Source organism: Symphalangus syndactylus, chromosome 11 (genome assembly GCF_028878055.3).
Source record: "Symphalangus syndactylus isolate Jambi chromosome 11, NHGRI_mSymSyn1-v2.1_pri, whole genome shotgun sequence".
Taxonomy (NCBI): domain Eukaryota; kingdom Metazoa; phylum Chordata; class Mammalia; order Primates; family Hylobatidae; genus Symphalangus; species Symphalangus syndactylus.
The window spans coordinates 85,861,284-85,933,372 of record NC_072433.2 but is presented as its reverse complement, the minus strand read 5'-3'; the positions used below and the strand labels follow the sequence as shown (position 1 = coordinate 85,933,372).

At 36.8% G+C, this 72,089-nt stretch overlaps 1 protein-coding gene across 1 annotated transcript; it reads right to left on the bottom strand.

Moving 5' to 3' along the window:
- Positions 1 to 44,793: 44,793 nt before the first annotated feature.
- Positions 44,794 to 47,987, bottom strand: LOC129492677 (C-terminal-binding protein 2-like). Its single transcript, XM_055297884.2, has 3 exons — positions 47,879 to 47,987; positions 47,521 to 47,665; positions 44,794 to 45,694 (listed from the first exon to the last, which is right to left on the bottom strand). The coding sequence occupies exons 1-3, from the start codon at positions 47,985 to 47,987 to the stop codon at positions 44,800 to 44,802; spliced, it is 1,149 nt and encodes a 382-aa protein (XP_055153859.2). The 3' UTR covers positions 44,794 to 44,799.
- Between the last annotated feature and the right edge of the window lie 24,102 nt (positions 47,988 to 72,089).

Sequence of the window (72,089 nt, the reverse complement as noted above, 5' to 3'; positions counted from 1 at the left end):
TACTCCCTATTTTTATGAGATCAACTTATTCAGATTCCACAGCAAGATCATGTGATATTTGTCTTTCTGTGCATGGCTTATTTCCCTTAACATAATGTCCTTCAGGTTCATTCATGTTTTAATAAGAATACTTAAAAAGTTTGTCTTTTCTAATTCCTCTACTCACATTCCCTTCCTGTAGTTGGTTTTGCAATAGCAACCATAGTTGTATTAGCATGTTCTTGAAGACTTTGTGATTATCGGTTAGTAGAGTTTCTTCTACCCATGCCAGGGAAAACAAAGGGCCAAGAAACTTAGATCCAGGAAAAGAAAGACTAGGCTACTGTTGAAGCTACACATGCAGTTTCTATATTTCGATATGAGTTTGGGAGCACAATAAATAGCAAATGAAACATTTGTCCTTATATCAAAGCTGAACTGTGGCAGTTGCCATAGTTTTCAACATAATCCAAATTGATATTAACATTCTTATAGCGGAAGCAAAGATTCAAAAATTATTTCATTTACTCAACACTGCCAGACATGTGCAGATGACTGGGGATATGATGCTGACCTAGTCAGATGTGGTTCCTGCCCTTGCGGAGCTTATAGTTTGGTAGTGGAAATGAAGAGTAAACAGATAAAAGCCAAGCAAGCAAAATGTATGCATTGTGATAGTATTAAAAAATGGCAGAAATAAAGAGGTACAACCCAGAAGAAATAAAAAGCACAGAGAATACACTATTAAGAATGAGCTGTGGAGGCCAGGCTCAGTGGCTCACGCCTTAATCCCAGAAGTTTGGGAGGCCGAGGTGGGTGGGTCACCAGAGGTCAGCAGTTTGAGACAGCCTGGCCAACATGGTGAAACCCCCTCCTCTACTAAAAATACCAAAATTAGCCGGGCATGATGGTGCGTGCCTGTAGTCCCAGCTACATGGGAGGCTGAGGCAGGAGAATCCCTTGAACCCAGCAGGTGGAGTTTGCAGTGAGCCAAGATCACGCCACTGCACTCCAGCCTGGGGGACAAGAGTAAGACTCCGCCTCAAAAAAAAAAAAAAAGGAATGAGCAGCTATGGAAAGAATGGTAGAGAGTGTAGTATTTTCTTGGGCACGTGTTAGAGCTCCAGACAGGTAGGTGGGATTAGGTTCGTCGTAACGGAACAGAGATTACAAACTGCGGAGGGGCACGTGGCAGTGAAAATAAGCTTTGTCCTCTGTATTTTGATGGAGAGGCAGAAGAGCCTTTGATGAAGTGGTTGTTACCTGAAGATTTAAAAAGGTGCAAGCAGCCTCTGTTACTTAAAACTCTTCATTAGCTTTCCTTGCCATTAGAATATGTTCCAAGTTTCTTACCATGGCTTTCCAGGCCCTGGATGGTCAGATTCCTATTTCCTCTTGTGTCTCTCTCTTGTCTCTTATGCTTCAGGAACATTAGATGTTGGATACGTCCCCAGTGATCCCATGCTCTTTCCTGCTGCAGGCTCTTTGTACATCCTGTGCCTGCAGTCTGAAATCTCTTCCTTTCTCTTTACATGACTGTCTTCTTATCAACCTTTAGGCCTCAGTTAAATATCACAAGCTCTGGGAGGCCTTTCCTAATCTCACTATGAAAGTAGGGTCTCCCTGGCCTCTCATGGCTTTATTTTCTATTGTAGCTTTTTGCTCGTTTATTCCATAGAAATATCTTTTGTAACTTGCAATCATTTTCTTTATCTTATATATACTATTTGTTTTTTGTTCATTAATCTACTCCAATGGAACATAAGATTCTTTTTTTTTTTTTTGAGATGGAGCCTCACTCTGTCGCCCAGGCTTGAGTGCAGTGGACACAATCTCGGCTCACTGCAGGCTCCGCCTTCCGGGTTCACGCCATTCTCCTGCCTCAGCCTCCTGGGTAGCTGGGATTACAGGCACTCGCCACCACGGCCTGCTAATTTTCTGTATTTTTAGTAGAGACGGGGTTTCACTGTGTTAGCCAGGATGGTCTCGATCTCCTGACCTTGTGATCCGCCTGCCTCGGTCTCCCAAAGTGCTGGGATTACAGGCTTGAGCGACTGCGCCCGGCCGGAACATAAGATTCTTGAAGGCAAGGCCCACCCATTTTGTTCTCCAGGCAGTATCTGTCAGAGTATGCACCAACAGAGGAGAGTTAAATGAGTGAAAGGAGCTAGATGGTAGTTCAGCCATGGTTTCCACACCTAAAACTGAAGCTCCCTGGCACAGTCATGCTGGCAAGCTTATTTTATTTTATTTTTTATTTTTATTTTTTTTACCAGAGGCTCAGAAACGAAGAGGGAATGTGGGGTGTGTGTGTGTGGGGGGGTGGGGGGCGAGGGGGGTGGGGTGAAGAGAAGCCATTTAACAGATCCAAAAGTACGGTTCGTAGTAGGAATAGTTCTAGTATTCAATATTATGGTAGGAAGCTTATAAAGTTAATGATAATTTATTGTATATTTCAAAATAGAAGAATTGTAATGTTCCCAACTCACAAAAAATAAATTTTTGAAGTGATAGATATCCCAATTATCCTGATTTGCTCATTATACATTGTATATGTATATCAAAATATCACATGTAACCCCAAAATATGTACAAATACAATATATCAATTAAAAAACAGAATTGTGTATATCTCCTAATGCTAAATGATGAGTTAATGGGTGCAGCAAAACAACATGGCACATGGATACATATGTAACAAACCTGCACATTGTGCACATGTACCCTAAAACCTAAAGTATAGTAATAAAAAAAAAAACAACAAAAAACAGAATTGTGGTTGTTAAGGGCTGAGGCGAAGGGGGAAATGAGAAGTTAGCATTTACTGGATACAGAGTTTCAGTATTGCTAGGTGAAAAAGTTCTGGAGATTAGCTGCACAACAGTATGAATGTGCTTAACACTACTGAACTGTACACTTAGAAATGATTAAGATGGTACATTTTATGTTATGCTTTTTTATCACAATTTAAAGTTTAAAAATATTAAAAATATAAAAACAGTTCTTGGATTATCAACATCAAATGCATCATTTATTTTTATAGTAGAAAGAAATTTATAAGTCCCATTTTGTCAAGTTTCAGATAACTCACCAATATTTTCATCTGAGCAAGTTTATCCTTATGGTGCATTTGTTAGACTGTGGTTTTAAAAAACATTTAAAGATCTATTCACTCACCTGGGAACTTTCTATTTAATAGGAAGAAGTGAATTTGCTAACAAGAAAATAAAGCAGCAATCATCAGTGACACGAAGAATTGTTCAAAGAGGCAAAAGAAGGCATGTTATATATGGCAGATATTTAGATATTTAAAATCCACATGATGACAGGGTCACTATAGCCAAATACTATTTATTCTCAACATCTCAACGTCTCCACAGTGAAATCTAATCAACACAAATTGTTTATGTCGTGATAACTTTTTGCTCTTTTTGTGCAATGTCATTGAAAATGTTTCCAGTTGCATTTTTTCTTCACAAATACATTGGCATCTTTTACTAGATGATATCATATAAGGTTAGCTCCCATGAAGAATTCTGCTGTTAACCTTGCCCTGCCTTTGAACTACATCCGAAATAAAGCTCTTTGAAATATGTTGATATTCCTTGCTAGTTGGATTCTGAAGGAAACCGAAAATACCTCTGTAGGGGGAGAGAGTAACTGCTTTTTAAAATTTTGTGGTGAATGTAAAGAGAGATATTTAAAAATTGTATTTCTATTTCCATCCCTGTACTCTCTAGTTTATTAGTATGAATAATTAGTATTATAATTTAGTTTTTATACAGGAGAAATTATTTCATTTTAATATATTTATCACTCAGTCTTCTATGTTTTCCTATTAACAATTTTTAAAATGCCAACCAAATCATGACCAATATATTATAATAAAATAATACTGTCAATGTTATGTAAAATTTATTCATTAGACTGATAGAAACTAAACAATGAGAGATATATATAGAAGTGGAAGGAAAGTTGTTAATAAATGTAAATAACTTTTTAAGATAAATTGTAAGGACCTTTGCTTCAAGTTTCATCCAAATGAGGGATGCTTCTGACAAGATGAAACAGTTGGGTTACAAACATCTTTGAATTCATACTCATGCCTTTAATATTTTTCTTACTTATTAAATTATTGTGTGGAACACGTATACCTGGCTACACGGTGACTCCCAAAACTCAGTGAAGTACTGGTAGTTTATAAATGTCCAACTACAAACTATAGAGTTAGATCAAGTCATTTGAGGCTTAGGCCCCTAAAAATAAGCCCTCTTGGTGATTCTGAAACCGGTGACCCATGGTCCACTTTAACAAATCTTGTGGCAGGTGTTATTTTTGAAACAAGGAAATGGATCCAAATCTTTTTGCAGTACAATAAAGGTCCCTGGGAGTTGGACCTATGGATTTAGAAAAGCTGCTTTCAGAGAACTCTGTAGTTCCAGTTAGGACTTTGATTCAGATATGCTTCTTCCCCAGAAGATGTCTCTAGGATATAAGTAAGACTGCAACTTCCTGTATATTGTCAGGGCCATAGCTGTCAATTGACTTTGGGGAGCTAACTGAAGGGCCTGACTTAGAGGACCTAAATTCTGAACAGATTAGTATATCCTCTCTGATCTAAGGTAAGAGCTAGTTTTACCAAATGTCGTAGAAAACTATCTGCATGCTAAAATTAAAATAGCTTCTTAAAGACATTCTGATTGCAGACATTGAAATCGTGAGTAAATTCGTCAAGGTAGAAATGCTTGCTTTCTCTCTCTCTGTTTCTCTTTGTGTCTGTTTCTGGTGCCCAGTTTTGCTGGTGCCCTTAAAGCCTGCTTACTCTGCTAACAAGTTAATCTAGCCTTGGACTGACTGAACGTCTTGTTTGTTCTGGTGTCCGACCTATTCATTCAAGATGGATAGGAGTTGTGGTATATGCATCAATGATCACAGAAGGCAACAGAAAAGGGAAAGTCTGAGGGTATGTCCTAGGGAAGTGCTGGTCATCCCTCCTGGGGTAGAGTTTGGGATGTGAGCTGGATGAAGCCAGTCTGGAGACTCAGGATCCCCATTTGCCCACTTTTATCAGAGAGTAAAACAATGAAAGACAAAGATAGGAACACACATTATCACTATTTTCTTTTTCTTTTCCTTTGGGAAATTGTAGTTCACTTTTTAAATATGAGAAACCAATTGAGAAAAGTGAAGACTGGGAATAAAAGGCATTAACAAAAGGAATGTTTTATAAGATTGTTTTATAATAATGTTTCAATTGCATCTGACAGCCTTCTGGATAAAAATAAAACCATCATCCTATTCTCATTTTGGACCCAGTTCACCATTTGTTTTATGCGTAAATTTCAATAGCAACCTTTCTTTTTCTCCCAAATCACAAATGTATATTTTCACTATTCCTTAGGGATATTTGAGTTTAAGCAAAGTGTTAAATGAGGTGTTGAAACTACAAAACACAGCATTTTGAATTCCCATTTAAAATTCTCTCCATTGAAGTACAGATTCTTTTCTACAATTGACTGCAGAGAAAAGGAAAGAAAAGGACTGTTTGTTTGTCTGGAAATATTGGCTATGAAGTTGGGAGTTTTAAAGAAAAGGAAGTAATAGAACCTCAGCAGAATTTTTACTGCTAGAGGATGCCCCAAAAGAATGTTTCCTCTTTCTTTTTAAGCACAAAGAGCTGAGATTTAACTGCATCATAAACGTTTCATTAACATATCTACTAAGTAACAAGCATCCAGGTACTTTGTTTTCTTCTTACCCTAATATGTCAGAGAGTCAGCTGAAATTAAAGGAAAAAAAAGGTTTCGAGATGAAGGAGGGAATCAGCAAGTTAATATTCCTAGAGAAATAGAAAGAGACCATCATAAATGAAAAGAAAGGGCTTGCTTTCTTTTCTTCTTTTCTCATAGGGAGGAACCTGCTACAGAAATGAGATTGGTTCTTTTGTGTAATCTTTAGCAGTCTTAAAAAGGATAAATGGAGCAATGGGCACTAATGCTTCACTGCCTCAATCTGAATCCAGCACATTAGGGTAAAAATGAAAGAAAATCTTCTAGATGAACAAGAGTCAGACTTTGGCATAAACACATGGCTTAGAAAGGAGAAATTGAGGCCTGTGTCTTTTTCTTAGTCACTTCCAGAATGATCTAGGCCAAATGTTCAATGTCCTGTCCCCCAAAAGGAAGTCTCTTTGGAGGGGTGTGTTCACTTATGTTCTTATACAACAGAAATGGATTTAGTTCTTCCCACATACAATTTTCTCCAGTCAAGGTATTAGTAGCTTTGAAAAGCAAATTTAAATAATTCTAAAGGATGCTACAAGAGCTATGTTCTCTTTTTAAGTCTCATCTGTGTTCTTTACAGATCTTCATTGTTTAGCTGGTTAAAAGCTCAGGTTATTCAGCAAGAATGTTCTATTGTCAGAGATATTTACTGATCATGCCCCCTGCCCCCTCAAGAATCTATGAAGCCTAAATCTGTTAATCATATTCTGGGTTACCTCAGTAAAATAATCCTCCATCTGCATTGAGAGAGTACCGCACCCTTGCCACCAGTCTTTGTCATTTAGTGCATAACACTGAGCAGACAGCAACGATTCCTGCAGGGACAAGCTTATGACCTGATAAAAACGAAAGGATGCAATGAGGCCTTTCCTGGGACTGCTGGGAAACACTGTTGTGTTTTTCTGCTGGTCTTGGTTGAGGCTGACTATAAGGCTGGAACATCTGGAGACGGTCTGAAATCACAACAGGAAAGGCTGTGTGAGAATACAGCCAACACAGAGACAGCTGGGTAAGATGGAGGGAGGAACACTCTATGTTAATGGCACTGTTTGAGTTACTTGTTAAATTCCTTCGGGAGCTAGCCCTAGCCCTGCTCCTGGATGTTTCAATGATAGGAACTGGTAAATTTCCTTTTTCTTTAACTTAGTTTTGGCTGAGCTTTCTGTCACTTGCCAAAGAATGAAGCCTAACAGATACAATTGAGTTCTAATCCCAGCTGAGTTACTTTGTACTTTGTGACTTTGGACAAGTAATTTATCTTCTCTCAAATATTGCTTTAAAAAGCTATACTAAAATTATCTACCTGATAAGTGTGTTTGGAAGATTAAGAAGCCTGTGCTTATCAAGTGCTTAATATAGTAAATGCTCAATAAATATTAGCTATTATTATCGTGCAAAAATTAAATGAAAACATAACTCTAATATCCAGGATGAAAATACCTCCAAAGAGCTTTAAAATCAGAATGTCCTTCTTTTGTCAATGTTACACGATTTCTCTAATGCTGAAGTGTCATTCTAGTTCAAATCTCACTCTCGTTCTTTATATTTGACGGAAAGTCGTAAATGTCTTTGGTTCAATAACTGCTATTTCATTAATTCCCAGATCACCCCATTTCATGTGATGCTGAACTTAATGGAAGTATGTGGTAACAAAGAAATGCACTAATAGAGAGCATCTTGAGAAACTATGAGAGCTTTTTTTTTTTCAAAATAACAGGATTAGAGTAGAGCAATAAGAACATGATGATAGCAAAAATCAAGGTTCACTGATTACGGTACATTCTGAAAAGATAAATTTCTATCTTTGCCCCTCTCAACAGACAATGTAAACTAATGAAGAAAAATCAAGTGGTATAGGTGTCTTTACTCAGTTGTCAATCCTGTATTGTCCATCTCTCCATTCATTGCTTCTTTTCAATCCTCTATGTCAATGCTCTGGATTAGGTCCTGAAAATTATTTCTTGCATAGATTTCTTTTTTTTTTTTTTAATTATACTTTAGGGTTTTAGGGTACATGTGCACAATGTGCAGGTTTGTCACATATGTATCCATGTGCCATGTTGATTTCCTGCACCCATTAACTCGTCATTTAGCATTAGGTGTATCTCCTAATGCTGTCCGTCCCCCCTCCCCCCACCCCACAACAGTCCCCGGAGCGTGATGTTCCCCTTCCTGTGTCCATGAGTTCTCACTGTTCAATTCCCACCTATGAGTGAGAACATGCGGTGTTTGGTTTTTTGTCCTTGCGATAGTTTACTGAGAATGATGTTTTCCAGTTTCATCCATGTCCCTACAAAGGACACGAACTCATCATTTTTTATGGCTGCATAGTATTCCATGGTGTATATATGCCACATTTTCTTAATCCAGTCTATCGTTGTTGGACATTTGGGTTGGTTCCAACTCTTTGCTATTGTGAATAGTGCCGCAGTAAACATACGTGTGCATGTGTCTTTATAGCAGCATGATTTATAGTCCTTTGGGTATATACCCAGTAATGGGATGGCTGGGTCAAATGGTATTTCTAGTTCGAGATCCCTGAGGAATCGCCACACTGACTTCCACAATGGTTGAACTAGTTTACAGTCCCATCAACAGTGTAAAAGTGTTCCTATTTCTCCACATCCTCTCCAGCACCTGTTGTTTCCTGATTTTTTAATGATGGCCATTCTAACTGGTGTGAGATGGTATCTCACTGTGGTTTTGATTTGCATTTCTCTGATGGCCAGTGATGAGGAGCATTTCTTCATGTGTTTTTTGGCTGCATAAATGTCTTCTTTTGAGAAGTGTCTGTTCATGTCCTCTGCCCACTTTTTGATGGGGTTGTTTGTTTATTTCTTGTAAATTTGTTTGAGTTCATTGTAGATTCTGGATATTAGCCCTTTGTCAGATGAGTAGGTTGCAAAAATTTTCTCCCATTGTGTAGGTTGCCTGTTCACTCTGATGATAGTTTCTTTTGCTGTGCAGAAGCTCTTTAGTTTAATGAGATCCCATTTGTCGATTTTGGCTTTTGTTGCCATTGCTTTTGGTGTTTTAGACATGAAGTCCTTGCCCACGCCTATGTCCTGAATGGTATTGCCTAGGTTTTCTTGTAGGATTTTAATGGTTTTAGGTCTAACATATAAGTCTTTAATCCATCTTGAATTAATTTTTGTATAAGGTGTAAGGAAGGGATCCAGTTGCAGCTTTCTACATATGGCTAGCCAGTTTTCCCAGCACCATTTATTAAATAGGGAATCCTTTCCCCATTTCTTGTTTTTGTCAGGTTTGTCAAAGATCAGATAGTTGTAGCTATGCAGCATCATTTCTGAGGGCTCTGTTCTGTTCCATTGATCTATGTCTCTGTTGTGGTACCAGTACCATGCTGTTTTGGTTACTGTAGCCTTGTAGTATAGTTTAAAGTCAGGTAGCGTGATGCCTCCAGCTTTGTTCTTTTGGCTTAGGATTGACTTGGCGATGCGGGCTCTTTTTTGGTTCCATATGAACTTTAAAGTAGTTTTTTCCGATTCTGTGAAGAAAGTCATTGGTAGCTTGATGGGGATGGCATTGAATCTATAAATTACCTTGGGCAGTATGGCCATTTTCACGATATTGATTCTTCCAACCCATGAGCATGGAATGTTCTTCCATTTGTTTGTATCCTCTTTTATTTCATTGAGCAGTGGTTTGTAGTTCTCCTTGAAGAGGTCCTTCACATCCCTTGTAAGTTGGATTCCTAGGTATTTTATTCTCTTTGAAGCAATTGTGAATGGGAGTTCACTCATGATTTGGCTCTCTGTTTGTCTGTTATTGGTGTACAAGAATGCTTGTGATTTTTGTACATTAATTTTGTATCCTGAGACTTTGCTGAAGTTGCTAATCAGCTTAAGGAGATTTTGGGCTGAGACAATGGGGTTTTCTAGATATACAATCATGTCATCTGCAAACAGGGACAATTTGACTTCCTCTTTTCCTAATTGAATACCCTTTATTTCCTTCTCCTGCCTGATTGCTCTGGCCAGAAATTCCAGCACTATGTTGAATAGGAGCGGTGAGAGAGGGCATCCCTGTCTTGTGCCAGTTTTCAGAGGGAATGCTTCCAGTTTTTGCCCATTCAGTATGATATTGGCTGTGGGTTTGTTGTAGATAGCTCTTATTATTTTGAGATACGTCCCATCAATACCTAATTTATTGAGAGTTTTTAGCATGAAGGGTTGTTGAATTTTGTCAAAGGCCTTTTCTGCATCTATTGAGATAATCATGTGGTTTTTGTCTTTGGTTCTGTTTATATCTTGCGTAGATTTCTAACTACCTTCCTTGTATATAATCATTTCTAGTCTCATTTATTGCATTTCCCTCTTCTTCTTCCTTACCACCATTTTCTCCTTTCTTTCTCTCTCTCTCTTTTTTTTTTTTTTTTTATCTATTTTGCTTTTGTTGCCGAGGCTGGAGTGCAATGGCACGATCTTGGCTCAGTGCAACCTCCGCCTCCTGGGTTCAAGCGATTCTTCTGCTTCAGCATCCCCAGGAGCTGGGATTATAGGCACCTGCCACCACAGCTGGCTAATTTTTTTGTATCTTTAGTAGAGACGGGGCTTCACCATGTTGGCCAGGCTGGTCTCGAACTCCTGACTTCAGGTAATCCACCCACCTCAACCTCCCACAGTGCTGGGTTACAGGTGTGAGCCACCGTGCCCAGCCCTCTTTTTTCTTTTAATGTATTGCTTTCACTGATGTTTTCTGAAGAACAGTTTCACCAACATTGCTCCACTTCCAAGGGAGGCAGGCCACATTACCTTCGGAAGTGGCTCCCAAAGTTTGGATCTCATCAACCAGTGAAACAAAAATAAATTAGCCCAATACAGTGTTACCAATTTTTATTTGCAAAATAATGACATTAGAACCACCCCCACCCCCAAACTGCCCTCCACTTTTACCACAATTTCATAAAAGCAATTGCATTTTATTCTAAATACAGGAAAGACATAATCTCAAAATAAAGAAGGGCTTAAGATGAATTTTGATTCATGAAAAAAAAAAGTATCTTACCAAGTATCTTTGTTTTTCTCATGTCTCATGAATCCAGTGAAAATTTAGACTTAAACCATCACTGGCACTGGCCCGTGGCAATCTTTTGGGAACCACAGGTCTATAGAATAAAATGACAGTTCTGAACGTAGCACTTGAGACCCAATCTGTCTGGCCTAAAGGAAACTTTAGTTCAAATATGCATTTTGGAAATTTCATCTTCCATGCTTTGCCCATTCTCTTCCTTTTGACTGAATTGTAAGCCTCCTGATTACTTCACCCACCTCTGACCCCTCACTTCTCCTATTCTTATTGAGAACTATGTTAAATGTTGTCCTCCTCCCTGTGACAGTAATTCCCCATTCATAATTAATTTTTCCTTTTGTTCTGTGCTCCATTATACCTAAAACTTTAATACCTGTCACATTCTACTTGTCGTGTGTTACAGTATTATTACCTATGCATAATTTACTTTATGGGAGGGGACAATGTATTATATCTTTTAATATGCTTATGAGAGTGCCTTGCATGAAACAAATGCATAGTAAATATCTGTAGAATTCAGGGATCTCGTTTTTAGGAAATACAGTTTTTAGAAGATCTAAAGATAATAACACTCACAGTGTCTCCTTCAGTATCAATGGTTTAGTAACTGAAAAAATTTCTTTGCCAAAGGAACAAGATAATACAGGGATGAAGAAGCCAGACATCTGATCCCAAAGAGCCAACAGAAAGGAGTGGAGAGAGAAATGGTCATCCCCTCAAAGGAAGGACAAGTTTGGAATTCTGTGGTTATTTCTGCCTGGTTGGGACTGAATGATGTGAGCCGATGGTCACCAAGGAAATCTTTACAGGGAGGTAGGTGGCCAGATTTACCTTAACTGGCTTGCAGGCTGACATTCCTAAGTAGTACAGTTTGCTGATTAGAAGAAATGCCAAGGTAAGGGTGGAAGGTGAACAGGAAGACAAGCAAAAGTCAAGCCATAGGGAATGGGATGAAAACAACACAAAGCACAAAAACTTTTCTGAAGTTCATTTGATGGCAATATATTTATTTTAAAGGGAAAAGTTCTTTGGCAGTCAGACTGGGATGGGATTAACAGAGAAAAGGTGTGTGAATGATTTTCTTCTCTTAAACGTGATATTCCTTGACTCTGCTCTGGTTCACAAGGAAGAGTATATGAGATGAAATAAGAAGAAAAAAATGTGTGAGCCCATCTACCAAAAGGAAATAAATTCAGAGCTAACACGATTTTTTCCTGTGGCACAAAAGAATATCTTTTCCAATTGCCATTAATTTGAAATCCTGGTAGACTTGCAGGAAGGTCTGTCTATCTGCCATCCATCTCTCTATCAACAATTTACCTATTTTTTTTTTTGATGAATAACTTGCACTTTCAGCCAGCTTGTCGACCTCACACTGAAATTGTTTTTTTAAATTAAATTTAATTTTACTTTAAATTCTGGGATACATGTACAGAACATGCAGGTTTATTACCTAGGTATACATGTGCCACAGTGGTTTGCTGCACCTATCAACTCGTCATCTAGGTTTTAAGCCCCGCATGCATTAGGTAGTTGTCCTAATGCTCTCCCTCCCTTTGCCCCCACCCCCCTACAGGCCCCAGTGTGTGATATTCCCCTCCCTGTGTCCATGTGTTCTCGTTGTTCAACTCACATTTATGAGTGAGAACATGCAGTGTTTGGTTTTCTGTTCCTGCTCACACTGAAATTCTGTTAGACCAGAAAGCTGCCGGGATATTCCTTTGTGCAAAGGGTTTTTTATTGTGGACTAATCTAATTTGGCATCTGTTAATTGAGATTGTGGCTGTCCGGAAGGTCCTAAGCTAGTTGTATGGATGCTTAGAGGTGTCTCTACCTGACCAGCTCGTTACTGTAGAAAATAAAAAGAGTAAATTTGAGACAATCTATAGCATTTATCTTGATTCTCCATTGTGCGAGCAAAAGGCTGTGTAATAGTAACATTTACAGGCTATGGTTTCAAATACTGCAGTATACCTCATTGTGCTGGTAAAAATATCAACAGTGACTATCACAATTAGTTGAGTAGTTGAGTAGTCAATTAGGAACCATTTCATAGACAATTGAAATTCTAACAGAGCACAGATATTTATGGAGATCTCAGAGCTTTGTTTCTAGATATCTTCCTTTCCATTGAATGAAGAAGTGGGTATCATATACATACTTACTCCTAGACTCCTGTTTTCCTCATAGATCATTCAATGACTAGGCTTAATTTAAAAAGAAGTGCAAACTACATTTCTGGAAAATGCTACAACTGTTAGTTTCTTATCTCTGTTATTTGAAATTTGTGCGCTAATCTCTAAGTGGGTGAATATGCGTAGATTATGACGTGATTAAATTAATGTTTCTTCCCCCATCATAATAAGTGAGACTAGGAAGTTACCAAGTCATGGAACTATGCATTGCACTAGGGTGTAGCCCAGTTACAAACCTTGTAAATCAAATCTAACGTGGGGTTCAGCATCAGACAAAACTCCAGATCTAAATTCTGGCTCTACCACTTACTAGCTATGTAATCTTGGTTAAAGGGACATCAGCTTCGGCAAGCTGTTTTCCTTTGATAAAATCAGGAGTATTAAATCTTCCTCATAAGGATAGCATGGGGATAAAATAGGGCAACATGTGTAGAACGGCGAATCCAGTAGGTGCTCAGTGCAGCTCTCTCTCCGTGTAACTTCTTTTCATTCTCCTTTCACATTCACAGTTGCCTGTGACTGTCCTCCACCCAGGATCCATCTGTGATTCTCTTTCGGCCCTTATTTACTTTTTCACTGTTATTCTTTGCCGACTCTAGTCTTTCTTTTCCGTGTCTCCAGCCTTTATTATTTGTATTCTGTGCAGCAAACTGTACCTAGCTTAAATAAGGTAAAACATGCCACACATTTAGAGCAATTCCTGGCACATAGTAAACACTTAATGATTGCTAGACAATTACATTACTTGATGAATTTCATTGCTTCTCCCAAATCTACCCAAACACTATTTTCTCTTTCATGAAAAAAAAGAAAAAGATTCTGCTAAAGGACACGAGGATATAAAACAAATTATTTTAAATTAGGCATGATATGAGCACGTTACTAGTGAGCAGTACTGCTCTGGATTTTTTATAATTTTGAGGAATTATCATATTTTAAGAAATGGGTAATGAGATTTTTTTGCTTATCAATTGAATAAACATTCATTAAGCTCCTACTATGTACTAGGAATAGAGAAAATTATCTATGTTCATGTCTACTTTTAAGAGATGGAGTAGGAACAACCTGCCCCACCCAACAAATACACAGAGTCCACCTCTTTTCTGTATTCGTGTTTTTGCATGAAAGCTGAGCATACCCCAGGCAGGGTAAAGATGTCAATAATGTGGCTGATTAATTTATCTAGAATCTAATCAGAACTGTTCCCCCAATGACTCAGGCAGGGACACATTGTTTTGCTTGAATTTTTGCTTAGTTCTCTGAATAAGCAGCCCTCGGAGGTCTCTTGTTGTTTATCTAATTAGCTAAATTGACATGGGTAGTGAAGAATCTCACCTCTTTAATCTATTTGTCCAGATGAGGTCTGTGGTACTTGAGATACAGCAGTTTTTTTAAAGGGGGAAATGTTGGAATTGAGAAGTAACTATGTATTAGCATTTTAGTGAACTTGGAATGATTTTCTTCTGGAAACACACTCAGTTAACTATAAACTTGTATGAGATGTTAGAGAATATGAAATGTAGGAGACAAGGGTGGTGCTGATACATAATCAGTGCAGTAATTAAGAGCTTAGGGACTAGCCAGCCAGACCAGCTTTCCTACCATCCTTGTTTGGTCACCTCACCAGAATTTGGCTTCCTCATTTGTAAAATTGGCACAGTAATGGATCCTACTAAATGAGGTTGATATAAGGATTATGTGAAATAATAGAGATATGGCAGGCCTTAAGTATTCAATTAATATAGGCTATTATTATTATTATTACGACCTGAAAATAGGCAAAACAGTGTCAACCTCATGTAAAGAAAATCAAACAAATGTGCTTATGACCTCTTATAAACTCAAACCTCATAGGCTAATAATAATACATGATTCGGTATTCTTTTGATTTAATAGTGCAAACAAAAATTATGATTCCTTTTTATGCTGGAATTGTATCAGTGGTAGAAATAGTTTATTTTTCTAAAATTCTTTATTTTAGAGTGTACTAAAATGATTTTTTTAATATAGGTCATATAGAGTGTTAAATACTTAATAATAATGTATTTTTTCTTTTTTTAGAGACAGGGTCTTGCTCTGTTGCCCAGGCTGGAGTGCAGTGTTGCAATTATGGTTCACTTCAGCCTTGACCTCCTGGGCTCAAGCAATCCTCTTGCCTCAGCTTCCTAAGTAGCTAGGACTACAGGTGTGTGGTGCCATACCTGACTACCTTATTTTTTTACTTTTTGTAGAGATAGGGTCTTTCTATGTTGGCCAGGCAAGTCTCACACTCTGGACTCAAGCAATCCTCCCACCTCAGCTTCCTAAAGTGTTGGGATGACAGGTATGAGCCACCACACCTGACCAATAATGTATTTGTTATTCTGAAGAATATTTACCTATTCTGACAATAGAATATTCTTTACAAATTCATTGAAAATAATTTTTCAAAAGTGGCATGAAGTAATACAGTAAGTTTATGAACAATGAAGCATGTGAAGAACGTGTGGAGAATCAAGGCTGTTGAAACAACAGTTATGTTGCCTTAAAGAGCAATGAGATTATAACTAGAGAGGAAGGTATGATAGCATGTAACCCTGATACAAAAGTCAAAACTGCAAAGGTTCAGAGTGTGGTATATAGATGTCTATACTTTAGAAGAAATAATCTAACAACATTTCTGGAATTCCATGCACCTGGGAAAGTTCAATTGTTTTATTTCATAACTTAGCAACATTTAATGTTAGTAAAATTAAAAAGTACAAAGCCGGTAAAAGAGAAAAAACGGAAAGCTCATCTTTTCCATTCTCTCAATCACAATATTTGTGGTTGATGGTTAATCTAATACTACAAAAACCAGCCTTTGAATCTACCAAGTCAAGCGGCAGGATTTGTGGTTTATGCCTGCCTTGGACTTGTGGAAATGTTTTCACAGAATTTTATTAGAAAATGCCCTTTCCTAAGAAACAAATTAATTAAGGAACAACCAGACAAATAAACTGCCAGCCTTGAGATTGGAAAATACTGCAGTGAGTGGCCTTCCCTAAGTGAAGGCCTGGATAAAGCCCCGAAGACTAATGAATTACTTATGAATTACTTAGTCTCTTTCACTCTGAAGACCTGGACTTTGATTAGTGTCTGGGGCTATTTTGAAGAGACTTTGAGTTTATGGCCTCTTCTCTTTCTCTGAGCCTTATAAGAGGCAAGAAATACTGGTTGGTGGTATTTCTCACAAATTGACTATATCTCCTCCAATTATCACAACTACAATTGACACCAAGCAATTTAGAGGAGAAACAAATGTAACCTTCAAATATTTCAAGGTGCTTTTAAAACTACATAATGTAGATCTAGATACCACAATGACTGACAATGTATTATCAGTATCACTATAGGAACCAGAAGTGTTTTATATTGTCCTAAAAGGTCTTGACACATTTTTCAAAAGACAAACCCCCACTGATACCACCTGCTGGTAAGCGGTTTCAGTTCTTTGGTGTTTGTTGTCTTTAGCAGTCCTTGATCTTCATATTTTAAGATTTATTTCTCTGGTTAGAGGAAGAAAGACCTTTTCAATTGTTCCATAGTTTCACTGTTTATCTCAGCCTTACACATGACAGTTAAGGTGCATGCTGTTTTGTTTGGCTTCTGGTATCGCGCTCCAGTTCATGACCCCATGAATACTCACAGCCTAGCTAAAATGCTGCCAGTGAGTCAGTGACACTTAGGGATAGGTCTGGCACAGGGCAGGTTAGAATTGAAAGCAAGTCCTGTTGTACACATAACTGTTCCCTTTGTGCTGAATCCTGGCATTTGATACTTGTACAATATTTGAAACCTTCTTAGACTTTCAGGGAAAGAAGCCCAAGGGCCTGTGTTTCCTGGGTGCCATGATTGAGAATTCCAAAATGGATATTCACTTCAGTCCTATACCCCCACAACCAAACTTGCAAGATCAGCCATGCTTTCCTGTAAATTTAAAGAATCTTGTTACAAAAGGCAAATATTTTTATTTGGGTAAGTCAATAAGCATCACAAATCTGAGCAAATATCAGTTCATAATTCTTTTGGTGCTAAATTCTATGTGCTCTAAAGCTCTTTCTTGTGCTTGGAGAGGGAGGTTAACATTTTTGTTCAGGCATTTTTAAAAATGTGACTTAAGGCAATAAAATTCACTAGACTGAGGTTTGATGAGGCTAACTAATTAGTCAACAGCCACTATGCAGTCTGACTTATGATTCCTGCCTCTAACACTGCTAATAGACTTCCAGGGTGAATAGTGTGGCAAATGTCCCCCTGATGTGGGAAGTGATTCTGAGGTCAGGATTATTCAGACTATTTTGGTTAGTGACACCAGTCTCTCTCTTTTGTCTTCCCTAACCTTTTGTTTTGAAAAATCCCAAGCCTGCAGATATGTTGAAAGAATAGCACAATAAACACCCACATACCCTTCATCTAGATTCACCAATTGCTAATATTTTATAACATTTATATGTTATATGTTATCTATCTATTATCTGTCTATTTATATGTTATATGTTATCTATCTATTATCTATCTATCTATGTAATAAAGCTTCTCTCCAATTTCCCTTTTTTTGAGCCATTTGAAAGCAAATTGCAGCATGATGTCACTCTGCCTTTTAATATTTCAATATTTATTGCCTAAGAATAAAGACAATTTCCTACATTACCACGATACCATTTTAACTTCTAAGAATTTAAAAGTGTCACAATATTCTATAATATCTAATTTAAAGTGCATATCGAGTTTTCAATTGTCCCCAAATATTTTTCAAATTATAATAAATTGTCCCTCAAATGAAAGCTTTTTAAAAAAAAAAAAACAACAAGTTTCATGTATTGCATTTGCTTGTGATATCTATTTAGTTTTCTTTAGTCTCTTTAGTCTTCTTTAATTTAGGACAACTTGTTTGTCTTGTATGACAGAAACTCTTAAAGAAATTAAATGTTTTATTTTTTGAATTTATAGGCACAAGTGTAGTTATGCTACATGGGTGTATTGCTTAGTGGTGAAATCTAAGCTTTTAGTGTACCCATTATTTGAATAGTGTACATTGCACCCAGTAGGTGGTATTTCATCCCTCATCCCACTTCCACCCTCCCTCCTTTTGGAGTCTCCAATGTCTATTATTTTACTCTGTATGTCTGTGCATACCCATTGTTTAGCTCCCACTTATAAGTGAGAAGGTGTGGCTTTTTTCTGTTTGTGAGTCATTTCACTTAGGATAATGACCTTCAGTTCCATCCATGTTGTTGCAAAAGACAGGATTTCATTCTTTTTTATGGCTGCATAGTATTCCATGGAGTGTCTGTGCGTGTGTGTCTATATGTAATATGTATAATCACATTATTCCGTGATATGTGTGTATATATAATAGATATAATAATTTATAATAATATTATTAATAACCACACTATTCTGTGTGTGTGTTTGTGTGTGCATATGTGTGTATATTCCACATACCATGGAATAATATGATTATATATATTATATACACACACATGTGTATATATATAAATGTGCATATATATACACACAGCGTGTATGTGTGTGTGTACGTGTATGTGTGTATATATATATATATGTGTATATAGATCACATTTTAATCCAGTAATCCATTGATGAACATGTAGGCTGATTCCGTCACTTTGCTATTGTGAATATTGCTGCAATAAACATACAAGTGTAGAAATTATATAATTTTTTTTTTTCCTCTGGGAAATAAAAAATCCCAGTGGTGAGATTATTGGGTAGAATGGTAGTTCTATTTTTAGTTTTTGAGAAATCATTGTACTGTTTTCCATAGAGGTTGAATTAGTTTACATTTCCACCAACAGTATATAACTGTTCTCTTTTCTTCACATCCTCACCATCTGTTGTTTTTTGACTTTTTAGTAATAGCCATTCTGACTGGTGTGAGATAGTATCTCGTTGTGGTTTTAATTTGCATTTCTCTGATGATTAGTGATGTGGAGCATTTTTTCATATGTTTGTTGGCTGCTTGTTTGCCTCCTTTTGAAAAATGTCTGTTCATGTCCTTTGCCCTCTTTTTCATGGGGTTATTTGGTTTTTTTGTTTTGAGTTGTTTGAATTCCTTGTAGAGTCTAGATATTAGTTCTTGGTTGAATGCACAGTTTGTAAATATTTTCTCCCATTCTGTAAGTTGTCTGTTTACTCTGTTAATTATTTCTTTTGCTGTGTAGAAGCTTTTTAGTTTAAGTTTCATTTGTCTATTTTTGTTTCAAAAAGTTTAAGTTCCATTTGTCTATTTTTTTTTTTTTTGAGGACTTAGTCATAAATTCTTTGCCAATACTAATGTCCAGAAGAGGTTTTCCTCTGGGGCTTTTATAGTTTCAGGTCTTACAATTAAGTTAATACATTTTCAGTCAATTTTTGTATATGGTGTGAGATGGGGTCCAGCTACATTCTTCTGCATATAGCTCTCCAATTATCCCAGCACTATTTATTGAACAGGGTGCCCTTTCCCCATTGTATATTTTTGTTGTCTTTGTCAAAGATCAGTTGGTTATAGGTATATGGCTTTATTTCTGAGTTCTCTATTCTGTTCCATTGATCTGTTTCTGTTAGGAACATTTTGAATAGTCTAGTACAATTGTCTTGCCAAAAGTCCTACAATTTGGACTTTTAAGGTTGTTTCCTCATAATTCAATTATAAACATTTTATTGACAAGAATACTCTATAGTTGGTGTTCTGTACATTTTATTTCATCATATGTAGAGGCACATAATATTGAGCTTAATTGCTTGGTTAAGATAGGTGTATTAGTCTGTTCTCACACTGCTACTAAAAACATACCCAAGACTAGGTAATTTATAAAGGATAGAGATTAATAGATTCACAGTTCCATGTGGCTTGAGAGGCCTCACAATCATGGTGGAAGACAAAAGAGAAGCAAAGTCATGTCTTACATGTTGGCAGGCAAGAGAACTTGTGCAGGTGAACTCTCATTTATAAAACCATCAGATCTGGTGAGACTTATTCACTACGATGAGAACAGTATGGGGAACTGCCCCCATGATTCAATTATCTCCGCCTAGCCTTGCCCTTGACATGTGGGGATTATTACAATTCAAGGTGAGATTTGGGTGGGGACAGAGCCAAACCATATCATTCCATCCCTGGCCCCTTCCAAATCTCATGTCCTCTCATTTCAAAACCAATCATAGCTTCCTAACAGTCCCCCAAAGTCTTAACTCATTCAACATTAATTCAAAAGTCCACAGTCAAAAGTCTCATCTGAGATAAGGCAAGTCATTTCTGTCTATGAGCCTGGAAAATCAAACACAAGTTAGTTACTTCCTAGATACAATGGGAGTACAGGTATTGGGTAAATACACTTATTCCAAATTGGAGAAATTGGCCAAAACAAGGGGCTACAGGCCCGTGCAAGTCTGAAATCCAACAAGGCAGTAATTAAAGCTCCGAAATAATGTCTTTTGCTTCCCCGTCTCACATCCAGGTCACACTAATGCAAGAGGTAGGTTCCCACGGTCCTGGGCAGCTCTGCTCCTGTGACTTTGCAGGGTACAGCGCCGCCCCCCCCCAGCTGCTTTCATGGGCTGGCATTGAATGTCTACAGCTTTTCCAGGCACATGGTGCAAGCTGTCAGTGGATCTCCCATTCTGGGGTCTGGAGGATGGTGGCCCTCTTCTCAGAGCTCCACTTGGCAGTGTTCCATTGGGACTCTGTGTGGGGGATCCATCCCCACATTTCCCTTCCACACTACCCTATCAGGGGTTCTCCATGAGGGCCCTGCTCCTACAGCAAACTTCTGCCTGGACATCTAGGCATTTCCATATATCCTGTGAAATCTAGGTGGAGGTTCTCAAACCTCAATTCTTGACTTCTGTGTACCCACAGGCTCAATACCACATAGAAGCTGCCAAGGCTTGGGACTTGCACTCTCCAAAGCCATGGCCCAAGCTGTACATTGGCCTCTTTTAGCCATGGCTGGAGTGGCTGGGACACAGGGTACCATGTCTCTAGGCTACATACAGCAGGGGCCACGAAACCATTTCCTCATAGGCCTCAGGGCCTGTGATGGTGATGAAAGGGGCTGCTGCAAAAGTGTCTGACATGCCCTGGAGACACTTTGCCCATTGTCTTGGGATTAACACTTGGCTCCTTGTTACTTATGCAAATTTCTGCAGCAGCAGCCTTGAGTTTCTCCCCAGAAAATAGGTTTTTCTTTCCTATTGCATTGTCAGGCTGCACATTTTCCAAAGCTTTATGCTCTGCTTCCTCTTGAACTTTTTGCTACTTAAAAATTTTTTCCACCAGATACCCTAAATCATCTCTCTCAAGTTCAAAGTTCCACAGATTCTAGGGCAGGGGCAAAATGCCACCAATCTCTTTGCTAAAGCATAACAAGAGTTGCCTTTGCTCCAGTTCCCAAAAAGCTCCTCATCTCCATCTGAGACCACCTCAGCCTGGACCTTATTGTCCATATCTCTACCAGCATTTTGGTCAAAACCATTCAACAAGTCTCTAGGAAGTTCCAACCTTTCCCACATTTCCCTGTTTTCATCTGAGCCCTCCAAACTGTTCTAATCTGTGACTTTTACCCAATACCAAAGCCACTTCCACATTTTCAGGTATCTTTACAGTAGTGGCCCACTACCTGGTACCAATTTACTGTATGAGTCTGTTCTCATGCTCCTAATAAAGACATAGCAGAGACTGGGTAATTTCTAAAGGAAAGAGGTTTAATAGATGCACAGTTACACGTGACTGGGGAGACCTCACAATCATGGCAGAAGGCAAAAGAGGAGCAAAGTCACATCTTACATGGTGGCAGGCAAGAGAGCATGTGTAGGGGGACTCCCCTTTATAAAACCATCAGATCTTGTGAGACTTATTCACTATTATAAGCACAGCATGGGAAAAACCCGCCCCCTGATTCAATTATATCCACTTGGCCCTGCCCTTGACACATGGGGATTGTTACTATTCAAGATGAGATTTGGGTGGGGACACAGCCAAACAATATCAGTAGTTTGTGAAAGATTTCTCTTTAATAAAGGTACTGTTTCTCTTTTGTAAATTAGTAAGTACTCTGTCAGAATTCTTTGTTATCATGTAAATAAGTGAATATCCTGTTACCCAACAACCTGTCATCCAATGATTTTAACACTAGTGAATGATCCTTATTTATATCAATTAGTATATTGTCCATTGCCAGTTGATTCTCTCCCTAGTTTTTATGTCTTCTATTAATTCACTAAAATATAGCAATAGTCGAAGTTTCTGAGTCTGTACCCATCCCACCCTTCTATTACGGACTTTTCTCAAATTGACCATGATTAGAAACATCACTTTTCAATATTCAATGAAGGTTAATCTCCATACTTACATTGGGAGCCCATTCTTAATAAAGACAATGAGCAGAGCACATATCATAATTGCTACTTTCCATTTACCTCCCTTCCCTAATAAACATCATATATTTATGTTATTTCATTTTCATGGGAAATAAAATATATCATTTATATCCCTTTCAAGTTTCCAGAGCAGTTTATTAAAAGCATCCTGGGATTGCACAATAAGCTGCTATCTTTTTGCAACTACTTATCTAAGTCAGTATTTTCCTCGTACTGAACAATCAAGCAAAATTCAACAATAAGTTGGGTGTTGAGACAGATATGACTACAAATTCCATCTAGAAACTTCATATCAAGTTATTATGTTCATTGAAAGAGGCTCACATAAATCGCAATTTCCCTTTCCCAACAAGAGTACTGCTTGTTGTTGCAAAAGTGACATAAATAGATATAACTAAGCCTGACCTGGCATGTCATTTAACTTCACCCATGTTTATTATAATAAAAATGCAGTTTTTACTTGAATGGGTAGGTAGCAGCCTGATTTTGAACAAGATTGTGTAGAAATATAATCTCCTTGTTCGGTGCCATATTCAAATGGATATGTGTTAGTCAGTTTTTTTTTTGCATCACTATAAAGAAATAGCTGCGACTGGGTAATTTACAAATAAAAGAGGTTTAATTGCTCATGGTTCTGCAGGCTATACAGGAAGTATGGTGCTGGTATCTGGTTGGCTTCTGGTGAGACCTCAGGGAGTTTTACTCATGTCAGAAGGAGAAGCAGAAGCAGGCATGTCACACAGAATTAGAAGGAGCAAGAGAGAGAGGGGGGAGGTCCCAGACTTTTTTAAACAACCAGATCTCATGTGAACTGAGCAAGAACTGGTTTATCACCAAGTGGATGGTGCTAAGCCATTCATGAGGGATCTGCCCCCATGATCCAGTCATCTCCTACCAGGCTCCACCTTCAACACTGGGAATCACATTTCAACATGAGATTTAGAGGGGATACACATTCAAATCATATCAGCATATGAAGAGAATACAGGAAAGCTCCTCATAAAACTACTGTACCAGACAGCACAAATCAAAGCATTAGGGATTTTCTATGTGTTAAAAGCCAAAGACCTATGATGACCCACAGGCCTCCATTCCTTCTGTGGCTTTGTCTCTTTCTATCTCCCTCTCCCTTCATTGGAGGGTGGTCTGACTGCTACTCCCAGTCTCCTGGCCCAGGGCCTTTACACTAACTATTTCTCTGGCTTCCTCCCCACATCCTTTAAGTCTTACTGAACTGCCATCTTCTGGGACAGACCTACTCTAAACTTTTGTTTCATTTTGTAGCTCCTGCTTAATTTTCCTCCACTGCCTTTATAAACAGTTAATATACTATATGTAGTATTTATTTTGTTTCCTTTTTGCTACCCCTACTAGAATGTAAATTTCATGGGGGAGGGCAGGAATTTTTGTCTGTGTCATTCATTCCTGAACCCCGAGTTCTCAACATATAATAATCACTTCATGAATATTTGTTGAATGACTAAACATAATATTTCTGAATAAAGAGATGCACATTATACATATAAAATATTTAACATATAGTTTAAACAGTGAAATTCATATAAAATATTTGCAGACCCTTTGAAAGGCTTTGTAGAACTCTAGAGTTTCACAAGCCCAGTTTGAAATCAATTGCTGAAGTATTTATTATTGATCATATTTCTAGCAGTGGAGAGTTGTGTAGGAAGCCCACCGAATAGTGGTGAAAATATTGAACTGTTGGCATCCACCCACACTGCTCCCTTGAACAAAAGATATCACAAAATATATTGCTGAAATGTACCAGTGTTCTCACTTACCTGTTTTATTCAGTTCCAAATGTAAATAAAAAAATTAAAACCACTTTATTTTTCCCTCTAATACAATTTAAAACTGTACCATTAAGAAACTAATGTAATTGTTCCTTTTCTAAGCTTCATGTAGATGATTAGATATGATTATTAGAACTGGAAAGGCCCTCAATGATCATCAAATACAAACGATGCATTTCCAGGTGAGAAAACTGAAGGCTCAAGAAGTTGTATCTTGGCTTAAGTCATCTAGCTTGATTAGTAGAAATTAACCAGGATGGAAACCTGTTCTTATATAGCCCAGTTGAGTTTTTTTCTTCAGTCTATGCATGGCATGACATACTCTATTGTAATATTGTATAACATAGGATTGTTTAAGAATAGATGAAGATCTCACTGGTATGGGAAGGGATGGCTTAGAGATAGGATTGCACTAAGAGGACAAACTCAGGTGTCTTCCTGAGCTAGAAGGACAATCCTCCATCCAGTTTATCCAGATGAATCAGAGAATACAACTCAAACACTGATTTCATCACCATTGCATTTAAGTTCATGTAAGAATTTGGCATTCTTTAAGAAAGAAGTGTTGCCAAGGAAGAGAGAAGCAAGTAAATCTTGTGATAAAAATTGGACTTAAAGAGGGAAATATCATGCAACCTTCTTTCTGTTGCACCAAAGAAAGCAATACTAATAAGACAGAATTAATGGCATGGTGGCAGATAAGCTCTCTAAATTCCCCTAGTAAAATATTTGTGCTATGGAATAGAGCTTCAGAGCAGGTAAAAATGCGCAGGAGACCTGAATATGATTAGTTTAAGTAGAGTTTGAAGACTCAATACTCTGTTTTCCAGATTCTCATTTTTATTCTTCAAAACACCTAGGAGAAGAAACATAAAACATCATTTCTCCTCAATGGAAAAAATCACTATGAAATTTTAGTAGGGAAGAAAACTTTTAAAAATGTTAATGAACATTCAGATCCAGAGGCTTATTTAATGTTATAATTTCTATATTTGGATATCCAAATATTTTGGAAAAAGGCTAAAATAAACACTTCAAATGAAGTCTAAGCTTGTGAAGATCCAATCTTCTTCATTTATTGTCCTGGCACAAGCCTCTCTGGAGTGTGAAGGTAAGCCTCAGACCATCAGGATGATTGGAGGATGCAATCATAGCCACATTTGTGCAGTATATTCACTGCACTTGGTCTCTCCGTGTCATTAGCCATATTCTGTCCCACTAAAAAATGCAGTTTTTGCTCTTATATACTTAATTTCAAAGTTTTCATATTTGTTCATTTTAAATACTATTTCCATTTACCTTCCTATCTTTCAATTTCATTTCTAGGGAAATTAAAACAAAATAATACACAAAATTATACTAGCAATAGAAATTAAGTGGCAATATAGAAGAATATGGAGTAAACCAAACACCTCCTCCTGGATTCATTCTCTGATAAACCTCTCCATTTTCACTTCATTCTCAGAGAAGCAACCATCTGTAATAGTTTTGGTTTTTTTTTCCTTTTGGTGATTGAATTATGAAATGGAAGGGAGAAGGGAGGAAATATTAAGACAGACTTTAAGACTCTAGATGTAGATGCTCAATATTCCCACTGGAACTCTCATACTGCTGTTGGAAGTGTAAAATTATACAACTACTTTGGAAAACCATATAACATAATTTACTAAAGTTGACTGAGGCATGGACTATGAAATATTTGGGATCAGGAATGAGACGAGAATGCTTGCACTCACTACTTCTATTCAACATTGTACTATAGTTCTACTCGGAGCGATAAGATTAAAAAAGAAAGAAAGAACAAGCAGGATTGGAAAAGTAAATAAAACTCTCAGTATCAGCAGATCATACATTTCTGTATATAGAAAATCTCCAGTATCTAAAGAGATGGTCAATATAAAAATCAATCTTCTTTATACCAAACAACATTTTTGAGAGAATTGTAGATGATTTAAATAAGTGGAAAGATGACATATTCATTGCTGGAAATTTTTTTGTTTTTAATTACACTTTAAGTTCTAGGGTACATGTGCACAACGTGCAGGTTTGTTACATATGTATACATGTGCCATGTTGGTGTGCTGCGCCCATCAACTCATTGTTACATTAGGTATATCTCCTAATGCTATCCCTCCCCACTCCCTCCACCCCACGACAGGCCCTGGTGTGTCATGTTCCCCTTCCTGTGTCCAAGTGTTCTCATTGTTCAATTCCCACCTATGAGTGAGAACATGCGGTGTTTGGTTTTTTGTCCTTGTGATAGTTTGCTGAGAATGATGGTTTCCAGCTTCATCTATGTCCCTACAAAGGACATGAACTCATCCTTTTTATGGCTGCATAGTATTCCATGGTGTATATGTGCCACATTTTATTAATCCAGTCTATCGTTGATGGACATTTGGGTTGGTTCCAAGTCCAAGTTGTTTTTTTCATTTAAAGATGTCAATTCCTCCTATACTGGTCTCCAGATTCAATGCAATTCAAGTCAAAACCTCAGCAGTTTTACTTTGTGGAAGTTAAAAAGGTGATTCTAAAATTTATATGGAGATTCAGAGGGCCAAAAATAGCTAAGACAATTTTGAGGAAGAATGAAGTTGAGGGGTATAGTTTGTTGAGTATAAAGGCTTAATATGTAGTTAGAACAATTAAGACATTGGTATTGTCCAAAGTATAAACAAAAAGCCCAGTGGAAAGCCTAGAAACAGACTCATCTGTGGATAATATGCAACACAGGGACACTTCAGACCAGGGGAGAAATAATAGTTTTTTCACTAAATGATGACGGGTCAATTCAGTATCTGTATGGGAGAAAATAAAACAATCTATACCGTCTCTTCACCCTACTGAACACACAAAAGCAATTCCAGGTGGACTGTAGTTACAAATGTGAAAGATGAAAAAAATAAGGCATCTGCAAGATAACATATGCAATATAAAATATCTTTATGACGTTAGAATGATCAAAGATTTGTTAAACATAATGCACAAATCACTAACAATAAAAAGATTGATAAACTACATTAAAACTAAAAACACCTGTCAAACATTCTATTAATAGACTGAAAGAGTAAACCACTGCCTATTTCTTTTTAAACTCAAGATCTGTAGTTGCTTTCATCCCACAAACACCTATTTTGTTTATAGTTTCAGATGAGATGTTCTCTTATGTTTATCTGCAAATGTTAATAATTCTAATTTTAAAAATGGCTTGTTTTCTCTTGGATTTTAATTATTCTGTTTTCAGAATTTGTTTCTTCTTTTCACTGTTTTGGTTTTCTTCAAATGTTGGATGATGATTGCTTGTTGAGTTCATTTTATGCTGATATTTAAACTCCTATTTTCCCATTTGTGAATTGGGGAATTTCTGACTGGAGGAGCTTTCCTTCAGTTATTGTGAGGGAGGGTTGGTTTGTGCCACTGGAGTGGGCATGCAGGTGGTGTGTCTACTCGGTTTGTGGGCCCCTTATCCTCTTGCTAAACGCTATCAACCTGAAGCATTCCTCTGTGCCTGCAACCCCATTTCCTTCATTTGTGCTTTAGTCCAGAAGTAAACGCCACTCTTATCTCTCAGCTATTGTTCAGCATAAACAGAAGGCGAAGTAGATGCTGACTTGTCTGTAGCTGCATGTGCATTCTCCATTTCCCCTGTGAGCACCACCAAGATCTATCTGCTTCTTGGATCTCTTTGCTCTTAGTTTGGAGCATCCTTCACACTTCATAGAATTCTTCTCTCTTCCATATTTCAGAGTATGATTTTTCTTATCTGCATGGCTGATTTTAGGACATGAGACCTGTGCAGTCCCACAGGTTTCTGTACTTAAAAGGGCCCTTGCATTTGGTTTAATGCTCTCCTTTCACCCTCTTGAAATTCTCAATTATTTTTGGACAGGGTGCTGGATTTTCATTTTGTACTGGGCCTTGTAAATTGTGTTGCTGGTCCTCTTGGTCTGATATCTCTTTCAATAAATCTTAGTTCCTTAGCTTTCAGAATTCCTCAAACATTTTCATCTGTGATGGTAATTCTTTCCTGTATTCAATTACATTACTCTTTTTATTTTTTTGTAACCTTTATTGAGGTACAACACGTGCTCATTTTAAGTGTACAACTGAATGATTTTTGATAAATTTACAGAATTTTGCAACCATCACAATCGAATTCTAGAAAATGTCCATTGTTTCAAAAAGATCTCATGGGCCTATTTGTAGGCATTTTCTGTTTCTGTCCTCAGCCCCAGAATTTTTTGTATTTTACATATATTTTAAAATATGAATTCTTGGGGGGTATATATATGTTGAAGGGGAGAATATTAGTTTCCCCTTCAAGGAAGCTAGAAGAAGAAGAATCTTGGACAGTGTTAAGAGTCTTCAAAAGAGCATGTGTGAGACCATCTATCTGAGCAGCCAGTTGTCTTTCTTTTCCTTTCTTCTCTAGTAGGTGGTTGGTGAGAGGCCATTGTTGAGTGAATTCAAGTCTCATAATAAGATAGTGAATAGAATCTGTTTGGATTTAGGTACCCTATTTCAACAAAACTTCTCTTTGCTTTATTTTGGACTCTTAACAGAAAAAATTACTTGAAAATAGCATGACCATACTTCTTAAACCCGTATGTTCTTAAACTCAATAAAACAATAATTAGAAATATATTATACAAAGCAGATTTTTTTTACAGTCCTCTTTCTTTTGATTTTAAGTTATATTAGATATTTACTTTTTCTGATTATAAAATTTCTAAATGGTTATATGTATAGAATTATAAAATATAGAATAGTATATAGAAGAAAAGAAACTCTCAAATTATTATAACACCATATCACACTTTCTCCTAATATTTTTATTTGCAAATATTTGTTTATCTACTGGGATGCTTTTTCTTTTCCATCCAAAATGAAATCGTAACTCATATGCAATTTTCCGCTTGCCTTTTTTCACATATATATGTGGTCATTTATACATATTCATAAATATTCTTCAAATACATAATTAATTTGTGTGAATGACAACTGACCAGGACAAAGCAAGAGCCTTGGAGCAAGGTCTCAAATAATGGGCTGAACATGGGAGTGATTAAATACCTGAATGTGATTTTGAATTTTGTAGATGATGCTCTAGCAAGTTACTCAAGTTGATAGAAATTCTTTGTATTAGTCCATTTTCATATAGCTAAGAAGACATGCCTAAGACTGGGTAATTCATAAAAAGAGGTTTGATGCACTCACAGTTCCACATGGCTGGGGAGGCCTCACAATCATGGTGGAAGGCTAAGGAGGAACAAAGGCACGTCTGAGTTGGTGGCAGGCAAGAGAATGTGTGCAGGGGACATAGGATGGTTATAAAACCATCAGATCTAGTGAGACGTTTTCACTATGATGAGAACAGCACAGGAGAAACCCGCCCTCATGATTCAATTACCTGTAACTGGGTTTCTCCCATGACATGTGGGGATTATGGGGGCTACAATTCAAGACGAGATTTGGTTGGGGACACAGCCAAACTGCATCATTCTTCTTCTTCAGACCACCTTATTCCAGAACTCTAATAATGAAGCATGCTAGACAAGGTGGAAGATTCTTTTAACTAAATTACTTAGCCATATTAAAATAGCTTCCATTAAAAAGATGTGAATACTTTCTACATATTTCTTAACATGTTTATATTACAATATTTATTTGTATTTTTCTGCCCCAGTAGATTGTTTCTGCACATAAGTGAGATCTGTGCTTAGTGAAGGTGCTAGCACAGAGAAGAAGGTCTTTAATAAAAGTTTGTTGATGACAGAATGAGAAAGAGATGAGAACTAATTTGGCTCTTTATCACTATATGGACCTCTGAGTAAGCCCCTCTAACTCACCAAATGCAGGAAGCACATAGATATGTAACTTAATTAGCTAAGTCCTATAAAGGCATATAAAATCACTTGGCAAGGTGCCTAGCACATCATAAGCACTCTATAAATACTAGTTATTAATAAAAAAAATCTGTCTCCATATGGTCAGAAGCCAGAGTACCCAGCACTGGAGGCCAGGGGCTGTAGTGGCAGCAAATGGGTAGCAATTATGGCGCCAACACCCAGTGAAGGGGAGGGGCCCTCTCTCGTCTGGTTTTTCCAATTGAAAACGTGCTTGGAGTACCCCTCCAGCCAACCTTTTTTTCATTTGCAGATATATTATTGAAAACTGTAGCTCAGCCTTGTCAGTCCAAATTATATTAGGAGGATTAGGAGATGTTCTGCAAGGAGAAAACAGAATTTGGCAATTTGATTTCAGGAAGACTTGAAAGGTCAGAGATAAAAGGCCAAGGTGGATTTAAAAAAGGGCTTTGAGCTTCTGCAGTGAGGAACAACAATTCAGAGCAAGAATGACAGTTATGGAAGTTTAGGTGTAATGTCTTCAGTAAGAATCATCAACCATGGTAGACATTTATTTGTTTATTTGAGGAGGTGGGAGATACACTGAGCTGTCTAAAAGGAATGCAGTTCGTTAATTTTGCTTTTCTCATATGATTTTTCGTTAAAATAGTATTTCTGGCCCATCAAAACATTTTTCCTTCTTTAGGAAAGCCAAAAGGTTATTTTAATTCTGCCTTAGTGTTTCTTATTATTTTTGTCAGCTTTTACCCAAAGTTCCTTTTAAAACACTGCTAAAGTTTTCACGCTTTAAATAAAATCTGTTCCCTTCTTGTAAACAATTGGCAATTATGTAAGAATCTAATGAAATAAATACACATGTGAGGTTTTTCAGAGTATGTCTGTACACAGTCACTTGTTTTACTACTAGTTTTCATGTCATGTTTGTTGTTGGTTGTTTGCAGATGAAAGTTGTTGTTGTTGTTGTTGTTTTGTAAACCAGCTATAATTCTGATAAGTAGATATTTGAGCCTGAAATATAACTATGTATTCTTGCTTACTAAGTGATTAATATTATGGATTTGGTGTCTGACCTCAAATTAATTACTCAACATCCCAGCTGCAATTTTATCTATAAAATGAAAATAATAATATTCTGCTTATAAGGTTCTTGTGAGGATTAAATGAGAAAATAAATGTATTGAGCATAGGATTGAGTACATACTAAATGCTCAACAAACTGCATTTAAAAAATTATTGAAGTGTGTGAATTTGAGAGACAGTCTAGCAGGCATTGTTTTCTTGACAGATGTTTATATGACTGTGCAGGAAGATTGTAAACATCTGTGCTTTGGTTACCATTTCCCTGATTTATTTAACCATGTGGATTTTGTCAACTATTTTAAACTAATCAGACGCAGGCATTGCCATTTATACCACACAGATGGTTTCTTCAAATCATTAACAATGCCTGGGTGGGGCATCCCCTGGGAAACTGCAAAAATTAACAGGCAAGGAAATTTGAGCTTTTGAATTTTGAGTGTTCTGGAGGGCTTCTAAATGCCTGTCTGCCTCAGTTCTGATGCTAAAAAGTTTTATCTTTCAAAATATATTTTCTTAGATAGTACCATCAGGACTGCCTGACTCATTAGAAGGTCTGAAGCTGTGATAGACAAAAAAGCAAGTAGAAAAGGTTGAGAGACTTAAAAAGCACTTAAAAAATACCTGCTCCAATATTCATTTTTATTATCAGAACATTAAGCAATGTAAAGGTAAAAGGGCAGATTTTTTTTGAAATAGCCTTTTTATAAAAGTATTACATATCCATCGTAGACAATTCAGAAAACACACGGAACAGAAACACATTTTCCAATAGTCCTTCTACCCAAAGAGAACTACCCTTGACATTTTGATTATATCTTTCATTTTGATTACTTTAGTACATATGCACATACACATATGCATATACTTTAGATGCATACGTACATATAGGTGTATTTTACAAAAATGAAATCACATTTCACAGTGTTTTGTAATCCGCTTTTCATACTTTGGTATTCCTAAACAATTTTTACATAATTTTTAAGTCATTTTATAAGATTCTTTAAAAGGTAAACAATCCACTGCAAAAATAAAACGTTATTTATTCTCCCAATCTCCTAATTATTGAGTTAGTTTGCTTTTAATCTTGTTAGGAAATGACTGGTAAACAGTCTTTAGCTAAAAAGAGAAAAATTTGAAAGACATTGGGTGGGCATCACATCCGAGTTCCCTATTCTGAAAAGATTTTCCCTGCAAAATAATTAAATTTGAAATAACTTAGTATTAGAGAACAACATAAGGAAATAAACAAAGTTTTTAAGGCAAAATACATGAAAACCAGAAGGTACAACCTTCACTGAATAGAGGGAGTAGACAATATGGATACCTATGGAGTCTCTCAGTAATGACAATTCTCGCCTTGCACTGTCACATGGGTTATAAAAGTGACCTTGTAAACAGAAACCGTGCAAAGTGGTGCTTGTAGCTAATGGGAAAAGTTGATTGTTCCATGACCTTTAAACATTTCTGTCAAACATTAAAAACTCTCTTAGTTTTTTATAAATGTACTGTATAGGAAAATAAAAAAGAATAACATTTAGTATACTGTAACTTAAAACATTACAAACATTGGTAATTAAATGTTTATTTCTTTGTAAAAAACTGATCAAAAATAGTTTGAGCAGTGCTTGCCTTCTTCTTTTTGAGTATAACTTGTGATGTATACAAGGCACATTTTCTATGCCTTAGCAAATTTTGATCACATTTTGACATTGTATCCTTGGTGCTGTCAGTGTTGTGAATCATCTCTGGTAGTGCCTTTAACATGAAGTTATTTTTGCAAGCATATGGCATTTCCTCTGGGACACTTTCATCCTGTTCATTAGAATCACTTTTCTCATTCATGTCTATATGTTTGCTGTCTCTAAGCACTTCTGACCGTATGTCTAGAGTCTCTCTAACAACAGCTATGTCAAAATGCCCACCATCAGCAATTTCTTCTATAACTCCATGAATGTTTGATTTGGATTTCATTTCCAGCATTATTACTTTTCATTTCTTTGCTGTACTTTCTTTTTTTTATTATTATTATACTTTAGGTTTTAGGGTACATGTGCACAATGTGCAGGTTTGTTACATATGTATCCATGTGCCATGTTGGTTTGCTGCACTCATTAACTCATCATTTAGCATTCAGTATATCTCCTAATGCTGTCCCTCCCCCCTCCCCCCACCCCACAACATTCCCCGGAGTGTGATGTTCCCCTTCCTGTGTCCATGAGTTCTCATTGTTCAGTTCCCACCTATGAGTGAGAACATGCGGTGTTTGGGTTTTTGTCCTTGCGATAGTTTACTGAGAATGATGTTTTCCAGTTTCATCCATGTCCCTACAAAGGACATGAACTCATCATTTTTTATGGCTGCATAGTATTCCGTGGTATATCTGTGCCACGTACTTTTCATTTCTTTGCTGTACTTTCATCTTTGTTGACAAATCCCTTTTTTGGATTATCAGTTTTTGTAAAATGTCATACAGGTTTATGACAGGGAGACAAGGAGGCAACACAGTCACATGCTTTGCTGTCTGTGTATGAACTGAATAGAAAATGTGAAGTGACGGACCACCAGCAGGCTTTGTAAAAGGTGACATGATTGGTCACTGATCAGGATATGTATCTGTTATTTATGCAATGACTTGTAGGCTAACAAGGCAGCGGCAAAGTTTGTGCCTTATGCAATTACTCACAGTTAATATACTGTGGTAATGGAAATGTGAACCACGTTGCTGGGGACCAGTCTTATTTAACTAAGCCGTGGTAATGGAAATTTCCATATTGGAGCTATAAAAAGCAAGTTTGGCCTTTACATATTACATATAATGGATGAAAGTGACATCTTCCCAAGTTGGTTTTTGTAGACTCTAATGGCAATGGCAGCATCTCTCCTTATCCCAAGCTACCATGGGAACAACACTGGCCTTATGGAATCTAAAGAATATGTTGTACTTAGGTCTCTGTGGCATTTCCCATAAAAGGGTCCTGAATTGTCCTGATCAGGTGATTCACTGAAATAGAACAAAATGTAGAAATCATATTTCTTATTTCTTCTCTGATGCTGCAGCATAGCCGAGTTCATTGAGGAACTGGGTCTAGCTGAGGGATCTGATTGGTTCCTCCCATTATTCCTTGGTAACTTTCCCTCTCTACTTTTCCACCCCCTTCATAGGTAGTGGCAAAAAGAGGCTCATGTTCTGCATGGCCAAGTCTCAGTGATAGTTCCTGCATGATCAATCTTTGAAGTCAAGTTTAGCTCAATGGTGTTTAACACAGAGTGGGGGTCAAGGGAAAAGAAGCCAAGAACGTTGAGGAATTTGTGGCTCAGTCTGTAAACAAAGAGGATTGATGTTGGTTGAAGACAAAAGAGGATTCATTGGAAAGAAGGTGAAATGGTCTTAGAAAAAAGGAGTTGAGGAAGCTAGAGAGATTCTTCACAGAGTTTGATATATTGTCGCAATTATCTTTGCACCACAGTGTCGGTTGCAAAGGAAGACTATATAAATGTTTGTTAAATGAAACAAAAAGCAGTTTTATTGATATATGGGAATCCACCACAAAGATAAACATTTTTAAATTAATTTTGGAGAAATAATATTTTTTATAAAACCTAGATTAAATATGACTATATAGGGCACACAAGTAAAATGGGCCAAAGATGACAGTTAAGTACCAATATATTTAATGGAAAAATTTATTTTTTCTTTCTGTAGTTCATGATTTGTGCTCCTCTTCACTCTAATGTAGTTTCTTGCTTAAGGCTTTCCAATGGCTTCCACTGAACAAAGAATAAAATCTAAAATGTTTTCCATGGCTCACAAGGCCTGTGCAATCTGGTTCCTAACAAATTTTCTGATCTTAACTCTTACTCCTCATCCTTTACCATTCTCTTCCTACCCTCAAATATGTTTTAGTTACATGGGTCTTTTATTCTGTTCCATAAACATGCCAGGCTCATTGTAGTCTTAGGGTCTTTGCTCTCAGTATTGCCTCTGCTAGGCAAGTCCTGTCTGTAAATCTTCACATAGAAAACCCTTAGCAAAGTGCCTAACATGTGGAAAGAGTCAATAGTGTTATTAATTAAAATATTGTTCTTTAGATGTTCTTCTATTCTTAAAATACCTGATTGTTCTGGATTTTCTTATTCACTTTTGCTTGTTTTCAAGGCAAAGAATGAATAATAGTAACCTTTTCTATAGGAGAAAAGATGGCAGGTATGTCTACATCAGTCAGGACAAACTGGTTATGCTGCAGTTACAAACAGTCCCACAAATCTCAGTGGCTTAAATCAAGAAAGGTGATTTTTTAACTAATGCTACATGTTCAGTGTGGACTGGCAAGACAGTTCAACTTATTGTGGAGATACACTAACATTTTATGATAATACCAACTGAACATGAGGTTTCAGGGTTTGCCATGTCAGAAGAAGGTAAGAATACAGAGTAGAGCATTGTCAATTAAATGGTTTATTCCACAAGTGACACAAATTATTGCTTAGCTTTTATTTACCCTAAGTCTAGATCTACTATCTCCTACCCGCTTTCTCATTTTGATGACAGGGAATAAGTTTTTAAATTGGGGTTTTCAAAATAATTTCAGGGTGCTTTCAACAGTTCAGATTCCTGGGTCCCGTCCTCTGAGATTCTGATTCTAGGTTGGGGAATGATAATTGAGATATTGGTATTAATTCTAGTGACTCAGTTGTAGGTGATTTGAAAGCCGTGCTTAGAGGAACACAACTGTAGTGACTAGAACTATGGTTGGCCTATTGCAAGAGCTTAATAAATTTTTTTTTTTTGGATTGTGCTGTCCTTTTAAATTTTAATAAAATAGATTAATTTCATATTACACAGAGAGCAAGTCCATCCATTCACCCGTGATAAAATTTTGGAAATATTTTCTATAAAATGCTTAGTATTTGATTGGAAATGAATCCAGTATAACATTACTTCCACAGATACAGCATTCCCATCCTCACTCCCATTCCTATTTTGAGAAATTTTAAAACTACAGAAAAGTACAAAAAATAAGACAAGAGATCCCTATACCACAATCCAGAATCAATCAGTATCTTCTTATATTTACTTGAAGTCTTTTGAAAGAGAAGTGGATGTTTATATAAAAACCTCAAGTCCCCTTTAACCAATACCCATCCCACCTCCCACACTCATTACTTTCCCTTCTCCACTCTTCACAGGTGACCACTATCAAGAGTTTGGTCTGTATCCTTCCAATCCATTTCAAAAACATGTACATACATATATGTATCCATTACCAATAGATAGTACTGAGTTTTGTGAGGAAACTTTTAATTCAAATTTACAAAAAATCATTGTACTATCTGTATCATTCTGCAACTTGACCCCCCTCAACAATTTTGGGATCTTTCTGTTAATACTTGTGGATTTCATTTGTTGCATTTTACAGATATATAGTATTACATAAGAATTTCCCATATTGTTCATGATGGGCTTTCTCGGTTGTTCCTAATTTTTGGCTACTACAAATCAAGCCACAGTAAATATCCTAGTGTGTATTTCCTGAGCATTCATACTCACAAGCAGAACTGCTAAGTATTTCTCAAGTTGTTCCAAGGAATGTTTCCCTATTCCCAAGGTCATATGCATTTTAGTATATAGCTTTTCCATATTTCTGTTTTTAATCTCTGGATTCACTTTTGTGTATAGTTCATGGTCTACTTTTCCCACTTGGAGAACAAACTACCTCCACTTAAAAAAAATAGTTCCATTATTTCCTCACTTCCGGATGCCACCTGCATCATATTCCAAATTCTAATAAATACATAGGTCTTTTTTTGAAATCTCTTCTGCTCTGTTGAATAAATACCACAGGAGTCTTAATATTAGTTGTAGATGACCATGTCATCTATTTTTGTCTGTTCCTTTCCAATATTTACAACTTATTTTTCTTGTTACTGGCGAAGATCTCCAGATCTACGGTGGTAGCAATAAAAAACAGGCCTCCATTTTCTGTTCCCATTTTTAGTGAAAATGTGCCTAAACTTTCACCATTATCTCTGCTGCAGGTTTCTCTGCTGGACATAGGCTTTTAATCATATGCATGTCTCTCTCTTCAGTACAAATTTTCTGGTGTCCCTTAAGTTTTTAGTACTTGTTAAAGTTAACCTCATTCGTGGTGCTTTGCTTCAGAAGGATTATTTCTGGGGCATGATGAGGTGCAAATTTCTAATGAAAGCTTTCCCGCTTTCAAGGCGTTCATGGGGTTTTTAGTGAGTATGAATTTTCTGGTGTCTAATGTGCTGTGACTTCTGGCTGAAAGCTTTCCCACATTCACTGCACTGATAAGGCTTCTTACCTGTGTGTATTCTCAAATGCAGAGTAAGGGTTGAGAACTGAGAGAAAGCTTTCTCACGTTCATTACAACCATAGGGCTTCTCCCCTGTATGGCTTCTCACATGCACAGTGAGAGATGAGCTCTGAGAGAAGGCTTTCCCACAAACATTGCATTCGTAATTTATTAAATATTATTAAATATTGACTCTAAAATAAGGGTTTTCTTATGAATAAAGATTTAAATAAATGAATCTGTAATTTAGATAAAAAATTGCATATGCTGAATTGCATTAGAAGGAGAAGGGCTAAGTGTTTTATTCCTTTACTCTAAAATAACTTCTACTTTTTGGGAGGAGGTAACGCTGGTACTCTTTCTTTCACTTTGTGCAGGTCACTAGGTTGATCCACACAGTAGCCAAGCTACATCATATCTCTTGCTCAGGAAGAAGACACGAGTCTAAGGATATTAAAAAAAAAGAAGTGGATGAATCCTTTGATTTATTCCATATGAAATAGACTATGAAGAAAGCAAATCTAATCTCATGTAATTAGGAGTTATTTTAATTGCATGAACCACAGGCCACATTTCTTTGACAATGACAGATAATGGCCTTTTAAAAATCTTGCATTGAAAAATCTATTGGCAAATAACTTTTAAACCTCAACTAACTGGCAACTAAGCTCTTTGTCACTTATCTCTGCAGTATTTTCACGCTCTGATCACAGAATAACAAGACTAGGAGTAAAGATCATAATGGCGTCATAAAAACAGAACCATAAATGTGTACTTCAAGTGAAGTTAATGTTCCATTATGATAGACTACCCATCCCCTTGAAAAGCTCAACTATTTTAAAACCAGTTCTGCTGAATTTTTAATATTCAGGCTATTCCCTGAGAGGGAGCTTTGGGCTGGAGGTCTCCACGGGTATGTATTCACAAGTATTATGTTTGGGTTCATAAAATCTGAAGGCTTCTAAAGTATTAAAACTTTCATGCAAAGCATGCAAAAAAAAAAAAAGGAAAATCCACCACCAACAAGAAACTAGTGCTTAAAATATCCATTGTTGTTTTAAAAATTAATTAGAAGGAGATTATATTTTCATAATTGCTATGAGGTCTTGCCTTAATAGTAACACTATTTTTTCTCTTCTAAGCAAGTTAGATAATATTAGACTATTGTTATAGGTATGAATATGGACACATATCTGGGAGAGTAGGCTAAAGGGAAGATGACAAGAGAAAATTTGCTCAGTTACTGTCTTGCTGAAAATATTGGGTGTTTCTTTAATATATGTATTCTTACCTGCCAGTGTAAGTGTCTTGACTGGAAAGTGAATAGTCTATAACAGGTAATTTTGCCTTTTGCCTGGATGTGGATCAGGTTTAGCTGATACTTCTCTAATAGGTGATAACAAACTAAAAGGCTCAAATAAATACAAAAAAATCACATGCACTAAGTCTTATTTCCTATTACTGCAGGAAAGTTTATGTTTGTCCTTGCTTACATGTAAGAAGACAGTGTGCACACGTGGTCCCCTCTTCTGTAGATTTCTGTGTAGTGTTCTTGCAATCCCAGTCATGAGCATTCATAGTGAGGGGTTTGCTTGTGATGTGTTTGTTAATAGGCTAGACTTCACAATATTGCCTTAAAGCACAGAAGAGGTTAAAACTAGGAGCCAGAAGTTCTATGTCATTTATTTAGCTCTGGACTTTTTTTTTTTTTTTAAATGCAGGTGCAGAGTTGAATTAATCATATTCCTTAGCTCATGGTTCCTTATCATTACTCGTCCTGGGGAAGCCCCTCTTTTATTTCTTCATCCTATTTTGTCCCATTTCTCATATCTATTTCCTTCTTTCCTCCAGAAAATAACCTAATGTGTTTGTTATGTGTCATTGTGTTTGTATGTGTTCTTGTGAAATGTGTATTGCTGTTTTGTGTACTTGCATTTTAAGTTTTTATAAATGGGGCTGGGTTATAAATCTCAGTCTGATTTTCTTTGTTTTCCTCAGATACTATTTTTGTTGCTGTGTGTATTACTGCTGTTCCAGGCTTGTCATTGCTGTATCATTTATTAGTATCTGTGTGGTATTTACTCTGTTTTTAAATTAAATTAAATTACATTTTATAGACACAGGATCTTGCTATGTTGCTTAGGCTAGTCTTGAACTCCTAACCACAAGCATTCCTCCCACCTCAGCCTCCCAAGTAGCTGGGACTACAGGCCTATACCACTGCACATGGCTTCAGATACTCTTTTTTAAAAAACACAGTTTTGATGGTCTTTTCTCATAATTTATTATTAATTTGTGCATTCCCTATCCCAGCTTTCTAAGCAAATATGTTTTATAAATGAAGATCCAACTATACCAGGTTGAGGGCAAACAGTGGCCTTTAAGAACATTTTCCAGTGAGGCTCTGAAATGGCATAGGACTATCACAGCTCTTTGACCAAGTAGAAGACTTCTCTTACTAGGCAAAGACCTACTATACCTGGAGTACTCCATACTACTCTTTCAGTCTTGCCATACTTTGATTTTAAATATAGCCTGCTTGATACCATGAGGCTATCCTTTACAAAGCTCATTTTCATTGAAATGTAGAAGCTGCTACATCATGTAGACGCTGTTGGATCAGGGATGTATAAAGAAGTATATAAAATTTAAGTAACATAAAGCCAGAAGGTCCTGGAGTCAGGCCTGCATTTGACTCTGGTTTGCTTAGTCACCATGCATAGTCGTTAAATGACTTTATCTTTTATTCTTCACAGATCTTGGACTATAACCCAGGATATTTTGAGTTTCTTAAGAAAAAGTGATTACTATTATTAAGTAGAACCAATTCCTTTTCTCTTTTAAGATTTTTGGTTCCTAGTGAGAACTATGAATCAGACTGAGGAGGACCTGATCCTGAGAGCAGTAGGCAGTTTCTTCATTCTTTGGAACTGAACCAGGAGGCTGTGTGCCTAATCTGCTCCAAAATCATTCCTTTCTGTTTTTCACTGGAGCCTGAACACATTCCAGGAATTAGGTACTAATTAATGTCAACACATTACAAATGAAGAAAGAAGGGAAATTGCTTGGACTCATTCTTGAGAAAATCTTCAGAAATTTGCTTCAGTTAAAGTTAATGTGTGTCTCAGGCAGCACTGAACCAAATCGTAAAATGCTGCTCGTGTGGATGAGTGACCTGGAGGTGACCCTTTTGAGAGTCTTGACCAGCATTTGTTTCCATATCCTGTCTATTTTGTCATGAAACTGCTTACAGCATTGATGATTGGTAGGATCAGAGAGGGCAAGAATCAAACTATGGCTTCATTAGCTCAAAGTTCTACAGGGCCTACACAAGATTTTAGGACATATTTTTCAAAATGACACTTTTCTTATTTTCATTCATTGCTGCTTTATGGATGTCAGTGAACAGCTTTTTAAAGAGTGAATCAAATAGATTGTTACATGGATTTTAGGAAATCTTCATCTTTTAATCAGAAGCAGATTTTAGATCATGTTTTTATGTTTATAAAATTAACAACTGAAGGTTAAAACCCAAAGAATAATTTTGAATGGCCATGATAATAAATGTACTAATATGTCATGTTTGATCTAAAGTTATGAGAATGAGTCCAATATGTGGGATACCAGTCAGGGGTGAGACTGTATTGAGGAATGGCAGGCTCATTTTGCAGAAAAATTAGTTGAAGCTACAGTAAGCCACAATGGGGTTCAATTTTGTGCTCATTGTTCTTTAGGCTTCCTTGTTATATTTTTCCACTTTATGAAAGCCCTTGATGTGCACTTGACTAAACTTCACCTGAATAAGAATGTTTGGACTTGGGCAGGTAAGCACCCTGCTTGCTTTGCTCAGGCCTTCAACTAACTAGAGAAGATGCTGTACTATCTAAGTTCTCTATCTCTAATGCTTAGCACAGCACCTGACACACAGGATGGGCCTAAATTGTTGAATAAATGAGGACTGCAGAATAATGGAGACATCCCTATAATGTCACATCAAGTTTTGACCATACTAGTAAATAATTGGAGAACCCATTTTAGTGTGTAGATTTTAGAGTTAAAAAACCCCTTGATTCCAGTCCCAACGTTATATGGTCTTGGATTAGTTACCCCCTTTAAATCTAAATTTCCTCATCTGTGAATTAGAGTTATTAATAGATTAATGGAGAAAAAGGAAGAAGACTATGATAAAGACTTGTTTGACCACACCAACCCCAGTGATTCTGCTGACACACTGCCTGGAAGCTGAACATTGGGTACACATGGACATACAGAGGGAAATAATAGACCTTGGAGACTTCAAAAGAGGGCAGTGTGGGGAGGAGTGAGGTTGAAAAATTACCAATGGAGTATTACGTTCACTATTCAGATGAAGGGCTCACTAGAAATATAAAGTTCTAGAAAAATTGGCTTTGGCTTCTAATTAAATGCTGCCTTGATTGTTCTCTAACAGGCTTATTCTTTCTAGATCTTAATGTGATGGCTGGCTTAAAAGGATTGAGAAGCATGCATTTTCCCTCTGTTTTCCCAAGTACCCAGCACAGATTACAGTTTCTTAGCCATGTTATATAGGGATGAATATGGAAGAACATGCAAATGAAAAAGTCATGATAAATATGGCTTATTAGAAAATTATCTTTTGAAACTTCCATCTACACATGTGCATTCTGGCAAATAATTGGCATAATTTCCATTGTGTTTTGGTAAAGTCCAAAAGATGAGAGAGCTGCGAGAGAAATGAGAGCAATGGAGAAAAGGATGGCGGAACTCAGTCTGGAAAACAAGTAGATTAGAAGGACTGGAGAGAGAAGTCTCCCAGGAGAATAATTTGTTTCTAATAGTGATAGTATGGAGAGGGAGTTTTCTTTTTCTCTCTCTTTTTTTCAAAGCTGAAAGCACAAAACACATTTTGAAACATTTAAAAGCTGAAAGAAATAGATTTTTTTAAATTTAAGAATGAAGCCATAAACTTATAAGTTGTCTTATAGAGCATGCTTGCAAGTGAAAGACATATATTAGACATGTTAAAATAGCTATCTATGTGGATGAGAACAAAAGGGCTAAAAGGGAGTAAATACATAGATTAGAGGGAGCTTGCTCAGATGACTGGTGATCAAGAGCTTTGAATTGAATATGATTAACTCTTCGTACCTGGGGTCCAATGGAAACCCACTATCACCACCACCAAAACAACAACAAGACTGAAATACACTGTGTGATGATGCTAGTTTTTTATGGAAATGTGTTTCATTTTATACACTGCAAAATGATGCTTCATGCTCTGAATTGCCTTGGACTCTTAGGTCCTGGTGTAAGTGTGAGGTATGTGTGCATGTGTAGTGTTTGTGTGTGCACATGCATGTGCATAGATACCTATTCTAACATGTTTAATACATATCTTTCCTTACACCAAAGGAAAAGAAGAATAAAGACACATGCACTTATATGTTTATCACAGCAATATTCACAATAGCACAGTCGTGGACGCTCAACCTAAGCGTCCATCAATGGATGACTGGATAAAGAAAATGTAGTTTATGTATACCATAGAATACTACATAGCCATAAACAGCATGAAATCATTTCTTTTGCAGCAACATGGATGGAGTCAGAGGCCATTATCCTAAGTAAAATAACTCAGAAACAGAAAATTAAATACTGCCTGGACGCTAAACAATGGGCACACATGGACATAGAAAGGGAAATAATAGACATTGGGAATTTTAAAAAGGGGAAGGGTAGAGAGGGGTAAGGGTTGAAAAATTATCAATGAGGTATTATGTTCACTATTCAGGTGAAGGGCATACTAGGAACCCAAACCTCACCATTACAAAACATATCCATGTAACAAACCTGTAAATGTACCCCTGAGTCTATAAAAATAAAAAAAATGCTGTTGCAGCAAAACACACAACAATGTGTACTCCATTAAAATACAATTAGATAAGTAGTTGTTATAAGCTTGAAAAGTCTGCCTCTTTTACCAGGGTGAAAAAGTTGGACTCCATACATAGATAATAAAAAGGGAAGGATATAGGAACTTGTCTGAAATGTAAGACAAAAGAAGATGAAACACTATTTTTCTTTTTTTTTAATAAATTTTAATACTTTTTATTGAAAACTGCACTGAATGCTAAACGTCTACCTTCACAATAAACAAATACAGTAATGGTAACTCACGCTAAAACAAAACATACTTCTGATAGCTATTATTTTTCTGTTTGGGACAATTTTAAAGTTTTTCTTTTGTCACAAAAACAGGAATGTACCTATACAAAGGCTCAAAATAGGCCATCTTTTTAAACAAAAAGGCAATGATTCACAAAAGACTATGAATAGAACATGTAACTAGTTGATACGAATCTAATAGGATTTGTTAAAATCAGTCACATCTAAAACATCTGAAGTGTTCTTGTATAAAATAGCACGTGAAGAAAAGAAAACGTTATCAATGTCTAAAAAAGTGGGTTTGTTCATAGACAGTCTGACAAGTTACCATAAAAAGTGTTTCCTGATACATAAGGAAATGCAACATTATTCTTCTTGAACTCTTTTAGCTCAAGACTTTCCACTCAATAAAATAGCAGAGGATCTGAAACTGAGAAAATATATTTGAGTACAAACAGCTTGTGAAACTTAATACTTTTTTTTTTCATCATCAGAGGGTTTTACTGAACTCACAACCAACTTGTCTGCTCAGTATGCAGTTCAAATGTGAGACGCTTCTTTGTACAGGAGCCTGTACTGTCTTCAATCCTATGCGTGCAGGTGTCTACTACAGGCACACAGTTTTCTCCCCATTTTGTAGTAATGTGATTTTCCTATTAGCAAAAAAGAGGTCACCAGCCCCTGTAGACTTAAGGGATTCAAGTCACAGGATGGGGATTTCCTCTTAATATTTTTTATTTTGTTGTTTGAACTCTTCATGAAACATTGTAGAGCAGGTTGTTCAGGACCTGCTGTGCCCAAGGGACTGATAAAGAAAAAGCTCTATTTATTCTTTGTGATTTGATGCACAGATGAAAAACTTAACACACAAAAACAAGTTGGTCGTTAATAAATCACATCCTAGTCTTTCAGCGCTTCCGTAAGCAGACGACATCTTCAGTTTTCTAGCTCTTGTGGTTTTAACACTGCAACAACATCAATGATGCATATGCCCAGAATCAGTTACAAAGACCATCCGATTCTTTTTCTCTTCGTTCATCTATTTTTCACTGTCTCTTGGTCCCAAGTGTATCTGAGTGATTACCTTCTGGCATTCTCTGCCATTGCTCGTTGGGGTGCTCTCGATTGTCCCTGTGTTTTGTGGGCTAGTTGGGAGAGGGCGCTTGGGAAGGATGTGCCACTGTCGGGAGGTTGTGAGTCGCTGGGATGCCTCCAGGGATGATCCCTTCCATGGCTGTAGGAAGTCCTCCTGGAGCCACACCCACGATGCCTGGAGGATATCTGTCTGTGGCACCATTGAGCTCAGGATGAATTGCTTGCTGGTCTATTACTGACCAAGGCGCTAATGTGACAAAGTATTCCTTGTTCACACAATTTCTTAAGCTTTCTGGGATGCCACCTGAGATGGCTCGGCGGATCTCGGTGGCAGCTGCCTCCCTCATCTCCAGTGACGCCTGCTCGCTATACCAGGCAGTGTGAAGAGTGCAGATGAGATTCGGGGCATCTTTCAACGGACGCTGAGCAAAGCTGAAGGGCTCCGACTCATGCCCGTCGAGGGCTGCCCCTCGTATCGTGCCCTCTTTGAGGGCTTGTGCTAAGGTTTTCTCGTCCACCAGGCCACCACGGGCTGCATTCACAAGGAATGCTCCCTGCCTCATCTGCTTTATGGTAAAGTCATTGATGAGGTGGTCGTTACGTTCGTTGAGATTGCAGTGCAAGGAGACGCAGTTGCTCTGATACAGCAAATCCTGCAGCGTGTAGACCCTCTGCAGGCCCAGGGACCGCTCGATCCCATCCTGCAAGTAGGAGTCATAAAATATGACGCTGAATCCAAAGGCCTTGGCTTGAACTGCAACCGCCTGCCCCGTGAGACCAAAGCCGATTAGGCCCAGCATCTCCCCACGGATGCGGGCCGCTCCCGAGGCCACCTGGAGGATCTGCTCCGTGCTCTGAACCCGCGTGCCTTCCCGCAGTGCCTGGTACAGCCACGTGTTCCTCTGGTACAGATTGAGGATGTGGCAGAAAACAATGTATAGAGTGCTCAACCAGAAATATGGATCATTGGTTTAAGAATCAGAAGATTTAGGTTATGTCAATCTGGCTGTCTCACTTTATCAAAGGAATGGAGCAAGCAAATACAGTGTTTACTTCCAATGGAATAATGAGATTGTGGCCACAAAAAGATCTTAAATATTGGACTATATTTACTATGTTTGATATTGTTGACCATGTTATTTCAGTTTAAGGTACTCCCACAAATAAGCATGGAGGTATGCGTGTTTTGGTGGATGCACACACTCAGCCTCTCTGCACTATTACACTATCAAGTTTCCTTCTCCATCCATTCGCTTACTCAGAGATTCAAAAGTTTAGAAAATTTATCCGAAAGGATTATGCCAAAGGCTGTGATACGAGCTCACAAGTAAAATGAGGCTGGGCCTGATCTGTGCCCTTTTGGCACTAGGCAGCAGTTGCTTGTCATCCACCTTCACTTTAGTGTTTTCTTATGGATTGCATTTCTTTTCTGACTCTTTCCTTATAAGAGACTCAGAGAAAGAGAGAAGGAAAAGGGTAGGAGGTTGAAGTGTGGGGGAAGAAGGCCATTGTGACATTATTAAGGCCACAGCCAGCTCACATCACTTGCAGGCTGGTGGACAAGCGGTATGGAGAAGGCGCAACTGCCCTACCAAAGCCAGAACTCACAAGCCTGTTTTACTCCTGTGTATATAGCCACGTGCCAACTGAACATTGGAGAGTCTTGCCTAATTCCATATTTTTGGCTCAATTCTACCAGCTTAGGTGTTTGAGGAAGAAAGAGATCCCTTCATATGCAGCCTTCTGTATGGAAAATGAGAAATCAGACAGCAGCGATGAAACTTACAAATTCAAGGAGACTTTTTCATGAGTAAGATTCAGGATATTGAAGAGAATTCAATCAGTTCAGGCTGGAAGAAATAAGTGCATTCTTACACTCGTGTAAGAGTGTGTCCTCATTACACTCAACAGTGTGTCCTCATTCAATGTAAGAATAAAAGCTTAGATCTAGATTTTTTAAAAATTATCTTTATTGTTTGTGTTTATAATGCAGAACTAGATGTAACAGTTGAATTTATTGAATAAGTTTCTTAGCAAAATATGAGCATGGAAGATTCCATAAACAGTTCCACTTAAAGAAATGTTGTCCAGGGACTATAAATTGATACGCAGTAAACTTTCTTAAAGTCAATATGAAAATAGATATTAAAAGCCTTAAATTTTTTTTGCCCTGGACACAACTTCTATTTCTAAAAAAGTATTCTAAAAAAATTAAGGTTGGTACAATGCAGGCTTTTTTATAATAGAAAAACATTTAAAGTCCCCAAACAGGAGAGTAGTTATGAAAATGATTTTCACTTCCACACAATGAAAATACATAGACTTAGTCAATCATGTCATAAAAAATATTTATTGTGGTGGAAGAATGGTCAAAAATATTAACTTTGAAATAAATGGCCTATATAACTGTTTGAATAACACGTCAATTTTGTAAAATAGCAATGTGGAAACACCCATAAGGGCTAGGAAAGACATTCAGCAAAATGTAAAACTTATTTTTCTTTTCATGCCTTTTTATAGTTTCTAAGATTTTTCTTTGGATGCCTTCTTATGTGAATAAATATAATCACACAAATGCTGCTAACAAAATACTCATTAATGTGTAAAACCTGTCTGTCCAGGAGCCCGATGATTTGGTCAAACTCAGATGTGCTCCATGTGATATGTTGTTGGCATGAAGAGAGGTGCATTCAATGAACAGATGCTCACATGTCTCAGGCTTGCACTGCTTGGGGATTATGTATGTAAAATGATGGATTAGAATTGACTACAATCCTAAGGAAGAATGGTCCTCCTCAGGTTTGCAATCTTGCCTGTCAGCCATTACCTGATGCTCACATATAACATAAACGGTCACAAACAATAAATCCATGAAATGAAAGGCACCGTTACATTGCTGATAATGAGGAGAGGGGTCTGAGTTTAAATTGAGTATCCTAACCCTGTATTTCCTGATTCTGATGCAATTGAACCCTCAACTTTCACGTATTAAAATGGTTTACATAACATATTTCTAGATACGTGCAGAAGCATATGGTAAAATAATGCTTTATGGCTACAGCAGCTGGATATCATTTTGTTTGATTAGTACAGAAGAGTGGAAGTTCAAACATAAACTGAAATGACTACCTCTTTGTTTAGCTATCATAGACTGTTTCTTTATCACAGTCATATGCAATCCATTGGAAAACGTAGAGGCAATAACAAACACAGCACCAAACTCTATTATCATAAGCATTGCTCCAATTCATAATCCTTATATGGCTATCTCTTTAGGATCAAGGTAAGAGGAGCAGCTTCCTACAATCTACTTTCTGTTATATTGTACAGGGGTTGTTAAAGGCAGATTCCAAATAAGTATTCAAAGGCATACTCACGGACAAAAGTTCTCCACGTACTCTCATTTGGGCCATGAGGATGAATAATCTCAGACAAATCTGCATCTTCCCACACCTTAATAAATAGCCCTCAAAACTAGAGTTTACAAACGGCATGTATTTCTTGCATGTTGCCTTACATTTGGAAATAATAAAGTAAATTCAACCCATTTAATGAAAAAGTTCAAAATAATAGAGTTTGGGTATAATTTTTTTTATGTAAAATGAAAGAAAAACATGTTTTTACAAAACAATTTTTATTCTTTTGTTACTTGAGAGAAATATTTTGCTACTGTTCATAGGACTACTTCTACTTTTGTGAAAATAGCCAGTCATGACAGAGTGCTTCCAATAAAGAAATTAAGAGAGTCAAATAAGAACCCTAATGAAATGGGGGAATGTTGAGATTTCAGACTTCTTTTCATCACATCTCTGATTTTACACAATAAAAAAAAGACTCTGTTGTAGTTAAATATCCTAGCATCAATTGTAAAATATCAGATAATGGCTGGTAAGGTAAAGTGTTATCAGATTACCAAACACTTGCCATGTGGATTTGACTGACAACTTTACAGCAGGCATACTGAAATATATTTTGCTTAGCAACTAATGTTAAGAAGAAAACTTTCCGAATATGTCATGTTGTGAAAACAGGTACAGGGAATCTGGAAAAAATTTTGCTCTGAAAGGACAACAAAAATGGGCTTCAAATCAACAGCTTGAATGTAAAGTATGCTGCTTCATCTATTAATAAAAGCAAACAAAATTTTATATTTCTAAACAGTTGTGCTGATCCCAACAAAAACAAATGTTTCCTTCAGTTACCAGGGATAACTCAATCAACTAATTGAGTTAGAATAATTTTTGTTTAAAGATTGTTATTTAAGTCTAAGAGCACTTTTATTATCACTATAGCATTCTGTTCTATTTTGACTTTTCTGTACCAGTGATGGAGAAACTGGTTTCCAGCTTCATCCATTTCCCTGCAAAGGACATGAACTCATTCTTTTTTATGGCTGCATAGTATTCCATGGTGTATATATGCCACATTTTCTTTATCCAGTCTATCATTGATGGGCATTTCAGTTGGTTCCAAGTCTTTGCTCTTGTGAATATTGCCACAATAAACATACGCGTTCATGTGTCTTTACAGTAGAATTATTTATAATTCTTTGGGTATATACTCATTAATGGGATTGCTGGGTCAAATGGTATTTCTAGTTCTAGATCCTTGAGGAATTGCCACACTGTCTTCCACAATGGTTGAGCTAATTTACATTCCCACCAACAGTGTAAAAGCGTTCCTATTTCTCCATATCCTCTCCTGCATCCGTTGTTTCCTGACTTTTTAATGATCACCATTCTAACTGCCATGAAGGGGTATCTTGTTGTGGTTTCAATTTGCATTTCTCTAATGATTAATGATGATGAGCTTTTTCTCATGTTTGTTGGCCACATAAACATCTTCTTTTGAGAAGTGTCTGTTCATAACCTTCACCCACTTTTTGATGAGATTTTTTTTCTTGTAAATTTGTTTAAGTTCCTGTAAAGTCTGGATATTAGCCCTTTGTCAGATGGAAAGATTGCAAAAATTTTCTCCCATTCTGTAGGTTGCCTGTTCACTCTGATGATGGTTTCTTTTGCTGTGCAGAAGCTCTTTAGTTTAATTAAATTCCATTTGTCAACTTTGGCTTTTGTTGCCATTGCTTTGGTGTTTTAGTCATGAAGTCTTTGCCCACGCCTATGTCCTGAATGGTATTCTCAGCAAAAAAACACAGAACAGAAAACCAGCACCGCATGTTCTCACTCATAAGTGGGAGTTGAACAAAGAAAACACATGGACACAGTGAAGGGAAGATCACCTACTGGGTCCTGTCAAGGGGTGGGGTGCTAGGGGAGGGATAGCATTAGGAGAAATACTTAATGTAGATGACGGGTTGATGGGTGCAGCAAACCACCATGGCATGTGTATACCTACGTAACAAACCTGCAGGTTCTGAACATGTATCCCAGAACTTAAAGTATAATAATAATAATAAAGACCCCCCAGAAAACTGGTTTGTACAATCTTTTGAAATCTTTATTCAAACAGACACTGCAGGAAAGAGTTAAGAAAAATGGGAAGTCATTTTATCTTTTTCAATCTTGCAGAAATTGTATTTTAGACTTTTTAATAAACACAACAAATAACGACCATATCCTTGAACTAACAAAACAGGTGAAACTGGCATTTTTCACGATAAACTCTAAGATGCACTCAAAACCCAAGTTAGGACAGTGACAGTGTAATTCCCAGGTGTCAGTTGGGAAAGGTTCCTGCAGCTAAGAATTAAGTTTATTTTTAAATTTTTTTATCCAAATATACATTCTCAGGCCTAATTTTCACATCCATTCTTTTGCTTCTGATTGGCTCTGGCAACAATAGACTTTAACAAGAAAAAGGTTTTTTTTTTTTTGTTTAAACTATTTAAATTAAACCACAATGTGGTATAGGAATATAAAAACCTATCTTTTTTGTTTGAAAAATACTAGAAAAATGTCTTTTTATCATTTAAACAACCTTGTAGATCAAGTGACTACTTTTCAAGTTAATCACCAATGAATAAAAATGAACTGCAACTGTGAGGTTTTTTTCCCTGTTCGTTTCTACCTAATATTTTTGAGGTTTTTTTCCCTGAAGTTATTCAGCTTTGACTCACATACAGTTATCAGCCTGGCACAGGAGCTCCCAAAGAATGATGCATTCATTTAGTGGCCTCTGTCTTCTTTCTAAGCAACCTGAGAGGAACAATTGTTTAATCTCTTTTCTATGCTATTCTTTGACTCAGTGGGAAGAAACTGGCCTCTGGACCTCTCTTCCTGGCCTGCCTCTTTCTAACCTTCCCAGTTCAGTGTGAGGAACACAAAGAGATTGATGAGCCTGGGGTACACCTTCTTCCACTCAGCAGTGCACAGCTGGGAAGGAAGGCAGAAAAGTTCTGCTCACAGACCACACAAAGTACTCCCCACCAGGCCACAGCTGTGACCAGCCAACAATTCTTCCCCTGACACCCAAGACCCATATTTCATAGTCTAAGAATAGATGTGCTTACACTGATCAAGAGTGTAGGAGGTTGACATGGCTACCCTCAGATGGCTGGGGCTCAGATGCATAAAGATGTCATGAGATCTGGTTTTAATTGAAATGCAAGCATTCACCACGTGGTATTTTATACACAGGGCCATTTTGCCTTATATGGGTAAAAGTATATATTTTGGCAATGTCACAAAACAAAACAATGAGTATGAGTTGGAACAAAAACTTATCAGGATCTGTAGAAAAGAATTATATCTAATAAAATATTATATAGAAACATGATATTCATATTTTTGACTATTATACAGATTTAACATGCCAGTATAAAAAATTATTGTGTGATTGATTGCTCTTTTATCCATTTGCAGTGAGGTGATACTCCTAGAGCTAAATTTTCTTGTGATTGACATGTTAACAACTGAGAAATTTCATGTTGGTATTTTTTATTACCTTTTGGCACTAGGATTTCTTCTTTGAGAAAGTCTGAATAGTAAAACAAAACTGCTACAGTATTTTTATTATCATAGTACCACAAAGTAAACATTGAGAACTGACTCACCGTCCAACTGATGTAGAAAGATCAAAGAAGACTCATATCATATTTTAACCTTAAGTGAAGGCTTGTGTGGAGATAAAAATTAGAACAACAGATCAATCCTAAAATACAACTTATTTAGTCTATTTCTCCCTTTCAAGGTTTAAAGCGGAACGCTTTCATTGGCAAATTAGTCCAGATGTTGGCTTAGAATAAAATCCAACTTCCATTATGAAATGGTACTTGTTTTTAATTTCTAACAGATCTGTACCTTCTCTTGACAAAATGTGAGACCTTCATATTTGCAAATGTGCTGCTGGTGTATGGAGCAGGACTGAAACTTGACAGTTGTATTTTATGCAGCCTTTGTAGAAATGTTTTTTAGGTGGGCATATTGCAAGATAAAATGCAAATGCAGTCTGGCTTTATTGTCGGTAGAGGAATAGTTGTGCCCTTGGATATAGCTAATTATGTCTGTGCCTTTGACAAGAGGAGAATTTATAGTTGAAGCAGTGTCCTTTCCTGTCCTGCACAGAACAAATCTCACTTTGCTGTGGCCACACACTTTACGTAGACATAAAGTAGGCTACATAAACAGAGAAGGTAAGAGATATGACAAATAATTATGTTACTTATCTGCATATTGTTGACTAATTGTTGAGTAATTAAAAGCTGTGTTCAGTGATCACTGTGATCCAAGTCTGGATAAACTTGATATTCAGCTTCTGGGCGGTTGTGAGAACATGTTCTAGATCACTCTCACACCAGATGTTGGGTGCTTCTCTGAGAGGCTTCATTGTTGAGTCAACAGAATTCAGGGCATCTTCAGAAACCCTATGTTACCTGGATGACACTTGTCAGTCTACACGGGGGTTGAGGGGAAGGGGGATAGATCTGTAATTGCTGTCCCCAAAGAATTAATTATAGCCAGGCGCAGTAGCTCATGCCTGTAATCCCAGTACTTTGGGAGGCCGAGGTGGGCGGATCACGAGGTCAGGAGTTCGAGACTAGCCTGGCCAATATGGTGAAACCCCATCTCTACTAAAAAATAAAAAAATTAGCAGGACATGGTGGCATGTGCCTGTAGTCCCAGCTACTTGGGAGGCTGAGGCAAGAAAATCACTGGAACCCGGGAGGCGGAGGTTGCAGTGAGCTGAGATCACGCCACTGCACTCCAGCCTGGGCAACAGAGTGAGACTCCATATCAAAAAAAAAAAAAAAAAAAAAGAAGAATTAATTATAAAATCTAAGTGTTCTTTAAACTTTGCCACTGATGTGACTTAGTTATAGTCGCTTTTGCCTCATTTGTCCAAGGAAGAGGCAAAAACAAAAACAAAACCCTTAAGTGTAAGAAGCTGTCACAGACTAGAGCAAAGAGGGTCACCTGGGGGTAAAGAGGGCAGCAGAGCCCAGCTACAGCCAAACCATCTTCCCTCATGGTTAGTGTCACTCTTTGGGACAGTGCTCCTTGCCCCATTTATCCTCTGATAGCTCATAAACTTCAATACCATCTGCTTCCTCATGCTCACCCTGCTCTTAGGTACCTGGATTCTGTTTCTGAAACCTGGTCCTCTTCAATGACTGGATTCTTGTCTGCAGAATTCACTCTCATAGTCATCAATTCTCTGGCCTCAACTCCCTTCTGACTACTAGACTTCATCCTGGAATTCTGCCACTGGATCCTTTTCTGACCACTTTCTCTTGCAAGATTCATTCTTCACTCTCTGCCACCTAATCTAGAACTCAAAATATGGAGGTCAGTGCCTCCACGTGGAACTTTTATGCAGGTCCAGCTCTGGTCTGAGCCCTCAGTTGGGTATTGACATCAGGTTTGAAACCTTGCATGGGTCACGTTGATTCAACAAAAGGAATCTGAGTAGATGGGTTGGGCCTCCAGCTGTAGGCCATGCTGGGAAGCTGTGGCTCTGGTGCTCCTGTAGTTATGTAAGTGTGAGTGTATGAGTATGACCATGAAGGAATGTGTAATAGGGAGAATGAGTGTGTATGACTATGGGTGTGTTAGAGTGTGTGTGAGTTAATGTGTGCAAGTAGGAAGTGAATACACCAAGAAAGCCTTTGCTGGCAGCGAAGTCTGAGAGAAGTGGTAGACCAGAAGGATCATTAGACTGGAAGATAAGTGACCCAGGTTCTATTCCTGCTTCTGTTACCACTGCGCTGCGGGGCTCAGAGCAAGCCACTTTCTGTTTCTTTGATCAGGATATGAAAAGTCCTATAACTCAAGTTACTATGAAAAGTAATATAAAATCTCTGTCATGATTCCACTTAGTCTGCCTAACTGTATTTTAGAAGTTGAACAGAGAGCTGGCTATTTTAGAGTAGAACATAGAGAGGAGACTAATGTTGAGAAACCCAAAGACAGGCTCAAGTCCCCTTGTCACACACTCTCTGGATTACTGTTAAAATAGTACAGGAATGGAGACTGAACAAATACTGGCCCCACCCTGGGTTAAAAGCAGACATCTATGGTGATCACGTGATGTCAAAAGGCCCACAAACTCCCCAGTCTTCCTTTGTTGGCCCCTCGACTCGGAATGTCCCTCTCTTAAATTTTCCTGAAATGCAGACATAGGATTAAATCTATCTCCCTCTCTTCTTGATTTAAAAAGTGCTTCAACTCTTTAATAAAAAGAACGGGATGAACAGGAGACATTCCATGCCATCTTAATTTGAGAGTAAATGGAACATGGCCCTGAGTGGCCTCCATCAATTATAACGAAGAAAATAGGCTTGGCACACTTTTCTTCTTCCATTGACTGTATTGATGGCGTTTACAGACATCCACATAGAAGGCAGGTCCAAGAAACAACAAACATTAAGCAATCTTCTCTTTCTTGGCTGCTGAAAATAAATAGTAATTTAGCTGCAGTGCTGTCTGAAGACTCAAACCAAAACCAGAGGCAAATGTAAATGTCCCCTCTTTTAATAAGAAGTCATTAATAAGTTCATATGTCTCCATTCTAACTCAGGTTGGGCAATGAGATGATCAATTTAAAGCAACTTAGGTGAAAGAGAGAAGCAGATTTGTAAAGCAAATATACTGGAGGGTCATATCCTCCTGTCTCCATCATTTGAAACTTAGACCATTAAAGCAAGAAGGGATTCTCAAGATGAACAAGAATAAATATGAGGAAGATCTAGGCGCCTGGGGCTCAAGGGGTTAAAATGACAGCTACAGGATCACCAGCAGTTTTGGGTTATGATCTTCTGTCTCTCAGATTGAAGCCTTTGCCATTATTGTCTGTTGTTTGTGATGTCATTATGCTTTAGAAAAGTCAAAGATTTTCCCAGGGTTGAGTTTTTAAGTAGAAATTACTGTGGCATTTCAACATTCCTTTTAAAAAGTTCCTTCCTTGGTTTGACATCTATTGTCCTTGCAGGATTTCCCACCCGTCCCTCTCCTCTCGACCTCAGGCTTTCCCAACAACAAAAGTGTATAGCTCCTGCCTTGCTTTTCCTCAGAGACTCCCTCTCCCTGAGCATCTTCAGTTTCTTTCTTGGTGTCTGGTTGTCCCCTTTTTTCTCTCCAGGCACATGGTAGCATCTCCAGTTCCTAAACTCTCCATGCACAGTTCATTTCTCCTGATTTCCAGAGAGTCATTTACATCTCTGGAAATCATTCTGGAATCCCCAAATACATTGGGGGTTCCCAAAGTGTGACCCCCAAACCAGCAGCACCACACCACCTGGAAACTTGTTAGAAATTCAAATTCTCAGATCTCAGACCAGATCTACTGTACTGAAAACTCTGAGGATGAGGCCAGGTAGTCTGTTTCGGTAAGCCCTCCAGGTGATTCTAATCCCTGCTCTTGTCTGAGAACCACTGATCTACGTTATTTTCTGGTAGCATGAGCTCAGGCATGAGGGCTTTTTGTAGGACTCCTTGTGTTCAAATCCTACTTTCTGGCTGTGTACTTTGGATAAATTACTTAATCTCTCTCTGCCTCATGTTACCCGTCTGTGAAATGAGGCTAATAATAGACTTTGCCACAGAGATATGTTGTTGTGAGGATACAATGATAACAGTTATGTATGTAATGTACTCAGCACAGAGCAAAGCCTAGGAAATGCTAAAATATATTAGTGCTTGTTCTTTTATAAGATACTTCTGCTCACAGAATATGAAATGTAAATCACTTTCCTTTCCCTATCATACCTTCATGAAACTTGTAAAGAAATATTAATCAATAGTGTTACCATGTTACTTAAGATGTAAATTGCATTCTAAATCAGGTTCTGATATTATCAGTTCCTGTGAAATTACATTCATGTTTGCATGTAAATAGTTATATGAATATTTAATCTGAATACTTCAACAGCCCCAAAAAAATGATGACATAAAAATTCAAAAGAATCAACTTAGAGAAAGCCATTTTATTGGCACATAGGAGTAAACTCAGAAACAGGTTTTCAAGTTTGTTCTTGTAGGAGCTGATACCTTTAAAGGAAAACACATACACACGGTTTTCTTTTTGCTAATAATAAAGCACCCTGGTCTTTTTCGGTCTAGGGCAACTGTAAATTTGCCATTGCAGAATGTCCTTGAGGTGAAAAAGCAAACTCAACTATTGGAGTGGGACTCCACAGGCAACTCTCCAAATATGAATATGCTTCATTTTTCTTTAAGTGATATAAATTCATATTAATTGATAATACTAAATATTCAGTCACAATTGCTGCTATACTTGCAATTATCATAAAGAATGAGTTCATACTTCACATATAAAATGATCCATATATATTTCAAAAAGTAAAGTTATAGAATTCCTTTATTAGACCATTTATATATAAGATCTCCTCACCCAATGCACCCAATGCTATAATGTAGTTCTTTCCTTTCCACGCAAATTTCGATCCTTTAAAATATCATATATTATACTTCATTGAAAATCTAAATACATTATTACTCTCACAATGAAGAGAGCCATTAATTAGCAGAGAGCTTTCTAAGTAATACTCAAATTTTAAATTAGGTATTATTTTCTAGAATGGTAATTGTCATTAATAGATACTACAATTTTAAAGCTCGTGTTACCTGGAACATATGTCCAGTGTATGGTCCTAGTGAAATGGCTCAGACCTGTAGTAAAAATAAAAAGCCTGCCCAGAAAGAAACTTTTTAAAAGACAGGGCAAAAACTTTATGTGCATAGCATTTTTTTTTTTTTTTTTGTAAGTCAGTGGTAAAATCCTCAGCTGTGAACATGCTGGACATAAGGTTATGCAATTGTGGTTAAGGAAATACGGTGGTTGTTAATTTAATTCCTAGCTGACCCAATTTCCATTCATATAAAATATGCTTTGCAGCAGTCATCAGGAGACCACTTTGACTTTAGTTTAAATGGAATTTCCTTGGCTTTTATGACATTTCAAATTTTCAGTAAAAGATAGAAGAATTTTGTTAAACCATATAAAACATATGGTTTGAACAGGGAGAAAAATGTGTAGGTAAAGTTTTACACTGTGTCAACAAAGGTTGATATGCAGCATTGTATGAGCAATTCTAGGACAAGAAAATACACATAGGTGCGTGGAATCTATAGAAAAACAAGTCTAAAAACCAGACATGTGAATGGGAGTTGTTCCATTTGGAGGACACAATTGTAAGCACAGTTCTATGAGCTTTTTCTAAGGCATTATAATTCTGGTCTTAAACCATGCTGTTTATTGCTAGAGAGGAGAACTGGAAATCAGAAATCCTCATTCTGGTCCCAGGACACTTAATAAGATGTTGACAATTCTCTTTGGCCTGGTATGCTTCAATGGGATTAATTGTTGTTAATTTTATTAGTAATCATTTTGGAATAAAGAATCTGTGTTTGAATTCCTATTGTGAAATCATTTCTTTTAAAAAATAACAGAAACCACTGTTAAGATTGAAACACAGAGGATAATGGAATCGAAAGAGCTAAAAGAGCTCTGCTATAAAAGAACAGATTTATAAAGACAAATAGTGCCAGACAGACTTGATAGCTTTTTCAATAGAATTAAAAACTTACTGAGCACAATGAATGTACCTTAACACACATATATTTATATTTTTGTAACCCATTTGATACAGTATCTCAATAAATCTTATTTGCCAACCTAATTAGCATTGGCTTTGCTGTGTGCTCTGTCACATGGACTGAGAACTGGCTGGAGGACAAATCCTAATGACGCAGGGCAATGTGTTGACTATAGGGTCAGCATGAGGTCTGGTTTTGTTTAATGTCTTTATTAACGATCAGGAAGAAAGAACAAGTAATCCTTGAATGAAATAATATTTTAATGACAGGCACATGGGCTGACTGGAGAGCACAATGAAGTAGAAATGTACAAACACTGGTTCCAGGGTTGCTACTGATTTGAAGGAGGCCAGTCACTTGATTTTTCTGGATCTGTTTCCCCATGTGGGAAATGGAGATAATGGCATTCTTGTGAGAAAGCAAAGATAAGATTTTATGATTTCAAATAAAAAGTGTAATAATGTCCCCTCTGATAATATTTGGCTCTTATCTACTGCTTACAATACTTGTTAGAAATCACTTTAATATGGCAGAACCTAGGGTAGGGTCAGTGTCAGAAAGGAACAGAACAACATTGTCCAGGGACAACACATTTGGAGGACAAGTGGCTAAACCACCCTGAAAAAGACTTTGCAAATAGATGAAGGCAGCTTAGTATAGGAAGCTGAATACCAAGAGAATCTTTTGTGGAAAACTAGATGGAAGAGTAAAGGATGATGTGGAAGAGGATAAAGCTGTCTTGCTGTGTTTGGGGATGGAGAAAGGACTCCAGGGAGACCTTCCTCATTTTACTGCTTGTTTTTCTTTTGGTCTTCAGAAATTGTGTACATAGAAGATGTGTGTATACCAAAGTATTATTTAACTGTTGTTTAGTTTTTATATCAGAAATTTAAGTTGCTTAAATGCAAAAGTAAAAGCCAGTAGACTATTTCGGGTAAAGCCGTACAAGTGATGGTCTTGGTGGAGCCACCTCTAGCCTGATGTAGTTGCAGTGTTAATGACAGTTTTCTCAGTTTATCCAGGGGCAACTGGCTGAGGTTTGGATGCTCATTTATAGAAACAAAGCTAAAACTAATTTACAGACAGAATCTTTTTTTTTTTTTTTCCCATTGAGAAGTAGGATTACCAAACAGACTAGAATACTTGTGACAGCTGGAGAGCCTTTATCCTTTTTAGAAGGAAAGAATCTCAGTAACCAAATTAACATTAGAAGACAGCTCTTGCACTGTGAAACAGAAAGCTCAAACTAACCTGATCCTGAGTATTTCCAGGGTGCTTATGACAAGTATAGATCCGTGTCTCAGCTCAGACCTATCAAAGAAGAACTTCCAAAAAAGCCAAAGTAATTGCAATGATCAGGCAAGTGTGAGAAACCCCAAGGTTGAGTAAAGGGAATTGGATTGTCTTCAGGGGTACTCTCATCAATCTACCGTGCAGCCGTAGCTAATAAAATGTATTCCTTCTAAGCTGATCCAGAATATTTATACTGACTTACGCAGAAAGGCTCAGACCACCCAGCATAGACCCAAAGATTGCATAGAAAATAGCTATTGTTTTTTATCATCTTTCTTACCAATTAGCAAAGGCTAAGGTTAGTACTTAAGAATCTCATTTTACAATTTCTAAGAGTACAGCTTACTGTTCATGAGTTATTTATTTTCAATTTACTTATAATTTTTATCCTGCTTATATCCAAAAACCAATTTGAGGATTACATTTCAAATTGCCTTTCCAGTGAGGGTTGATGAAAAGGAACTTTCTGAATTCCTGCTGTGACTAGAGGGGTCCCATCAACATTCTTATGGAATTGAGACTAAAATTCACCCCTGTCTCCTGTAAGACATTGTTCTCTATACTATGCCACAAACACCTATTTTTTTTTTTAAGACAGGTATGGCCATACAAAATAAGGTACAAATCTGAGGAAACATTTCCTGTACATTTGCAGAATTGTAAAAACGGCAGAAATGTTAGAGAAGGACTGAGTAGGCATTAGTGAGCAGGTGTAAAGATATTCTCATACATTTGTATGTCCTAGAGCCTCAGAAAAGAGCAAGGACCTCTGCCTGACTAGGACTTACCTCTTTGCCAGGGCTGCAATCATTTTAGCACAGTCCCTGTGCATGGAAGGGACTGTGAGGGTAGAAATTATTTTCTCATAATATACGTTTTTGTTTCTACCTCTTTAAAAGTCAAGCCATCTGTCTTAGTGTTTTCATGCTCCTGTAACAATATACCTGAGACTGGATCATTTATACAGAATAGAAATTTATTTCTCACAGTCCTGGAGGCTGAAAGTCCATGATCAAGGAGTGAGCAGATTCAGTGTCTAATGAGGGCCTGGTCTCCGCTTCCAAGATGGTTCCTTGAATGTGTCCTCACATGGTACAAGTGACAGAAGAGCAAAAGGAGCCTAGCCAGTTCCCGCCAACCCTTTTATAAGGTCGCTAACCTAATTGATGAGGGCTCCACCCTCAAGATTTAATCACCTTCTAAAGTCCCTACCTCTTAATAAACACTATCACATCAGAATTTAAGTTTCAGTTTATGAATTTTGGGGTGACACATACATACTTTAAACAATGGCACCATCCTTTAATAAAATATACATTTCTTAAAAAAAATCTATTTAGAAAAAACACAGCTGAATATTCTCACTTTCCAATTTTAGTTCTTCTACTTTGCAGTGTGAATTGCTGATAGCTTCTGAGTCCTAATTTCATCATCTCTAAAATGAAAATATTACCCAGGATTTTTTGTAGAAAAAGGAGTTAATATGGTGCCTGGCACATGGTAGGTGCTGAATAAATGGAAACTATTATTATGATGGAAATAGTCTTATTTTTATTTAATATTTTTGTTTTTTCCCACAGTCCTAAGGTTTATATTTTCTTCCTCTCTCTCTCTCTCTCCTTTTTTTGTTTTTATATTTTGAAACAGGGTTTTGTTCTGTTGCTCAGGCTGGAATACAGTGGTGTGATCATGGCTCACCGCAGCCTCAACCTCCCAGGCTCAATGATCCTCCCACCTCAGCCCCCTGCGTGGCTGGGACTATAGGCATGCACCACCACACCTGGCTAAGTTTTGTATTTTTCGTAGAGATGGGTTTTCCTCATGTTGGCCAGGTTTGTCTTGAACTCCTGAGCTCAGGTGATCCACCCACCTTGGCCTCCCAAAGTCCTGGGACTACAGGCATGAGCCACCACAATCAACCTCCTTTCAAGTTTTAAAAAGTTTTGATTTCTTTATTTTGGTTATTCAAGTTTTTTGTGGCTTAAAAAAAAATCAAATGTGTTTAAGCTCTTTTTGTTTTAAAATTCTTGTGGTTATCTCATTAGGTTTTAGAATATTTTATTAATTTCCTTTGAAATGTTATTTTATTATTCTACTTTAATTTTTATTTTCCTTCATTTCCTCTTCTATTTATGTATGTATATATGCATGTACAAATTTATTTATTTTATAATTTTTTTTTGTAATAGAGGCTCACATGAAAGCAAGGATGCAGGAGTGGTAAGAGATTATTCTTATCACAAAGGGGAGGTGGCAGCCTTTTCTACAGCTCTCTCCCACTGTGCATAACAGAGCTTCTAGCATGCGTAAGAAAAGAAACACAATCTTCAGAGGCTTAGGACAGCCCTGAGATAATTCTCCCCATGATTGAAGTTTGCTTTATTCATAGGAAACATTTACTTTTACCACAACAGCATTGATATGGTTTGGCTCTGTGTCCCCACCCAAATCTCATCTTGAATTGTACTCCCATAATTCCCACGTGTTGTGGGAGGGACCGAGTAGGAGATAATATGAATCATGGGGGCAGTTTCCCTCATACTGTTCTTGTGGTAGTGAATAAGTCTTATGAGACCTGATGGTTTTATCAGGGGTTTCTGCTTTTGCATCTTCCTCATTTTCTCTTGCCACTGCCGTGTAAGAAGTGCCTTTTACATCCCGTCATGGTTCCAAGGCCTCCCCAGCCATATGGAACTGTGAATCTAATTAAACTTCTTTTTCTTCCCGGTCTTGGATATGTCTTTATCAGCAGCATGAAAACTGACTAATACAAGCATAGTCTCAAGACATTCATTAATCTTACCAGTATTTTTACTTTCTAGTGCTGTTTCTGCTTTTATTAATGCCAATTCCCAATGCCAGTAATTCAATACAAATTTGTATAAACAATGTAAATAATTCATTTATGTTTTCTCATTTGTTGATTAAAAAGTAAAGAGTGTCCAATTCATTAATTTACCTACCTACAAAGTTAACTACTGAATGCTTTGAATAGTTGAAGGTACAAGTTCCTGCACCAGTGTGTCTATCGTTTAATCAGATAGCGTGTGTACCTACTAGCCATACATGGTTAACTGTGCACTTGAGGTATGGCTAGTGTGACTGAGGAATTGAATTTTTAATTTTATTGAATTTTAACTGCTTTAAATATTAACATTGAAGCATCACAAAATAATTTTCCATTAAACAACTTTATGTAACATATGTCATTAACAATTTTTATAGATTACGTGTTGTGGTGATAATATTTTAGACATATTAGGTTAAACTGAAATATATTACTAAAAGTAATTTCAGCTTTTTTCTTTTTACCACTTTTTTCTCTTTCTGTAGTCTTATCTTTATTTCTGATGCAGTTGAGACACCACTATACATATATATATACCCATACACACACACACACACACACACACACACATACATACATACACATAAATTTGAAAATAAGAGAAAAACTTTGTAGTGAAAGATCTGTTTGCAGTGGTAATATGCTTGCCTGAACATTTTGGGAAATATTTGCTTATTCTTCTTCTTACTACGTTTTAATGTGGCTACTAGAAAATTACAACTGTGGCTTGCATTGTTTCATTGAATAGCACTGACATAGGCTATCTTACATCCCTATCAAACAAAAGCAAGTAGAAAATAATACCAAAAGAACTTATAAAAAAGTATGACCTGTTAGAAAAGATGTTAGTAATGTATGAAAAAAAAGTTAATCATGATTCAGAAAGACTCAGAAAAGAATCACTTAAGGATACCTCTTCCTTTGAGCCTGAAAGTTGGAGAGTGTATCTGTAGAGCAGGAGAAAAGCAATGCCCAGAACTCTAGAGGTGATCAAATGGGGTGACCTGGCTGAGAGACATTGTCATTGAGACTTATCACATTGAGACTCATTTCACAAAATATAAGTTAGAAAGAGTTAAAGAATCTTGGTTCTTGTCTAAACTCCTATCCTGTGCAAAAAACTCTTCATTCAGTCAACCTTTAACAAGTATTTACTGAATGCTTATTATATGTTCTAATCTGCATGTTGGAAAAACAGGAGCAAACAAGATCTACAAATTCTTACTCTTGTTAAGTAGTAGTTGGTAGACCCAGATGACAGGCAACTTATAAATAAATGAAGAAGAGCAAGGACAATATCAGATCTTGGTAGTACTAGGAAGAAAATAAAATGGTAATAACTCTAGAGAGATGGAGGATAAAGGAAGACACCCTCAGCTAATTGAGATAGGGTGGTCCAGGATGGCCTGATAGAGGAAATGGAATGGAAGCTGAAAACTAGAAAGTAAGAAATCACCAACCACACCAAGATCTGGGACTGAAGCATTCAGCAGATGAGCTGACAAATGACAAATGGAAAGGTCTTAGAAGGAATGAGTTGGGCGTGTTACAGAATCAGAAAGACTGCTGTGGCGGGTGCATGAGACTGGGGATGTAGGCAGAAGCCAGATTACATCCGATTTTAGAAGCCAATACAATAAACACAATTCTGTATTTATTCTATGTGTTACAAAATCTGTTGAAGAGTTTGAACAAGGGTGTGATATGAACAGAGTTTTTGATGCTCTGTCGGGAATAGATTGCAGTGGAGAAAACACTTCTCCAACATCCGTGAACTGAAAGTCATGCCTCCCTCCTCTTCATTCCTATACAGCTTTAGCTGTACATCTCTAAGGACACTTTTTCTTCTACCTTGTATTCTGATTATTTAGTTCAAGTCTTACCTCCACTATCTGGGAAGAATTTAGTCTGATTCATCTTTGCTACTCCCATAGTCTTAGCATTGGGCCTTGGACATAATATGTCCTTTATAAATATTTATTTAATGAATATGTCATGCAATGGAGATAATTCAGACTCTGCTTGAATACCTTCAATGAAAAAAAGAGTGTAGCTTCATAAAGCAGCACATTCCATTGTTGGAAGGTTCTAGATGGTTAAAAGATGTTTAGAAATTTGATCTAAAATGGATAATTCTTTTTATTTTCACTTATTCATCTTTGTTCTTTTATTGTTCTGCAGAGGAATGGAGAAAATAATTAACTTCCTCTTCTACAAAATCATCTTTTATTTGCTGACTGCTATTATTCACAAATGTCTCATCTTTGCCATTCCCAGTATTTTCAATTTTTTAGATGTGTTTTAAATTTACTAACCCTCCTCTGCACTCTCTTTGGTGTACAGTTTAGTTTATATTATAACTCCCTTAAAATATGGTGCCCCAAATTGACTGCAACAACATATCACATAGATCTGAAGAGTTAATATACATTGAGGCTAATTAAATTTTGTGGAGAGTCGTACATGGATGGCTGCTAAAATGTTTATATTTTTAATAGCTTCATCAAAATATTGGTGCATATTGAAATCAGATTATTAAGATGTCTCAACTAACTGTAAATGAATGGGTGGTTACTTATAACCCATTGCCCTGGGCTTGTTGGTGGTTCACTGAAATTGGTAGGCAAGAGTCAGGAACCATCTTTTAGAGCCTTCTGATGGTGTGATTTGAGTTAAAGTTAATAATTAGGAATGCTAAATTGGTAATAGGCATTATCTTTCTAAACCACAGGTATGTATTTACTAGGGATCTTAATTTTCATTATCCTCTACTTCTCAACTAGGCTTTGTGAATTGCCAGATATAAGATGGGATAAACCAGAGGCAGAATAAAGCACAGAATAATATAGAAGTGCCTGGAGTTAGCCAAACTACAACGTATGAGGGCACAGTTCTGTACAAACAGCCTTCATTTCGACAGTAAACTGCAAGTTTGGGAGGACTCCCCAAACCACCTCAGGTTCGGTAATTCAAAAGAAGGGCTTGAAGAACTCACTAAAAGTTGTCATAGTGATCGTTATTGCTTGTTACAGGAAAGGATACAGATTAAAATTGACCAAAGGAAGATACACATAGTGCAGAGTCTGGTAGGATCCCAAATGTGAAGCTTCTGTTGTCCTCTCCTATGGAGTCTGGATGACTTATTCTCCTGGAATTGCTGGGTGGTCATATGCATAGAGTATTGCCAAACAGGGACACTCACATAAACTTCAAAGTTTAGAGTTTTTACTGAGGCTTCACTGCATAGATATGATTGATTGACTGCCCACACAGTAAAACTCAGTATCTAAGTTAACTGAGAATGTGTGACCTCAAGCCCCCAGCCTAAATCACATGGTTGGTCTTCCTGGCCTGGAGAGTCCCCACCCAAGCAAAGACACTTCTAACGAAGTATGACATAAGGTACCTCCCAGAAGCTGAGAGGAAAGGCCAGCCCTCTCTTATAGCAAGAACAATTTTTTTACTATACCAGTAGCAAACATTTTAGTTTATAACGTGAAAAACTTGAAATATCTGTATATTATTATTGAATTTTATTATTATAAAGTAGAATGAACGATTATAATGGCTTTTAAGAATAAAATACAGGGTATTAAAGACATTTTGAGGTAGGCTTCGGGGGCATCTGTGCTTGGAGTACTGTGGAACATTTTGTGAAACACAATCTTAGTCTAAAGCAGAGGTTGGCAAACAATGCCTGTGGACCAAATTCAGCCTTTGTCTGCTTTTGTAAATAAAGTTGTATTTATTATGAAGTACAGTCACACTCATTTTTTAATGTATCATCCATAGCTGTTTTTGATACAATGGCAGAGTTCGGTAATTCTGGAAGACCATATGTCCCTTGAAGTCCAAAATATTCACTATTGGGTCATTTTCTGTAAAGACAGAAAATGTTTGCCAGCCCCTGGCATAATAGATTGTACAATGTAGAAATGGTCTGGGAAGAAGGAGATTTTGTAGTAGAAGAAATCCATATGGAACAGAAAGTCCTTCATAGCAAATCTTACCGGTGTTAATTCCACTTGCCTTATAATTGGCCTGAGTCATAAAATCATGATGTTGGACATAATCATAAAGATCACCTCCCAGTTTATTTAGGAATCTGTTTTTTCGAACCCAGTGAAATGAAACATCTTTTGATTGTGTATTTCAACTGATTGGTTGAGCAGTATCTTAATAAAGGAGACAAAGTGATTAAGTTATTTGTCTAAATGAAGCATGGCAATTAATATACTGCATGGCTCACTTATATTGACCCTAATAGTGAATATTACTTTATCCCTAGCTTCATCTAATTATCTTCTTTTTATTGTTTCTTTGCCCTGAGAGCTTCCACTCTTTATAACACAATTTTCAATTGCTATTTTTGTAAGACATCTTGAATTTTTTTTGAAACAATGCACAATGGGTTTCAATAGGCCATGAGGCCCAAGAATATCTTACGCTTTGCCTTTTGACAGAAGAAGATGCATGCAGCATGATCCATTGCCCTGGAAACTTCTAAATGGTCTAGAATCCTACTATTTCCTTCACCAGTCTGAGGAATAGCTCAGTATTGCTGATACAAAAACAAGAATTATTAGCAGTGTGTTAATTTTGTCTCAATTCTACCGTGAGTAACAATCAATTTGATATTATGTTTGTTAAATTTTTTTGATTGGCATATTTTTGTTACGAATTATATTTTATTATGGTCTCATTGAGTAGATTTTGGGATGTAAAAATGCATCACCCAAGTCAATATCTTCAGCCACATTTTATTAAAAAACAGATTCCTATATAAAATGAATAAAATTTTGACAGCAAAGTCAATATTCTCAGATATTTCTAATTCTTTTGTTCTACTCACTTTTAAAAATAGCACCTGTTATTGAGAAGACATTCCAATAAAAAAAAATTTTAAGGCCGGGAGCGGTGGCTCATGCCTGTAATCCCAGCACTTTGGGAGGCTGAGGTGGGCGGATCAACAGACCAGCCTGACCAACATGGAGAAACCCCATCTCTACTAAAAATACAAAATTAGCTGGACATGTTGGCGCATGCCTGTAATCCCAGCTACCCGGGAAGGCTGAGGCAGAAGAATTGCTTGAACCCAAAAGGCAGAGGTTTCGGTGAGCCGAGATCGCGCCACTGCACTCCAGCCTGGGCAACAAGAGTAAGATTCTGTCTCAAAAATAATAATAATTTTAAATAGAAACACTGCTTTGATCCTCTTGTACCTAGAACTAACTGAAGGTATACTTTTGTTTTTAAAGAAAAATTATTCTCTCTGTGAAAATAAAATAAAATTATAAGCTTCTAGATAGGATGGAGGGGCTATGGCACACCAATGCTAGGAGGGGACCAAATATAAAACAACAACTAGAATGAATTAATCAAATATAAAAATAATTTATTAAAGGCTTATATCAGAGAACTGCTGAAGCAACAAGAACTAGAAGAGTTAATATTCCAGAGAAGGGAAAATCATGGAGAGGCAGTCTAACATTCTGCAGCTAGCTTTTCCCCGGGTGCATATAAGAATCCTTGGTGTAGGCAAGAAGATGAATACAATGGTTATATACCAAACAGAAAAACTGATATCAGAGAAAAGAGCAGGGCTTATGATGGACTCAAAAGAACAGAGTGAGAAAATTGGAGATTAAAGGAGAATGGGGCTGCTTCACCCTCAAATTATTTGCCAAATTTAGAAACTATGCAGTGATAGAGGCTGAAAACACAAACAGAGAAATCTGAAAAGAAGAGCTGAATTTTTGTTAGTCTCAGACTGCTGAGGAGATAATGATTAGACTTTAGGACTTTCTAGGGAGAGGGGACACAGCAAATGTACCATGCTCTCAGATGAAACCCCTGGAGAACTTCTCATATGAACAGAGGAAGATTGAGCCTTTTCAAAGCTGAAACCCAGCCACGACTCAGTTCAGTCAATGCAAAGGTGACTATTATGAATTGTAATCAAGAGAAACAACAGAAAATGAAAATAGATCCAAACATGACCGAGATATTATAATTAATAAATGACTTTACAGTAACTGACTCACAGGTTGAAGAAATGGATGAAAGGAGATAAAATAGAAGAAAAGATAAAAAAAACCTGCTTGGATAATTAAGCTCTACAAAAAGAATCAACTGGAAATTGTCAAACTGAAAAGTACAATGAGGAGAATTAAGAACTCAGATGAATTTGGTAGCAGATTAGAAGAGTAGAAGATAGGATTGAGGAGCTACCTATAAGCTAAGAAAATACATAAGCTAAAACCAACAGAAAAAGAAGTGAAGTACACAGATAATCATTAGGTGCATATGGACCACAATTGAAAGTTCTAAAACACATGTATTTATTTGAAATACTGAAAAGAGAAGAGAGAAAAGAGACAGAAGCAACATCAAAAGAGACAATATCCCCCCTCCAAAATTAATGAAAAACATTAACTTGCAGATTCAAGAAGAGTTGTGAACCCCAAACAGGTCACAAAAATTAACTAGACACATAGAAATAAAACTGCCAAAAACCAAAGAGAAGAAGAAAAGCAGCTTGAGAAAAAAGGCACTCAACCTTCAAAGGTGCAACAGTAACAACAGGAACAGGGGAGAATGGAGTGACAACTTTAAAGTGCTGAAACAAACAAACACACTTCCAACTTAGAATTCTATCCCAAGAAAAATATAGTTAAAAAATATTTTTTAGAAAAATCAAACTTGGGAGAATACCATAAGCAGCATGCCTTAAGGTTAAAAATTAACAGAAGTTCTTTACGCAGAAAGAAAGTGATCCCAGACAGAAACATGGAAATGAAGGGTATTTGCTAGATTTTGAACACAGAAAAAAAAGAATGGATGGAAAATATAATTTAATATTGATTATATAAAATGATAATCTTTAGGATTTAAAAATCATGTACAATTAAAATGCATGAGAGTGGTAACACATAAAAATGGGATGGGTGAATTTAATTAAAGTGTTTTAAGATAACGTTATCAGGAAAAATGTAGAAAAACATTTGTAATAGCCTGAAATCAGTCAGTGATACCTGACATATTTTATAGTGTAATCACTCAAATGATTTAAAAATAATATAAAACTAATGAGCTGAAGAAGATATAATAATTGAAATATTTGATTGGTCCAAAAGGTGGTGAGAAAAGAGAAGAAAGTGGTATATAAAACAGTTGGATTAAATGGAAACAAATAAGATAATACATATAAACTACTATATATAGTAGTAGTAGTTTCATTACATGTAATTTCATTACCTATATAGTAATTTCATTACATGTAAATGGATTCAATGCTTCAAGTAAAAAACTGAGATTATCAAACTTAGTTGAAAAATAAAATTTAATGACTATGTGCTTCTTATATTCAAAAAACCATAAATATAAGGGACAGATTAACTTAAAAATAAAATAAATACATGTACTTTGCAGTCATTGACAAAAATGGAGTATATAAGATAAACATTAATAGAAATGCATTTTTAGAGATGAAATGGGACATTTACTATTGGCAAAAGGATCAAATAAGTGGCAAAGCATAAGGCTTTAAATTTCTATGTGCTCAATGTCACAGCACACACTGATACAAATAAAGGGAAAAACAGAAAAATCCACAATTAAGAGACTAAAGCAACTCTCTAAATACTTAAGATAAGCAAAAATAAAATCAATAAAGTTATAAAAGACCTGAAAAACCAATGAGCAAAATTGACTTTTTTGACATACATAGAAAACTGTATCTAATAAGACAGAATAAAAATCCTTTTCAAACAAAAATATTACATTTACAAAAGAGTCTGAGGCAGGAGAATGGTGTGAACCTGGGAGGTGGAGCTTGCACTCCAGCTTGGGGGACAGAGTGAGACTCCGTCTCAAAAAAAAAAAAAAAAGTTGACCAGTTGACCATATGGTGAGTCAAAGCAAATATCAACAAATTTCAAAATACTGAAATAATTAGAAATATGTAATTTTATTTTGGTGTAAAAAACCTAGCTATCAGGACAAAAAATAAACTAGAAAATCCCAAACTGCTTGAAATTTAAGCCACATACTAATAAATAAACAAGAAGTCAAAAAAGAAACGGTGCAAAGTAGAAGATATTTTAAGGTAAATAATAACGAAGGTGCAACATTTTACAACAAATTATAATTCCATGAAAGAATGCTGATAAATCTCACAAGCATTATGTTGAAAAAAGGCAGACACATACAAAAGTACACCTTGTTATTCCATTTATATAAAGATAAAACTTCATAAACAGGCTCAACTAACCTCTGACGTTAGAATTCAGAATGATTCTTTCCTGGAAAGAGGGTAGTGGGGGTGACTGGGAGAAGTTATGTGGCGGCTACTGGTGTACTAGTTACATTATCTCTCTTGATTTAGGTGCAGGATGTGTTTCTTTTGTAAAAATTTCATCTATGCATTTAGAATTTGTGCATCTTAAAAACGTGTGTTTTACTTCAATTAAAAGTTTGCTTTAAAAAAAGCACAATCAACATCAAGGCTATTAATGTGTCATTGTATGCATTCTTATATTTAAATGTCATCAATGTTTTTGGTTAAGTTTGAAGGAAAGGGGCTAAAAATGCCACAACCAGTAGACGTTAGTCCTCAGATTAAAGAAATAATTGTTTCAATTGTTTCCCTAAATAGAGGCATATAATTCTGGATCCTCCCTCAGAAAGCAGTTATTCGGGTGTTTTGTTTGTTTGTTTGTTTTTTGTACGGATAACCTCTGAAATATACACCTTCACTGTCAAATAGAACAGATGCAAGCATATATACTGAATTAGCATGATTTTGACTGAGACACAAATATTGAAAAACTTTGTTTCTATCACAAAACATTTAAAAATGTATTTCCTTAAACTTATACAAAGGAGGTCTAAACAACTGATGAGAGAAACAATGTTAGTATATCGAATTTAAGACTTGTTGATAACATAAAACTGACCATAAAGTAAAATACTGTTGTCATACTTCCAGCAAATATCTCACAATTGACTTTTACTGTCCTGTCATTTGCAGTGACCTGGAAGGAACTAGAGGTCATTATGTTAAGTGAAATAAGCCAGGCACAGAAAGACTAATATTGCACATTCTCACACCTATGTGGGAGCTAAAGTAGGTAATTTCATGGAGGTGGAGGGTAAAATGCTGGCTACCAGAGGCTGGGAAGAGTGTGTGGGTAGGGTGGGGGGGGGGGTGTGAAGAGAAGTTGGTTAATGGGTACAAACATACAGTTAGATAGAAAGAGTAAGTTCTAATGTTTGATTGCACAGTAGGGTGACTACAGTTGTATATTTCAAAACAATTGGAAAAGAAGCTCTGGAATAATCCTAGCACAAACAAATAATAATTGTTTGAGGTGATGGCTATTTCAGTTACCCTTATTTCATCAGTGTATGCATGTAGCAAAATATCACATGATCCCCACAAATATGTAGAATTATTATGTATCAATAAAATGAGTAATCTGTAAAAAATTAACTTTTACTTGAGATTAACAATATATCCTTTTTTGTTAGAATTTTTTCTAACTTTATTGACATATAATTGACAAATAAAAATTATATGTACTTAATGTATATAACATAATATTTTGATATACATACATTGTGAAATGATTGCCACATTCAAGCTAATTTACATGTCTATCACTTCACATAATTACCATTTGTGTATGTGTGTGTGGTGAGAACCTTTAAGATTGACTCTCAGAAAATTTCAAGTATACAATATAGTATTATTAACTGTATTCACCATCAATACAGTATTGTTAATTATGCTCAACTACCATTCTACTCTGTGTCATGAGTTCTAGGTTTTTAGATTCCATACGTAAGAGAGATTATGCAGCATTTGTCTTTTGTGTCTGGTGTATTTCACCTAGCATAATATTATCCAAATTAATCCATGTTTGAAAAAATGACAGGATTATTCCTTTTATTAAGGCTGAATGATATGTCATGGCATTCATATACCACATTTTTTTAATCCATTGATTTGTTGATAGACATTTAGGATAAATCTATATCTTGGTTATTGTTAACAATGCTGCAATAAACATGCGAATGCAGATGTCTCTTCAAGATACTGATTTTGTTTCCTTTGGGCATATACCCAGAAGGGGAATTGCTGGATCATATGGCAGTTCTATTTTTAAGTTTTTGAGAAACCTCC

Excerpts from the sequence above, each read along its gene's own strand:
- LOC129492677 (XM_055297884.2), bottom strand. The coding sequence starts at position 47,987 with ATGCTTATGATAATAGAGTTTGGTGCTGTGTTTGTTATTGCCTCTACG. Across the intron at positions 47,666-47,878 it reads TATGATAGCTAAACAAAGAG|ACCCCTCTCCTCATTATCAG; the intron begins GTAGTCATTTCA and ends ATTTAAACTCAG. Across the intron at positions 45,695-47,520 it reads GACCATTCTTCCTTAGGATT|CACTCTATACATTGTTTTCT; the intron begins GTAGTCAATTCT and ends TTTCTGGTTGAG.